This window comes from Psittacula echo (assembly GCF_963264785.1).
Source record: "Psittacula echo genome assembly, chromosome: 3".
Lineage (NCBI taxonomy): Eukaryota > Metazoa > Chordata > Aves > Psittaciformes > Psittacidae > Psittacula > Psittacula echo.
The window spans coordinates 21860601-21930742 of NC_137736.1; the positions used below are offsets into that span (position 1 = coordinate 21860601).

General features: G+C 40.9%; 1 protein-coding gene across 1 annotated transcript; it reads right to left on the minus strand.

Annotated features, from left to right (window-relative positions):
- Positions 1-39036: 39036 nt before the first annotated feature.
- On the minus strand, positions 39037-54222 carry CD200R1 (CD200 receptor 1). Its single transcript, XM_080613817.1, has 6 exons — positions 54002-54222; positions 45318-45626; positions 44292-44543; positions 43405-43501; positions 42317-42437; positions 39037-40773 (listed from the first exon to the last, which is right to left on the minus strand). Exons 1-6 carry the CDS (start codon positions 54087-54089, stop codon positions 40651-40653), a joined length of 990 nt encoding a protein of 329 aa, XP_080469943.1. The 5' UTR covers positions 54090-54222; the 3' UTR covers positions 39037-40650.
- Positions 54223-70142: the final 15920 nt, after the last annotated feature.

The window sequence follows — 70142 nt, forward strand, 5'->3', positions numbered from 1 at the left end:
TTTTGTGGTAGAGTTGTGCTTCACATGCTGTTCTGCATTATGAAATGAATCCAACTCCATCCAGCAGAGTTTAATTAACTTTATATTAGGAGGAAAAAATTAGCTCTACAGTATAGAAGGCTATTCAAAAAATGAAGTATCTTAGCTATTTTTAATCCCAAATGCACAAAAGAATCAGATTACAATACATTCCAATGGCTTGAAATGTTTCAATTGGAATAAAAACGTGAAGCTAGTTTTAAGTCATGCAAGAAGATATAGCTTTAGTTTTCATTGCCTTTATATGCACTTAAATAAATTGAAATAATTCTGTTTCGAAATCAGGAAGAAATTCCAGCACCAGGATGAGACCTTCACTGTGAATTTTGTCTTTGGGTGAAATACTTAGAGCTGAATTGTTGACCTCTTAAAAAATGATGGGTTTAGGCTTAGTATCAGCAGTACATCTGTCCAGGTCAGAAATTATAGAAATACAGCAGGGAGCTTGGACTTGGAAGCCTTCAACATCTTGTTCACTGTGCTTAAAAAATGGCCAAGTTATTTGTGTGCTGTAGTTAATCTCCTAAACTACCTTTGCTCATTTTAATTTCCTCAGACAAATTCTCTCTGGTATAATGTTTTCTTAATATGAAGTAAAAGGAGGCTGGTTGGGTTAGGTTTTTTTTGCATCAGAATCTCTTTCCTAACCCTATTTTGGAGTTTCACCTTGTAAACTTTTGAACCCAATGGAAATCTTAAAGATAATTATTTTCCTACAAGTTTTGTGTAGCTGAGAAGAGGAAAAAGGTCCAAAGTAATGCTTTTATGAAGAAAAGACAAAGCAAGCAGTCTCTGTTTATGTCATCAGCAACACTCTCTCATACAGGGGTGTGCACAGAGGACCTTTCATAGAGTAGAAATCAGCTTTACCAAAGTGGGGGGAAGCAGGGGAAAAGAATCTTACAGAGTCACTATACCATTTTGAAAAGATACTAACACTTTCCTCTGCCCCCAAGAAAAGGGAGACTGTAGCATTTACCTGCTCTTTGTCTTCAGAGTTAGATGTTTCTGTCTTGCAACTGACAGGCTAAATTTTTTTCAAACGTGGCTTTTTTCTAGATGTATGGAAAGAACAAGGAATAAATCGAATTACAAACATCTGAAGTGATCTTTAAAGCTATAAATTGGACCCAACTTCTTTCAGGTCCTAAGGAGACATGGCAAATAATTTGATGTCCAGGTTCTAGAGAATAAAAATATATAAACCGGTGCAAGCATGCTGTCTGCTCTCACATTCAATTATCCCTGAAGCTGAAGTATATTACATGATACAAACTCTGTCCTTTTGAAGTCTGCTACTCCTGTGCATTGTTTATTAAGAAATAATGATTCTGAGAACCATCTTAACTTTTTCTTAATGAAGCCTAGGGGAAGACTGTGGGAAAAAATTGCTCGAGAAGCTAAGCATTTGGCCTAATATTCAGAATTCATCAACATATAATTTTTAAGGATTGTTGTCCAGAATGAATCATAAATTTATAAATTGCAGAACTGAATCCAAAAGCATTTCTATTCTGTGCAACAACCATATTGCCAAGGGGCATATTTTAAATCCCTCTCCATTAGCCATGTCATGGCTTTTAAAACACAGAATTTGGTCCTTCCCACCAAAGAAGTAAACAAATATCTTGTGTCAGTGTTAGAACACCCATTGCCTAAATAAATCACTTAGATATTCTGTCTTGATCCTCCATGTTCCGGTGTAGATATAAGCATCTAATATTTTTACATCAAAATGGTACATCAGAATGTAGGGGGAGATTTTAGGCCATAAATATAGAAAAAGGTCCATAACTAAAAGGCTATAGGTGAGGTATTAAAAAATCCTCATCTCCTTTTCAATCTAAAACATTAATACTTTGCATTCTGATACTCATCCTCACTGGGGAGTACATTAATGTTTAGTACAGGACAGGAAAGCACGTTACAGGGGAGTGCAGCAACGTTTAGTGGCTGTGCACTTTGGAAGGCAAATTACACTGAGGGGCATGTGCCTGAAGCAAGACATTGCCTCTGCTGTGAAAAGCACACAGTCTGAAACAAGGATCCCCAGGGCCTCTGGCACAGCAGCTGACAAAAAGAGCTGTGCATGGTTCGCCTGCAGAACATAACCTCCTCGGTATCATTGCCTGCGTGTCAACAAAAGCTGGGAGCCAGCGGTATAAGTAGACAAACTGAACTGGGAAAAAGGGAAACTGAAAACTCCTGGCTCTCAGCCCAGGCTTCAAACCACACAGCCATCCTATGTATTTCGCTATGTATCTGAGCTGGGGTTCTGTTTAGGGTCGTCTTGAAGAACTGTGTATTCACCCAAGGACCAGTTCTATATATAGCATGCTTGCTTATGTTGCCCTGCTGTGTCAGAAGCCTTCTCTTCAGGAGATCTGCCTTGTTGACTCTTTTTGTCATTGTTCTTTCCCATCTCTTGCTGGAAAAGGGCTTAGTTTTTTCCAGCTGGCACTCTACTGAATTTGCAATTCATTATATATCAAATAGCTTTTAAAACAAATCTCATCGTTTGATCGTTCCAGTTACATACAGTCTCCAGCTTTGTGCTCCTGTTTCATTCTCATTGTAAACTACAGTTGACCCAAAGAGAAGGGGATTTCTTAAAAGTAAACCTGTGTGTGTAGGGGAACAGGAAGGAAATATCCCAAAAGTTGTTAACTGGGAGATACATCTGAGACTAAGCCAATTGGATTTAGTATGTTGCTTCATTTCCAGAACTTTGAGCTCTTACAAATCCCATGAGCTATTGTTCATGCAAGTGTAAATCTATAGGGTTTCTGGTGACCTCACAGTGATGCCCCACTGGTCACTGCAGCATCTCCTGCCATACAGAAGGCACAGGTCTGAGCAGAAAAAGAATATAAGGATAATTCTGGCTTGTGGCAGATTCCATCCTGTGGTTTACAGTGGTCCTCTAATTTTCAGACTCTCCTTTTCATCATCCAAAACTAAGTCTATGGGGATGGATGAAGGCAAGTCCAGGAAGGTGTGTGGAAACACTGGGACAGCTCTGGATTTCAGGATGAGGAGGACACAGTATGTGGCAAAATAGTATGGTATTCACAGAGATGTTGTCTGGCACTGACGTTACCAGGAGCTTTCAGTGTGCAGCTGCAGTGAGGATGGTTTTACATGCTGAGCTTCAAGAGAGGGAAGAATTTGTTGACTTGCTTCTCTGTGAGGGCTGCAGTACTACTTACATTTCTGGCACTACTGTATGACTGTTTCTCTACCTCCCTAAATCTGCCTTGTTGAGCAGAAAAATTGGAGTGAAGCTGCAGCACAACAGTGGGTAGTTACAGTATTTTGGCAGCGAAGGGAAAATCAAGCTCACCGGTGGTGAAGGACTAGAGCACCTTCTTTGCCTTCCCTGGTTAGCCTGTACCTGTACAGTGCATGAACATACACATGTGCATCTGGGGTCTAAGCTCCACTCAAGGGTATCTGGGTACTTGGGTTGGAAGAAACAGACACAGAGGGATCCCAGCAGTCTTATGGGACATTTCAAACAGAGGAATGAAAGAATTGGCAAGTTTCTCTGGTGAGAAGCATCAGTTTACGCAGGTGAGAAGTTGCAGGTGAACAGCCTGCTGCAAAAGTCTGCAGAGCAAAGCAGCATCACAGCAAGTTGTATGTCCAGGGACAGATGAGAAAGCTGATGAAAGGCTAAAGTTGTTGTGAGGTTCAAACCCTGTTAGTAACAAGCTGTTACCATGCAGGAAGGTCCCTGGTGAAGATGCCAAATCCTGATCTGTTATTCTGAACTAGAAAGGTCAATGTTTGCTCATCCTGGCTCAGCTTCAGCAAAACCATTATAATAACGGTTCCTATGTGGTCCAAGATGAAAAAATATCAGCCCAAAATGGCTTTCTGTTCAGGTTCAGTTCAGCACCTTCTCCAAAACGGACTTAATCTCTGGAAGAACTGCCCATTCTCAAAGTGTACCAGTGTGCCTGGATGGTAAGAGGAAGGGTTTTAATGACTCAGTTGGTTTTGACCTCAATTTTGCCTATGTTTGGTTGCACCTGCCATTGTGTAAATTACTGTGTTGCTGCTCCCTAGTCACTCAGCAGCCTCACGGAGATGAACAGGCAGCCACAGCTTGATTCATAGTAGGCAAAAATAGGTAAATCCTAGTAGGATTCCTCTTTACAAATTCACCACTGTGCTTGTGCCTTTGCAGCAGTAAAGAGGCCAGTGGCTGACTAGGTCGTGCAAATGGGCTTCTTGCCCTTAAAAAGGAACTTGGAGATTAGGGTTGCAAAACTTCAGCATGTGCTGTTCTGGCAGTAGCCACTGCTATAGCTAATCTTTGAACACGTGGGAGATATCAGGCTCCAGGATCATCAATCACACATTCACTTATTTTAATGAAAGGAAGAAATGAAGGCTCCAGTTTCACTGGAAAAGCATGAAGAAAAGCTTGACCTAATGCCAGGCTTAGAATGATTAAAGGGAGACTGTCCTTTTCCCCATCTCTGTACGTATGTGTGCTGCCAACTCCTGGGGCCCAGTCACTGGACCAAAACTGCTGTCTTCTGTGCTATTCTCTGTGAAACAAATGTAATGCTTAGACCAAGGTCACGCTGGAATTAGTGGTTTTCTACCCGAGGGATAACATCACTGTATTATGCCAGAACCAACTTGCTCTGGGTGAAGTTCCTTTCCCAGATTATTCCTTACCATCCTGTCTGGCTCCTTGTGCTGTGACTGCCCCAGCTTATCCTCAGCAGCATCCTCCAGGGCACCTGCAGTGCTGGGATCCAGCTGGGAGCTTTCCCAGAGTTGCTCTGGTAAAGGTTTTGGTGGGCTATTTTGTTCTCCCTTATTCCCACCCTAAGCCATATGCTTTCTCACTTTGTGTATGCACAGACACGTATGTACTTGTACAGCAATCTGCTTTATCAGCCTCTACCTTTTATACAGTAGAGATTTACACTTATAGCTGCCATGGCTACAGCCTGACTTAACTGGTGATGAATTAGACTACCAAATGGTCTCCTAAACTGTGTAGGCATTTGAAAAGCAGCTGCTTTCTACTGAGCAAATTGGTTTCATGCAGAAGGAGGCAAAATGACCAAATCATCAGTTTTATCTTATCTTGGGCCTAATCTTCCCAACTTAAAGCCCTAAAAATCATTGCAGACGTGCAACAAGTGAAAGAAACTGGACCACAATATTGAATACTGATACTGCACAATATTGTCTGATACTGATGCAATGTTCTACATAACAGTTACTTTCAGCTGTGTTTGGGTGGTAGAATGCTGTTTTATTTTATAACAAGGATTCCCATTTGAACTACAGCTGAATTGGTTCCAGTGCTGACAGCGAACTGTTCCAAGAGACTTTATTTTCCTTCATAAAGGGCATCCCGCAGTGACTCTTTCTTTTCCTTTTGCTGGTAAAGTTTGTAAAACATTTACTGAGAAGTGTGACAAGTTGCAAGTTTGGCTGGATGGGTTTATTTTCTATACAGTCATACCTGTACCCCAGGAGAAAGCTACAAGAAGAAAACAATAAAATTACTGATGTAACTGAGCACAGAATTTGACTTACCTGATTTCAGCAATTATCATGTCTTAAATTTTAGCTTATTTTAATTCTCGCAAAACAATGTGAAATCACAGGCAGTCCACTTGAGAATTGAATTTCTCTCATCTGTTGCTATATTTCACTTGGTCTCCTGTAAGCTAGCTTTTATTTAAAAAAATATCAGTTGCCACATTGGATTAGTTAAACTTTTTTGGTATTTTGCATCTATGTATTACCACTACTAATTGCTTCAGGAAATTGCTACAGTCTCAGTAGTCAATACTAAATAACTGACTATTGATTGAAGTTATGTCCTTCCACCTTTCCCTCCATTGGTGAGAAATCGGTTATGCTCAGCACAATATACTTCATAGCAATTCCTGTCAATCACACTCTCTGCCCCTGGGTGGGTTTTTTTCCCTTATGAAGTTGCCAATTCCTTCCTGTGTGATTGTGAATTCCTAGCCTCAGTGACTCCCTGGGTTCCTCTTCTTTCTGAGATGTGAACTGGACTTTATCTCTTCAGAATACCACTTGCCTTTTCAGTTTGATGTTAATCTGGGCCAAATTTTCCCTCACTTTAACATTCCTCAAAATCATTGCACATATGTGACAGCAATAGCATTAAGTCCATGGTACTCAAAGCTGATGCTACAGATTTACACAGCGTCTAAGGCAATCATCCAGTATTCAGTAAAGATGCAGGATATTTGGATCATTTCCCAATTTTTATTAAGCATCTTCATTCTGACCTCAATAGCCTCGGTCTCCCTCCATACAGAAACTTTCTGCTTCTGGTCACATTTGTTACTTAACTCTGGAATGTCCTCTGTGGCGTTTTTGAAGGTGAGTAGAGTATTACAAGCAATAATGTGTGCCTTTGATTCATATAATGCTTCTATAATGTTCAATGCGTTATTTCTTGTTCTGACATAAATCTTTGTTAAGTCTTAGGAAATGAGCAGGCAATGCAACACTTACTATCTTCTAGTTATCCATCACAGAAATTGTCATGCATAAGAGAAGCCCATGTTTTCATTTGCAGCTCATCCTTTCTGTTCTTTGCTCTCATCAGAATTTTAGTGTGCCTGTTATCCAGCTTCAGCAGCTTGCTTCTCTTTTATATGTACATTTAGAGCTTGTAGTTTCTGACAGTATACTATCTTTATTGTTTGAAGAGACTAAGAGTAGACTTTTCAGCAGTTTTCACTTTGCCTAAGGCCAAGGTGACGAAGGTTTCCTGCAGCAGACTCCCTTAACCATGCTGCATTTGATACACACGGGGTCTATGCAGCTGTCCATGAAAAAAATAGGTTACTGGAGCATTTTGTCAAATGTGAGAAGTGATGATAGGGATTAGTACTAACCTGGAGTATTAGTACTAATTAGCACTAACATCTGGAGCCTTTCACCTGAAATCAGTAGTTCAAATCTGTGATAAACAAAACTTGATTAGTCCTTAGTCTCTTCGGTTGTTTTGTTCTCCTTCCTGTTCTAGCAGGCAGTTGTATAATATTCAGCACTAACAGCTCCACTGCAGCATATTCTGCAGCAAGGCAGAATGTGCGACCTATGGGCAACTGAACCCTAAAGCCCGTTTTGAAAGTAGCATTGAGATAGGTTTACACCAGTCCTGTACAGCTTTCACAATGATGAAGAAGCGTATGGAAAGCTGTCAAACTAGCACTAAACAAAACTTGAAAGGAATGCACTTAGTCAGATATGAATTCTTGTCCTCATGTAAACACCAGAAAAACTCCCCCTAAATTCATCTGGATTTAGCCACAGGCACCTGGAAGATTCACTTGAGAAGGCTCCTGCCTTACAAAGCAGCTGTTAGATGGATTTTTCTGCTAAAGTTTTTACTTTTTGTATTTATCTAATATTTTTAAATTGCTTGGGAGGGGAAAGTCAGGAAGAAGTAGATGTGGTTGCACTTTATCTAAATTATAATCTGGACCTGGACTGCTGTTCCGTAGCTCTTATCAGTACCACCGATTTACCATGATTAACAAGGAAACACTACAGTGCAGTCTGTAACATTGCCCTGACCTCTGCCACAACCTCTCCCTGGGTATAAGCTCACATATGTCTGTCTGCATGGTGCCTGTTTTGACTATTTGCAGTCTGAACTGCTCTTAGGCCGGAAGGGAAAGCAAAGGTGCATTACATCATTCGTTAGTAATTCAACCAAGAGGCAGTCCTACCAGCACTCACTGAATTTCTTTTTTTGTCCCTCTTGGGAAAAAACCTTTCTATTAAACCAGATGATAATCACATATTATGGCTTTCCTGGAGGGCCCAGATAGCCTGTTGGCCTAAGTGAATCAGGGAATAAAATATCATTAAAGAGGTAAAAATTAACCACAGCTCTATAACAGAAGGATGCTGTTTGATCAAATTGTTACCCTATTTCCTGCAAGCAAATGCTTCATGAATAGCTGTCTCACAGTTATATACAGTATTTCTGTGGAAATAGCTGAGTTGTGTGTAGACATTTGTAGACAAAGTCTTTTAGAATTCTGCACAATCAGTGAGTTTCTGTAGAGGTAAATAAACGTTATGCAGGGAAAAGGTTATTATTGTCACTTGTCTTCCATTCTATGTGGCCTAAGATTTCACAATAATCTTCAAATCCTTAATCCTCTTAGCTAACCTAATTTATATTCAAAAGTTTGACATCCCTTATATTTGGGTTTTTGCGTATTATGTTCCATCTAAATTTGCCTCAACATTGATTTCTAGTATCATGAAGCTGCTGGGCTAGGATTATGCACACGCTGTTTTGGACAGAAGCACACTGTTAAGTCTTGAATATTCCTGAGATCTGCTTACATATTCTTCATGATGCAGTGCTTAGCTGCTGAAAAATTTGCAAGGAGTCCAGAAAGGATGTGTCCCACAGTTCTTTGGAGCACAGTGTAAGCAACTAGGTCGGGAAGACTGACTAAACTAAGCATTTGTTTTGCCACAGCGGTGCCATTAGGGAAGGTTTCCTGGAGAATTAGGGGCAGCACATGTTAATGGAGGAGGCAGATACTTGCTCAAACATCTGGCTGGCATCCAGTCATTTGTTTTGCACAATCTAAGGTCTGGTCCTTTCCCTTTTTTTAATCAGCAGATATTATAAGTTAATCCTGCTTTAGTGCTTGAGCTATAGTGTATCGTAGAACCAGCAGATCACTCCCTACGAGACTAACTACTTTTGACTCAGCATATGTCATTCCTGTTGTGCAGGAATGTCTTTAAGGACAAGACATTTTAACATTCAAAAATGGGGAACTGGGGGAGGTAAAGCCATTATCTGAATACCCCACAGCTTGTAAAGGAAGTGTGTGTTTGTAATTAGATCCTGACTTTCACATCTATTGCATTGCATTTACACTTCATGTTTGATCAAAGCAATATTAGATTTATATGTAGAAGAGAAGGTTCAAAATCTGAATCTAGATCCAAACTGTATAAATTCCACTCAATATCAATGGAGATTTGCTTTTGTCAAAGCTGATAGCTTAACTAGGCTGGGATTATCTTTTATATGCATTATATATACAAGATTATACATATATATAAAAAAGATTATACCTTATCATGATAATACCCTATCATGTCCCTCCAGTGGCTTACAATTAGTTCTAACAGAACAGTCAATCAATTTAGTGAAAATAAATTATTTGCTTTTCTGCTGCGTTTTCAGTCTTCCACTTGATCATGCAAATATACTTACATTGCATCTTTCCCAGATCAAGTGGTGTTGCAGTTTGGCTTCTAGCTGTACTACTGAAAGCTAACCTGCTCTAGTCAAGGCTGGCAATGTGCACACTATATACAACTTCACGTCCCCAAGGCATTACATATATAGCCCTAGATATGGTCAATACTGTAAAAAACTTTTTCTTTCCATTCAAAATGCCTGCAACAAGGGCTGTATTGTATCTTACAGGGATAATATTTTCATCCAATGAATTCAGTGGTATAAATTATACATAGTGCATGTAACATGAGGGTTTGTCAGAATGCTTGACAGTGCAAAACATGCTGAGATCATGCTGCAGAGGTGGACCTGGGTTAGCTGTAGTTTGTATCTACAGTTTAAGTCTATACCAGCTGTCTGCAGTGGACCATAGAATGGACTGTCTTCTTGAGAGTACCTGGTTTCCTCTTGCAGAGACACATTTGGCTCACTCCTGAAAGAACATGAAGGGTAATCAGACCTATATAAAGCACGGATGGACAGGTATTCCTAGATTGGCTGGTAAGGAAGTTACTTGACAGTGAAAGCCCATTCTTGGGAAACTTTGTGTGTGAGTTCCTGCTCAGCCATAGGCTTTGTGTATGACCTGAAAGAAATTAATTAACCCTCCTCATGCCTTGTTTCCATAGATTCATAATGATATTTGGGTTGGAAGGGACTTTAAAGATCTATTTCCCACCTATAAAATTTCTAACGCTTGTCAATGTTATGTGAGAACCACTAAGAAGGACTCTTCTTCCTTTGTCTGTGTAGAGAATTTACCAGGTAAGACGGCTTAGTTGCAGCTTGTAGGCTCTGCTAGAATAGAACTGATAACTCTAGTGAGAAAAGAAGACATTTCACACTTTTGTACATTATCACCATCTAAAAAGACTTACTGATATGGAGAGTATCTATTTTGTTGCTGTGGGGCTTTTTGTTTTGTTTGCAATGTTCTGGACTTTTAAGCTGTTACAGAGGACAATCTTTTAGTTTTCTTCTTTCCCAAATGAGCACATACTGTATCAAAAAAGGAAACATCTTTTCCATGCCCAAGCCTTCATATAAGCACCCAGTGCATTCCATGCATGCCAGGTGAAGGAGTCAGACCCACGGAAGCAGAGGCTTGCTTTGGTTGGTTGCCCACATAAAATGATTCAATCTTTTCTGAGAGTGTTCGAAATCTCCTACAGAGCATCAGTTTTGCAGCTGATCCAGAATTACTGAGAGATGACAGTAATACCTGAACTGCCTGATACAGAACCGAGTCACTGATGTGTAAACCAAATTAGTGTAGAGGAAAGAGGACCGCAGGGTAGGGTAAGATTTGCAGATTCTCTGGATCTAATCTTCTGATGTTGTTATTCCCTAGTTTTTCTAACACTGTTCATGAACTCATCAAATCCATCTCAAAACAGCTGCTTAGGGTTTTTTGTTATCATGAAAAATGACTCACTGCAACCTACTTTTTGACTTCTGTATATCACAGCAACAATTAAGAGAGCTTGGAATCAATCTCCTCCTTCATGTTTGAGGTCCTGTAACTCACGTAGGAACTGTTTAAAGATGTATGTACATTGAAGTAAGAGCATTAATCAGTGAGTCCAGCGGTGTTCTTTGAGATATGAATGTACTTGGCACCTTGTTGAATGTGTGTACTTACTTAGACATTCAGGTTCCCTTGAAACTAGTTCTGTAGGGATTTTTTTCAGAGCATGATTAGCACTCCTACGGACCCAAAGGAGTAGTAAAGAAGTTCTTCTGAGGTGACAGAAAGGGAGTGGAATCCTTTGCAGTGTATGAGAGGTTTTTTAAATGTTGAAGGACAGGCTGAATTGCCCATTCTATTTGATTATGTAATGAAAGACCCTATTGTAACAACGTGATACACACAGGGGAAAGAGGTTAGAGCTGCTCTGGGAACCTTCAGCCTGAACTTCCTGACCTTTCTGCAATTAAAATTTCAGACAGCCTTGCATGTGTGCATTCTTTTGACACTGCATTCGCTGAGAGGGCAGTTGTTTTGATTTTGGGCAAGAGACTTGAAAATACTGTTGGATAAATAAATGTAAATCAGCTGCAGATGCCATTGTGTAAAGATCATTTCTGCTGCAAAAGTGCTGCAAATACTGAACATCTGTGTAATGCAGCAAGCGGTTTATGTTAATAAGGTAATTTGAAAGGTGTTAGGGTGAGGTAAGGGAAAACAAAGCAAAGGATCACTGAAGTGCTTATGAAGAGTCTGTTTTTCTTTTCACTGGCAGCGCAGCCAAGTGCTGCACAAAACGCACAGTTGTTGCCCTCCACAAATTCCAAGCAGGCCTAACGCTTCTGAGTGTTAATAACAGACCTGTTTGTCAGGCTGTCTACCAGCTGCCTTTCCAGTTACAGCTCTCAGTCTCCTGTAGCTTAGTAATTACAAGCAGCCTATCTGAATATGCTGGCTAACTGTGTGAACTTTCTATGACTTGGTATTTACAGTATATCAGCTCCCTCATGCCCCGTCTGAGTTTGTATAATCATGCAATGTAATTTTCGCCATATAATATACAAGCATGCCTTAAGGGTACTATGTTGGAGAGATTTGGGAGCCAGCTGTAAGTAACCTCAGTCCTTTGTATGAAGGCTTCTCATCTTCTCAGTGAAGTCATTTAGCCCAACTGGGTTTCCATGCTAAATTGTTTCTGAGCTAATTTGGGTATCTGGACAGTGCAAAGCTAACTCTCTAGAGTCAGGGCCTGAACCTTGGCTGTGGACTTCTCTGCCATCCTCCATACACATGCTTGTAAAAACCACAAGCCTCATCTTTATTACCTCTAAGGCAACTTCAAGCTCTTGATGGCATAAGAGTGCAGGAATACGAGAGCAGGAGACAGTACAGTTTTCTGCCTGAGCAGTGCTAAAGACTTTGGTGTAAATGGTGATTAAGCTTTTTGATTCTGGATAATACAACACAATCAGTGACACTAAGTTCTTCAAATTCATTGAGGTTTTCTTTTCTTTCCCTGGAAATGAGAACAACCACCCTCTGAAGTCACGGGCTTCTGAAAGGGGAAGGTTTTCAGATGGAAAATGGACTAAGCTCTGCTCAGACGGATGACTCTCTGGTATGGAAAGAATGAATAAACTATGGGGGGAGGGAGAAGAAGACTACTTGTACATGGTCATTGGCACAAATGCAACTGCTGCTTGGCTGAGGAAGATGTGCCCTTGAAGGCAGTGCTCTTTAGTGCTGAAGAAGCTGGCAGATGAGCTCGCCAAGCCACTCACCATCATTTACCAGAAGTCCTGGTCTAGTGGGCAGGTGTGAGAAGACTGCAGGTTGGCTGACATGACGCCTCTCTACAAAAAGGACAGGAAGGAAGACTGGAAACTACAGGCCTTTCAGCCTGACCTCAGGGCTGGCTAGAGCATTTGTTGGTGAAGACTGAGGCAAAGAAGGCATTGAGAACCTCAGCCTTCTCCAAAAGGTGGTTTTCTAAAGAAAGATTGCTTTAAATCAGACTTCCCAGGTAATCATGGTAAATCAGGTAAACCCATGTGATTAGGTAATTGAAGCATCAGCAAGGATGTATCACATCAGGGTGTCAAGCAAGTTGTTTTTTTATCTCTGTTCCAGTTCAGGTTTATCTGGAACTGAAACTGTTCCCGCTCAGTTTCAGTTCAGGCCACTAATGGTTTGTTAACCACATTGGTAACTTGGAACTGACTCGTAATAGTCAGTTGCTGGAAAAGATCCTGCAGAACCGAGCTTCAGGCACAGAAAATACCACCTCCCTTTGCTAATTAACTAAAGTAAATTTTGAGAGGGTTTAGTTCCAGTTGCCATTCCAGAAGGTTCCAAAACAACACTTCAGTTCTGTTTCAGAAAAGAAATGACTTTTCTAAGTGCCTTTTGGTTGGGTTAATTTCTCTGGTTGCATTGCCAGCAAACATGCTCTTCTGTCAGGTGTCTTAGTTACCTGCTCTAAGATGTGGTGAGTGGTGCAAATAGAAAAGCCCTACTGACTCATTTACTCAATGTCCCTGATGAGATGGGTCTATTTGATTCCCTGCATTTGTGATTTTCTTAGCCCAGTAAATTGTATTTGAAACAGTCAATAAAGCTTCTGTTACTTAGAGGCTACTGTTCCAGTTAACAGATTTTCCTGTCAGGAAGGTCTCTTAATTTTCTTACTATTTCTTCTAGCACCACTGTAGATAATTTTTCCTCCAAGGAGGCCAGACCCATTAAAATTTGTGGTGGCTTTTTTTCCCTCTGCATGACTCCATACAGAGGGCCAGATTTGCTCGCCCCTTCCCCATTGATAACTTACTCACATGAGTAGTCCCGCAGAAAGGAACACACTTGTATGACTAATCTGCTCAGCAGCATACAAAGTTCACTGTCTGGACTAGAATTAAATGACTTCTCTACAGAGTGCTATGGAGGTTGCAGAGGAGGTGGATTAATACTCAGGAGTCCCTAGTGGCAAATGCCATACTTTGAGAACTAGACTATTCTTCCTGTCTAGCTAAACTGAGTCTGGACATCAAATTATTATTTTTTTTCTCAGATATTTTTTCCACTAAAAACAAAATAAAATGCAAAGTTTTTAGTGTTTTACTAATCAGTGCATACACTGATACTTCTGTAAGGGTCCTCTCAGTTGCGCAACTCAGTTGGATTAAATGCCTGAAAAAGGTGATGGTCTTGTTTCTCCCAGGCATTTGCTTACCAGATTTGTTGAGCTAGCAGATATATTGCTGTATGTTGGCACATACATTACCTCAGCTTAAACTAATTTATGGGATGTGGCATCACTGACACAGTTCCCTTTTCCAAACAACACTCTTAATCAGTCCCACTCAGAAACATCTATGATGTTGAGAAGCTGTAACTACTGGTAGCTTTTCTCTTGATTAGGACTTTGGTACTGGTCCATCATTCAGCTCTCTGTGAACAAACGTGTAAAGCAGCTCACTGAAGCAGAGTTGGCACTGACAGACAGGTCAGTGATTTTTTTCAGTCAGGAAGAACAAAAATGTGGTGAGACAACGGGGGGACAGGGAGAGTCATACAAGAGAACCCAGCCTATTTACTTCTTAAACAAAGGTGTTTGGAGTGAGCCTGCAGTAGCCCATCACAGTATTTATCTGTTATTTCTTGGGATGCTAAGGTGGATATTGCTTACTGAGGTAGTGGAAACTTCAAAGAAGGAACAGCCTGATAGAAGGGAGTAAAAAGTGGATTTGTGCCACTACGATTCCACTATCATCAACATCCACTTCAATACCTCAAAGTTTATGTGCCTCTCAATAGAAGGATACCCAAGGGGCTGCTCCAGATAGTAGCAAGGTTACAGATCTCTTCATGGACTACTTTGGAGTTTGGGAGGACTAGCATCTGTTCTGTATCTCTCTCCTAGTCGTAATCTGCTTCATCCTGCTAACAACTGAATAAGAGACCTGCTGGTTATGCAGCATACTTGTTCCTGCATAGGCTATGGTCACTTTCTCAGCAAAGTCCTGGATTTAGCCTGACATGCCCTTCAGAACCATTTTAGCTGAGGAAAAGGAAGGAGAATCAGGAACAGACGGTTAAAAATTTACAGGGAGATGCTAGATGCAGCCAAATCTAATCCTCAGTCCATCTATTTCTGCAGCTTGTCTCATAACTCAGGAAAAGAATTAAGGAAATTAGCTAAAGGAAGTCACTTTAAAGAGCGGTCAACATTTGGAAGTGTTTTCCTTAAAATTTGCCAAAGATATGCTTTCTATGTAACTCAGATTTTCTCACTGCCTCTTCCTTTATTTTCCAACTAAGTGAGCTGTTGTTTTAAAAAAATATTTGCATATCCTTTAAAGAAAAAGGAGGAAAAAAGGGAGGAAGCTAAAAAAGTGGTTGACAAACCCAAATGAAACCTTGCAAATTTTTGCTTTTTCACTGAAGAACTTGAACCCATAAAAAACTAAATCTCTATAAAGTTTTCATCCTAAAATGTGTTGATGCACAGTAAGATGGATACCAGGGTGGTGAGATGTATGCACTGGAGGGGAGGTGCTGAGCCAGAGCGCAGCCTCGCATCCCATCCTGAGAAATTGGCTCATGTTGAAGGGCCCGCTGAGAGAGGTGAAGCAAACTTCTTGCTAAGCCAGCATAACTCACCCCATGGTTAGCAATTTTACTTTACTTTGCACTACAAAGGACACTCCGAAACACTTCAGCAAGTTTGCCAATGACACCAAGCTGTGTGATGCAGTTGACACGCTGGAGGGAAGGAATGCCATCCAGAGGGACCTTGACAGGCTTGAGAGGTGGGACAGTGCCAGCCTCATGAAGTTCAACAAGGCCAAGTGCAAGGTCCTGTGCCTGGGTCAGGGCAATCCCAAACACAAATACAGGCTGGGTAGAGAATGGATTGAGAGCACCCCTGAGGAGAAGGACTTGGGGGTGTTGGTTGATGTAAAGCTCAACATGAGCTAGCAGTGTGCACTCGCAGCCCAGAAACTAACCGTATCCTGGGTTGCATCAAAAGGAGCATGACCAGCAGGCTGAGGAAGGTGATTCTCACCATCTATTCCACTCTCGTGGGACCTCACCTGCAGTACTGTGTTCAGCTCTGGGGCCTCCAAGACAAGAGGGATGTGGACCTGCTCACGTGAGTCCTGAGGAGCCCCAAAGATGATCAGAGGACTGGAGCACCTCTTCTATGAGGACAGGCTGAGAGAGCTGGGCTTACTCAGCCTGGAGAAGAAAAGGCTCTGGGGAGACATTAGAGCAGTTTCCAGTGTCTGAAGGAGGCCCACAAGAAATCTGGAAAAGGACTTTTTACAAGGGCATGTAGTGATAGGACAAAGGAAATAGATTTAAGCTGAAAGAGGGTAGATTTAGATTAGATATAAGGAAGAATTCCTTTACTGTGAGACATTGGAACAAGTTGCCCAGAGAAGATGCCGCTTCCCCAACCCTGGCAGTGTTCAGGGCTGGGTTGGATGGGGCTTTGAGCAACCTGGTCTAGAGGAAAGTGTCCCTGCCCATGGCAAGTGAATTGGAAGTAGAGGAGCTTCAAGGTCTCTTCCAATCCAAACCATTTGATTTTTTTAATGATTCACCCTGATTTTATTTGACACAAAAAGCTGTTAAAAAGAAATAAAAACACGACTTTGTCCTTGGCTATTTTTGTCAGTCTGGGTAGGTGGTGTTGCTAGCAGTGTACCAGACACTGGAGCTGGCACTGCACTACACTGAGTTGGGCAGTGAAAAAACCAGCTGTTTACAAATGCTCTCAAGCTTCTTTTGCAGAACTGCCACTTCACATTGCACCAAACCCTGCCTTGACCCTCCTGCCTGACAGAAGAGGCCATTCTGCTCTACCCCAGGGCAATGACACCCCTGCACAAGGTTCCAGCCCACAGCTTAGGAGGTATGGGTTACCCCCTGGAGGGCTGCAGAAGGTGCTGGAGTGTTGCAAGTTTGCTGCTGGGAGTCTGCCACTTTCCCCCACCAGCCGTGGGGAAAATAGGGGAAGGCTGGAAAAGTCCTGCGGGAGAGGTGCTTCATGGGGAGGTGAGGAGCTGGTTGTTGGCAGTTGGCCATTGGTGGTTGGACACCAAACATAAATTTGATAGTACCTACTGTGGGCTCCTTCCTCCTTTCTGCCTCCACCCCATCACTCCCCCTTTCTTTTACTTGATAATTCCTCTGCTGACTCCTCCTATGCACCCAAGCAAACCAGCAGCATGAGACCCAAGAGCTGCTACGCAGCCAGGTACACATCATGTGGGATTTAGGTAAGGCTCAGGATATTTGGGTGAGAAGGGAAGTCCTGGTTCATTGTGCTGCTTCTTTCAAGCCCCATGTGCCTTGGTAGTATTTTTAGGTGTCTGACAAATACCCTACTCTCATGTCACCTCCACCGAAGACTAATGGGATGTGTAAGTATCTGAAGGATCTGTTGCCCATGTATATATCCTGCCTGCCTGAAATAACGATGTTTTTTCACCCGTCTAGAATGAGGTAGAAGGAACAGAGTGAACAATATGATTTTTAAGGACACAGACAAACATAGGTGAGTCCATTTTTCTCAGGGGATAGTGTCTTGTCACCTGAGAATTGAAAAAGAGTAAGAAAAAAGTACAAGAAAAATGAATCCTAGAGAGATTGGAGGTATCTCTGGTTTTCTGCCTATACTCTTTAGAATTACATGCCCTCAACAATTTGCAACCACCTTTCCCATCCCTCTGATTTAATGGGTTTAAAGCAAATGCATTTGATTGTGTACCAAGGGCAGGAGAAAACAAAAGCCAAACCCCAAAGTTTGTAAGTCAAATGTTCCCACAGGTTTTCCTTCATGTGCCTATCTTCTGTGTGTTAAACTACCTGGAACTCTCTTCTCACCGGTAACTGTAAGGAGGACTGAGACTCAGGACTTGCACCTCTGAGTGTTTCTTTCAGTACACCACGCTCTCTGACTGCTGGCGTCCCATGAGAAGCAAATTGCCATGACTAATAAGTTCCATATCACACTTCACATGAAGAGGTTTGGTGACTTTTTCCAGAGCCCTAAATTGAATCACGGATAAGCCAACAAAGAGATTACAGACATATCAAGAGTTTACTTTGCGTGATTGCCACATATTTGCTGCCAGATACAGTATCCTGTTTTCCCTCCACACTTCACTTGGAGATCACATCAAATAAATCTCAACTTCTCAGTTATGTAGAAATAAAGCAAGCTGCCCTTCAGTTTTTAAATTCTTCTTGTTTAGCAAGAAATGAAAAAAAAAAAAAAGGCATTATGCTGAGGGAATTCACTGTGATTTGAGAAAAGATCACAGTGGAATGTTTATTCAAGTTTTTTTCAGGAGATGACCTGTGAGCCCAAATCATGACAAACAGGACTGGGGGCAGAGGGAGAGAAAACCAACTCGCTGCGGGCTTTTTCACTTAAAAATACTTTAGTTATTTATGGGAGCTTTCCCTCTGAGACCTGACCTATTTCCACCTGCTGCATGGCATTTGATGAACCAAATTACTACAATGAATCCATTGTTGCAGTTGGAAGTGAATTTCCTCACTGATAGAGGTTAGATTTTTAGGAGGCTTTACACAACCTCAGACCTTATAGTCAGCACATATTTGGCTGGATGCTCAGGTTTCTGGAGTAGCTCTCAGTGCTGTATCTCCTCTTAGGCCTCTTGATGTGACTGAGCACAAGTGACCTTTCCTCTTCGAGCTACAGAGACCAGTGGCAGTCTCTGTAGCAAAGTCACTTTTTGTTACCCAGCAATGGTGAGCCCATAAAAAAATGCTTCATCTTTTGAAGACGTCACAATGAAGTCCATTGTGTTGGAATGCAGGTATAAAACCAGATTCAGGTTAATTATGCTGCAAGCATTTGTATATTTTGGAAGTTTATCTGTCTTCAGTTGCAGTCAATAAATAAGAGTGCTAAAATCATCCTACTGCTGAAGGCTCTTGTGATAAGTGCTGGTGAATGCAATTAGCTCTGGCAAATAAGCATGCCTTTGTTGTTACTAGTTAGAAACATGTAATTCATGTCTTCCTATCCGAGATTTTAAAGGAAAAGTTGAAATGCAGTGGTAATCTGAATTGGTCGGCTCTGACTCAACTGTAATAGAAATAAAAGCCTTAGTGGATATCAGTGAGTATCAAACCCCTAGGTGAGGGGCTTGACTGGGTGGGATGGAGATCACTGTGGCACACTATGGAAGGTTTCATTTGCTGCTTTTTTGGAAATGTGCTGCTTTTTCACTGATTGTATAACCATAAAATTTAATTATTGTCTTCAGTGATTTATATTGATGTTACTGAAGCTAATTCTGTTCTCCATGTCCTGATATCACTGGGAGAAGAAATGACATTACGTGATCTTAAAGCCCATTCAGCTTTGTTTCTTCTTGGCAACATGGTACATGGGTTATTAGCAGGGATCTGTTGCTGTCAGGTAGTGATCTCAATGCACTACCTAAAGAACAGTTGTCATACAAAAGATATCACCACAGCAATAGACTCATTACTGTTTGCCAGCACATGTTTGAACTCAGACAATTGCTGTCTTCTAATATCTTATCCTCTGACCAAAATTTCTCCGCATCAGGCAGGAGCTGATGAAGAGGACATAACGAGAAAGACCATATTTTTCCTGATGGGAACTTAATTTTTAGAGCTCTCAAGCAAGCAATAAGTTTATAAGAAAAGAATACTGACATTACCTTACAAATGCTTTTCTCCATCTCTGGCCAGAAAGCTGCTTTTCTGAAGTTTAAACTGTAGCACTTGAAGCATGTAGACTTTGTGAGCCTGTACTGTGTGGAGTAGAGAACAGGCTTGCTAGTGAAAGTTAAAGGAATTTGCAGTTTATAAGTATGTAGTGCTTGCAATAACATTATAAATATTCCATTGCACATCACACTTGCAATTCCCAGCATGGTTAATATAGATATATTGTCCACTGAGGAAGGTGGGCTTGTCTGGAAACTGGTTCATTCCTTTACTGAAAGCCCATTCCCTCCAAAAGTCTGTAGTGAGCTGGTTGTAAAATGTGGGCCCCTGGTTTCCCTCCTAAGCACAAGGAGATTATTTTTGTTATTTCTTCCCTAGCAAAAACTCTCGTGTCTCTCATCTGACTTCCTGATGTGTTTGTTTACCCTGGGCTTGAATAAGTCCTCCACCTTCATAAGTCACAGGCAGAACCACCACATCACAGTGTTACATCTCAATTTCCTTAAATCTGTTGCTGGATAGATGATGGAATCATTTTTTTTGCTGCCAATTTGCTCAGTAAAGCAAGCAGGATTGTAGCAGCAGTAGAACACCACTGAAAATGATGAATATTTTTCCCTTGCAAGGCAATGTCTATATATACACATTTGAATCCCAAGCAAGCTTCCTTAATCCTTTTCTGCTTGTGTGTATCTTAACATTTGTAGAAGTGGTTAGCTATGAAATAAATCTAATAATAAACTGCAATGTTTATCTGAGAAATGAGCACAGGTTTACATCTAAAGTTTGTTTTATGTAACTGTGATAAGAAAATTAAAATCTACTCTTTGCACTGAATCCGAGCAAAGAGTGAGTATGAAAAAGAAGCTGATTTTGCTCATTAAAGGTTTTGATGTGCCAATGTGGTGGTATGTCAGAGGTGGATGGCAAGATCTGTGAGAATACAGGTGCAGACACCTTTCTGCAAATTGACAGAAGCATGTCCCTGGAACGGCTCCATCATCTCTGACAGCTGACTTGACACTCCAGGCTGAGAGCCCGGCAGTGGAGATTTTTACTGTTTTAGGTTGTACACTGTGTCAGATAGTGGCCCAGAAATTTTAACTGCCATGGTCCAGCCCAGCAACCACCATGGCACCATGTCCGGCGGGGCTCAGCTCGAGTTCTGTTTGCATTTGCAAAGCTCCATGGAAACGAAGAACAGAGGCGGTGATGATGAGATGAGTTTTGCCTAAGAGCTGAGGACATGGCTTTAGGTTAAGGTTACACAAGCTTAATAATTCCAGAATCTTGGAACAGTCTTGAATGCAGACTTTGGAACCTGCTGGACCTGCTTTTTCAGGTGTGTCATTGAAGGAACCCATTGGCTTTTCAGCTGCAATCTTGCAGAATTTCTATGTTTCATAGGGACCTGCACAGTCACAGCTCTCACTGCGTACCCAGACTCTACCAGGGACAAAGAGCTTTAGTGCACCAGATTTTTTGAAACCTGCAGGAGCAAGATCTTCAGTGGAACCCTGCAACAGGGTTCCACTAAAATTTGACTCTCATAAAACTTCACCATCTCTGAAGAGAGCATCGTCCTGCCTAATGACACAAGCCATACTAGATATGTTTGATGTAATCTTGCAAATTTACAAAGTATGCAAATAGAGGGACATATTTCCGCAAACACAGTAGGAATCAAGGTGTTTCTTTTTTATCCAGTTCATAACATTTCAGTGACAGTATGGTGGAAGGTGCTTTTATAGACTTTTTCCCAGTTACAGGTGCTTCTGTTTCTTTTTTTGATTTGCTGTCACTTGCATAACCCCTGCTCCCCACTCTAATACATAGAAAAGCATTCATACCTTTGCGATACGACTGATTACCTCATGAAGTGGGTTTGCTGATATATTTGAGGTTTCTGAATTGCTTTTAGTTTGCCCATGCTTTGGGTGGTTATGGTGGGTGTGGTTTGAGGTCACTATCAGCAGCTAGTTTTACAGTTATCAGACTTTGATAGTTTGTTCTTGAATGTCTTTGTTCACTGACTTTGTCCAAAGGATTCAGTTGAGCTTTAAGCCAGGTTTCAAGAGCTCCATTAATTTCACTCTTTTCCAAATCCAGATACACAAATTAATGAGGTAAATGCTGATTGCTCTGAAAACCCAGCTGGACATTTTCCATCCCTTCCCATACATTACCGCCAAGAAACATTCTGTGAGAATGTTATAAGTGAGACAGCAGTTATTTTAGCAGTGGCTGTTGCAGACTATACCCCGCCTCATAACAGCAGGGTGGCTAGATGTGTAAACTTGCATTTGAGGAAACAGAGTAGTCAACAGTCCAGTCACATGTGGAGTGAAAACAGTTCTTGCAAAAAGAGCAGGCAAGAGCTGATGTGGCACCTCAGACTCTTCACAGGGACAAACCCATGTCAGTTTGTTTTGTTGCTTTTCTACAGATAAGCAGGTTTATTTCCTCTCCCAAAGTTTGTCTATTCAGAGTAGTGTTTCCCAACACAGACTCTGTCCTCATCCTGTGTTCTTTGTCCTTTCTTCTCCAGCATTCCAACATTAATATTTTGGTTCTGTGATTTCCTGACTGTACTCTAGTATTATGCATGGATGCCTCCAGTTAAGCAAATGGCAGGGACTTTGGACTATTATTATCGTTAATATTGCTATTATTATTTCCCTCAGAAATACAGAGCCCCTAGACAGAACCAGAACCCTACAGCAACAGGTATTTTATACACAAACGCGCTGTCTCTAGAGCACTAGATTATTGATTTACTAGAAAACTAGAGATCTTTAGTATTTCTTTAACCAGAACTCTTTACTGTTTATTTGCTTTGTAGGGGCACAGGGTCACTGTGTTTTGCTTTTGTACATTATTGTCCTCATCTGCTTAAGTCTCCATAGGTATCTTTTGTCAGTATTGTCTTTGAACTTATTTAGGGAGAAGACCAAATGAGAGAGAACAAAAATATCCTCTGTATAATACCAAGCACAACATTTGACTGATACTTTGCACTGGGGCTTGTGTGCATGTGGCTGCTGGTCCCTGCAGCCAGCAAACTTCTTATATTTCATTGTCTAACACAGAAACAAACACCAGCTACATGAAATATTGTAATCAAATCCAATGTGGTTTTGCGTTTTGTGAATCAAGTTGAGCTTAGAGCAACTCCAGTTCCTGTGAACCAAAACACTGGTGAAATTGTGGATCCAGGTGTGAATTCTGTAGCTTAAGCTGACCGGTAGCATTTTAATTACTGGATATTGCTAGGACCTGATTAGTACCTGATGGTTCAAGTGCTGACAGTGACTCATTTCCTGCTTATTGCCAAATGAAATATGCTTCAACAAAAGACAGCAAGGGAGGAGAAAAGATAGGAAATCGCCAGTGCACTGCCATTTAATAAATGACATTGGACTAAAATTTTCTGTCCTGGGAGCTGTTTACAAGAATGCATGGTCTGTGAAAACTAAGCTGGAGAATCTCCATGTTGAATCTCTCCAGACCAGAGCAGACTATGAAAGCTAGCAACAAATAAACCACAAAACCAGTTTTAGCCTGCCCCCCAAAAGAATCCACTCTGGTGCTTGTGATTTAGCACAGAAAGTGCAAAATACATTAGAGTGTCCTTAAAAAATAAAAAAGGCATATTCTGATTAAAGTGAATCACACATTCTGTCACTCCTCTGTTTTTCCAGTGGAGCAGGTTAGATTTATATGTAGTTTTAGAATAGGGGAAAGGACATATTCTCTGTCAAACCAGTTTGGCTCAGAGTACATTCTGATGTATCTGTACTTCCTACCAACACTGGATGAAGCTGATATAGCTACACTTCCTGTCATCAGATGAAACAGTGTTTTTTCTTCACACACAAAGAGCGGCTAAAGGTGTTAATGTATCTTTTGCTAGTTCCCAATCGCTCTTTATACTCTTCTGGATTCACTGTTCTTCCTGGAAGAGCATCTTGAAAGTGCTTATGCAGATCGTAGGCAGCTCTTTATATCTTAAGGCTGTATTAACAAAATATCTTCAGTATATGATAGCTCATTTGTCCCTTGAAGTCAGACAAAAAGGCTCCATTTATGTCAGGAATCTTTGGCTCAGACTCTTAGCACTGATTTACTAATGTCACACTACCAAGCATCACCTGAGTTCCATGAAAAACAGCTGAGGACTGTTATGTTCATGCTCCTTAACTTACTTAAAAGAAGACACACATGTCATTAAGTCAAGCCTAGCCCGAATTTACTGCTGTGAAAGAATACCTGACAACAATAATGTTGTGTTAAAGCATTTGCATGAAAGGGAAAAAATTTTTAGTTATCACAGAGTTCTCAGATGCAGACCTGCTATTTTAATAGGACCTTATGTATACCATTTTGACTAAAGCTTACCTAAAGGCTCTATCAATTAGCACTATCCCCTTTGGACTGACACTGATTACTATTTTTGTGATCTTCTTTGTTAGAAGAAATATATCTGAGCTATAGCTGTACTTCTAAATATGTTTTTAAGGACTTCCTCCACACACTACCAGATAGCTGCCTTAGGATACAGCCACACGTTATTCTTTAGAGAACCTTTAATGGGGGCAGCTCAGAGCAGATAGTAATTTTAAAGAACATTTAGTCTAAGACATAAGTGAGTGACAATGTGCATATCACTGTCATGGGCATTGAACTGGCTCTTGGGAGAAAATAACTGGGGTATGTCAGAATTTGGCTTCAGGGGCTCCCTCTAGCAATTTTGATGATGTTGCCTCTCATGAAAATGATTGTTTCCCTGGCTCTACAAGAGCAAATTCAGTGACAGGTTTCAGGAGTAACAGAACAGTCAGCTCTTTTCCATCCTAACTTCAAAACAGGACTTTGAATGCTAATCTGCTTAATGAAAATACTGTGGTTTTGTCCATGCACAGATGTAAGGAAATGAAAAGCAGTTGAGAAATATTCAAAAGCCATTAATTTTCACTTTTATAATGTAACTCCTACAATGCTACCTTCTAAAACATGAGGAAATATTTACTAAGAGCGACCTAATTCCAATTCAGAAATGCGCTTCATGCTTGTGATCATGCTTGTGTATAAGCACATAAAAATACTCCTAAATTAGGTTGCAAACACAACGTTTTTTGTCTAAATCAGGCTCACAGTTTTGTGATAAGATTTCCTATTATGACTTTGTTACTTTTATCAAATAAAGAATGTTTACTGTAAATTGGGGGGTTGATGATAACTTAGCAATGATTGCCAAAGTTCCTTTTGTAAGGAGGGAGCTTGGTTTATATCCTTCTTTATTTTTTATGTAGTGAATATTTTTTTTAAAAAAATCACCCTTTTGACCTCTATCTTCCTGTCAATGTGGATTAATGAAACTCTGCTATATCATGGGGATTGTCATGTAGATTGCCATGGAATTTCTGTTACAGGTATAAAATGAACAATTTCCCTCGGCCTCTAAGTGATACACAGCAAAGGGCTTAACTCGTATTACTTATATTCCTTCCTCAAGAAGAACTTTTATTGGTAGTTGGTTTTGACAGAGAGTCTTAGGGACAGATGAAACATGGGGCTGTCACTCCTGATGAAATTGAGTTCTGCAGCAGTATTGGGCGTTTGGGGTTTATTCCCTTTGTTAGGCAGTTTCTGTAGAGAGTCTACATCCTGAATCTGACAAAATGCTAAAGGGAAAAGCATAAAGGCTTGTGAAGTGTTGGAAGGAAGTTTCAGCTGCCTTGAGCTGAACAAAGTTCCTAACAGATGAAAAACATTTTTGTTCACTTGAGATAACTGCAAGGCAGCCAAATGATTACATTCAAACTTTCCAAAGCTTGCACAGATTTGCTTCAGAGTCAAAGCCAAACATCAGTAACTGCTGCCCAGAAGGGATATTGTTGTTTGGAAAGAGAGAGACAGCTACAACTGATCGTAGTGCTGAGCCTGGAAATTCCATACCAACCTTATCTTCAGCATCATGCTTTCGCAGCACTCTCACTAGCTCCATCGCTGCTGAAGCAGCAATCCAAGAGCAGCAGACCTACCTTTATGATGCAGTGAACCGCCCCAATAAAAAATGTATTGAATCCGTATATCAAGAAACATGTAGTCTAGTAAGGAGGTAGCCTGGGGAAGAGAAAGAAGTTGTCCTTACAAAAAACAGTTCCATACAAAAAAATATACATATACTGCATAAAAGCCTGCAATTAATAATTTTTTTATGTGAAACACTGTGTGACCAAACAAGATGTCTTGCCAGAATTAAACACAGGTTAGCCTTCATCAAATGGCACTAAATACTTGGCTACCAACAGAGAATTGGGACCTTCAGGTCTCGGCATTTTATTTTTGTGTATTATGTTGTTAATGAGATTTCTTCTGTTCCTTTAAAAAACAGTTGCTTTTGGAATCAGAACTAAACTTTCCAAGGAGCTGTCATAAATTTGAAAGAAACAGGTAGCACCTGCAGAAGCAAGTTAACATAGGAAGTGCCTTCAGAACAGTTTAGCATTGGACTAATCCAAGATACGGTTTCAGTATAGTTGTGGAGAATGCAAAATGTCAGACATGCAATATTCAGGTTTTAAGCTTACTTAAAGGCACCAACATGTCTCTGTCCAACTTTCCGCAGGAAGGCTTTCCTGAAGACCAAGTACAATATTCCCTTCGTGACATTTTTAATAAGAGAAGGAATTACCATTAGAAAACAGACCAAAAAGCCACTCCCACCCTGAAAACAGTGCTTTTTCTGTAGTGCTGTTACTACGTATATGGGTTTCACTTACCACCAACCAAAGTGTTCCCTTTCTAAGAGGAGGACTGACTGTTGTAAAGGACTAAGAAGATTCTGGCCCCCCTTGCTGCCAGCTCTTCAGTTAAATATAGTTGCAGGCAGTCTGTTGTGTGTAGGGGGATAAAAAGCAGATGGCTTTCAAATCCCATGCGAAGTTTCTGTAACTGTCATTTAAAAGAAAACACCTTTGACTTGTGCACCAGGCAAGTCTGAACTAAAACCACAGGGAAAGAGTAAATATGATCCTCCTCATGCCTTTTTAGAGCCTCTTTTCTGTCCATAACTGCTCTTTAAATGTAAATAAACACTGTTCTCTTAATATGTGTATTTCTGCCCTAAGAACACTCTTAGGGATTGCACAAATATTACCTCAGTGTATATTCAGACATTATTAAAACAAATTACTGCAGTACAGCTAAGGCCCATTCATTCATTCATAATGGTGTGCAATGTCCTGTGCAATGTCCCTGAGGTGTGCCAGAAACAACCACTCTGTTGTAAGCTTACACAATGAGTTATTTAAAATTGATTTATTTTGTTAATATTGTATAATGGATCCCAGGAGGAGATGAAAACAAACAGATCAGAGCTGATTATGCCTCCAGGTTATTCCCTCAGTCAAGGCAGTAACTCTTGGGTCTAGAACTCGCAGCTACAGAAAGATGCTGCTTTGTGCATTGTGTGCTTTTTTTCTCCCTGCATCCCTTTGAACCTCACAGTATTCACGTGCCTCAGGTCTTAAACCACCACAGGCCTGCATTGTACAGCTTGGCCCACAGTCTCCAGATTTGCTGAGCTGTACCTGGCGGAAGTCCAAAGGGGTCTTGTACACACAGCTATAGTTAGTTTTAAACCACCCATTTAAACAGCTCCCCCGTTCTTGGGTTCCTCTAGTCATGGGCCACCCATTGGAACAGGCTAAAACAGTCCAAAGAAAAAATCTCCAATAGCTGAGGATTCCCAGTGGGCAGAGATAACCAGTTTGTTCCGTCGTGGTTTAAGCCCAGGCCGTAAACCAGAACCATGCAGTCTACTTCTCCCCCCGCCTTTTCTTCCCCCCACTCCTGGAGGGACGGGGAGGAGAATCAAAATAATGCAACTCCCACAGGTTGAGATAAGAACAGTTTAATAACTAAGGTATAACACAAATCACTACTGCTACCAACAATAGTAATAATGATAAAGGAAATAACAAGGGAAGAGAATACAACACCTCACCACCTGCTGACCGATAAGTCACCCCCACCCAGCAATGATCTAGCCCTTCCGGGTAACTCTCAGTTACATCCTGGCCATGATGTGCCGTGGTATGGAATACCTCTTTGGCTAGTCTGGGTCAGGTGTCCTGTCTCTGCTTCCTCCCGGCTTCCCCTCCTCCCTGGCAGAGCATAAGACTCACAAAGTCCTTGGTCAGACCAAACATCAGTGTTATCAGCTCTGTTCCCAGGCCAAAAGTCATAAACACAGTGCTGCACTAGCTGGTAAGAAGGAGAAAAAATGACTGCCACTGCTGAACCCAGGACATTCCCCCTTTAATATTCTGTGTATGGAATACACAAAACATGTGACCTGGAACACAAAGGTCTATACTGGTTTTGGCTCAGCTTGGAGTTTCATGTCAGATAGAATATTCGAAGCCATGTTCCAGTTTGTCTCCCAAGTGGAGTTTTAAGATCTGTATATATTTCTCTTCCTCTCAAAACCATTGTTTGTGTGTTCATGACTCTCTAATATTAGTTTCCATTTTCCTGTCATATGCAGGTTTCTGTAGACTTTAATCTGCATCTCAGTGGTATGACTATACAATAGATTTCTCTTGCTGTAGGAGCAGTCATTTCTAACCTTGCCGCTGTGAAGCAGGGAACAAACACTCCATGAATTTTTTTTTCAGGAACACAACAGGATGTTGGAAACAGGATGGGAGCAATGTGTTGTGTCCTATGCCCATGTACACTCTTAAGTCCTGTGAATGCTCTCAAACAAGATTTATTAAGCCAGTTGAATATGGCTCACTAGAGACAGTGGCTAAGAATATCACTTAGTGAGTAAGACTGTTACATTAGCTGCCATCACTACTGCCACAGTCACTTCTAGCTACAGCTACAGATGAAGAACCTACTGTAGTGGGAGCTGCTTTGCACACAAAGCAGTATGTATCATACGTACCGTTCCCCATCCCAGGAGAGCTGTAGATGGACTGTCAGTTCTTTGCTCTAAACCTAAAATTCACACCTTAGAGCTACTTGACTCCTGATCATAATGCAGCCCCAAAAGAGTAAATCCTTGGGATTTCGTTGCATGGCTGTGCTTTTCTCTACAAGCCATTTTTCAAATAATCCCAGAGGAGCAGGAGCTGCCTGGCCTGAAGGATGATAGGTTTCTGAGAGCCGAATAGCTCCCTATCTAAAAGAAAATCACAAGATTTTGCTTATGTTCCTGGACCCCTGAGTCTTCAGTTGATAGCAAGATCTTATTTAAATCCCTTGGCAACAGTCTAGGAATCTGTCCAATAAAAGTTACATTACTTCCAAATAAGATGAAGCCAGGACAAGGATACATTTCTGATTTCTTAATGCCTAGTTTAACTGTTGCTATTTTAAATGATATGTTTGGAGTTCAGATTTAGGCTTGATTCAAATCTCTGAGGGCTGAGCTGTCAAGGCCTAGCTGTCCATACATCTCTTGGGTAGCTGTATTAAGCCTATGCACGTTAGACCGGGTACGGCTGACGCAAATGTAACCCTAGAATATACTTACACCTGTGGCTGGCATTGGATATTTCTCTGGGAAGCTGGTAAAAAGAGGCTTTGTTCAACAGTTTTCTTGTCACTGGGGTTCATTTTATCACAGAAATTGCAAACATTCTACAGTGCTGTCTCTTCAGAAAAGGAGCAAGCTCTAGAAATTACTTCACTCTGCTGTGAGTGTACTGCCTACCATGTGTCTGTTTAATCTATTGCATCCCATGTAAGATTAATACACCCCATTATCACTCCGGGTGTTACCAATAGTGATAGTAGTCTGGGGACCTGAACCTGTGCCATCAGTTTCCAGCTTCCAGTGAACCAAGGATGAATGTCACAGTGTGTCCCTCATTAGACTACAGAATGCCCCAAGCTTCCGCTTTTTGCAAGTTTTCTTCTATCTTCTGTGATGACTCCACTTCTCTCATACAGCCAGACACTAATATTGCCACTTGATTCAGGAGAATCCTCCAGTGAAAGAACCAAGCTCTCAGTGTGTGAATTGCTAACTTGTAATTCTGGCTTGTAAAGGGGGGCAAAATATTTTGGATTAAATCAGAACTATTTTCTTCTGCATCCTGGTATATCTGTGCTTCAAACTTAGAGTTAACTCCATTTGAGCTGATATAAATGTGTTTCAAATAATTTATTTTAAGTCTGCTTCTGCTTTGGAAATGGCAAGCAGTAAACTGGATAGGAGTCTGACTACATGAGAGCTGAAGACACCGAATAAACACCTCTGAATGAGGTATATGCAGAGAAGGCCCAGACGGCATCTGCACACTTAAAAGCTGTTGGGAATCTCTGCATAGTCTGAGGCCTGCCTGGCCCTAGTTAGAGCCTTACAGTTTGTTTTAGTTATGATCTTTCTTGCGTGGGTATAGGGGCCCTGATGCACTAATGCTATCACAAGCTCCTAGTGCAGATGTGTCATGCTGTGCTGACAATGGCTTCATTCTTAGGGCCCTGCCTATTACAAGATGGCTTTTTTTTAATTTCTTATTGATGGGTATAAAACTCACTGTGTTGTTTAATTTGCAAGGTCCTTTTGAACAAAAGGAACAAAATTACAAAAGGAACAAGGTAAAAAGGATTGAAAGTATACATTCTTCCACACCATGCCTATTTTGACCATTCAGACTGTAAACTCTACAAGCAAGAGGCTTTTCTCCATGATTTTCACTAGGATCTCCAAGGTTCTCAGTAGTGCAGTTAAATAATAGCAATCTTACTTGCAAACATTTAGAAATACATAGAATATTTAGAAATACATACATAGCACAAATCTATTTTGTAAACATCAATTTAGGATTCTGCTTTTTTATGCAGAGCTTTCTACCAAGGCAATCCTTTGGTAAAGTTTGAAAGCACATGGAATTTCCAATAACAGACAAACCCCAGAAAGATAACAGAGCAGGGAGAGGGACAGAAAAAATGGGCAAATATTGAAGTTTATAAGTGGAGTATGGATCAGATTTCAAAAGCAAATGGAATAAACTTAAGCAAAGCAGCATGTATTCCAAATTGGAATCAGCTATAATATTATGAGAAATCTGTGTACCTCCTATTGTAAATATTTATACTTTTGAATTTCCTTAGTAAACTGCCAGATATGATTCCCTAAAGAACTTTATTTACTTGTTTTAGGTTTTAGCCAATTTGCCCTTCAATTCTCCTGTGAGATCAAATTCTCGCATTAACTGAGACATGGGGTTCTTGTATTGCAGTTTAAGGGGAAAATACACCTTGTATACACATTACAGCATCATCTATTAACACATAGCAGACTTAGTGACTAAAATTTGACTTTTAATAGAGGATTAAAATCTGGATATGATGCCAGAAAAAGTGCCATAAACCTCTCTGGAATTGAAATCCACTACTTGGCCTCACAAAAGTAACTTCTGCACTGTCTTCTTTATTCTAAATTGCTGCCTGTACCTCAACACTTCAAAGGGAGAACTTCATGCACCCAGAGATCAGGGGATTATTAGTGCAGAAATTGCTCAAATTTATATATAACTTCCTGTTCTGTCCCAATGTACCTGTGATCATTAAATTCCTGACAATATGCAGTCTATTGATGTCTTGCTCAAGCTGACAGAACAGACACTGAATTCTGCTCTATCAAACTACCTGATTTATTGTGTATCTGTAATTAGTTCTTGTCCCATCTTTCATGCCTTAAATTCCATCTTCTGCCTACTTGCCCTGCTCCACAGTAGGAATACAGTAAGACTTACATACCTTTGATTTAACTGCCTTGAAGCCTACCCAAGAAAAGTCCTTATAAAAACTTAGGTTGTTATTTTTGCTTTGAACTTTTAAATGGAAAACACAGTATTAACTTAAATGGCAGAAGATTTAGCATTTGTTTCTACAGGATGTTGCAACAGAAATGGAAACTATAAGTGAAGAGCATATCAGCTCACAGAGTTAGTAATTTAAAGTGCATTCGTGTATCTCACACCCTTTTTGAAAATCTTAACTTTGATCCAGGAAGGTGTAAATGGGCATTATTGTATTATTGTAATATAAGTATTGATTATGCTGCCACAATTGCATGTCTGTCATGTTTGGCGTGTCTGTTTAAATTGTAATTCCTTTAGGTTAAGGACTGACTACACCTCCCTATTTGTATAGCAATTACTAAATACTTGTCCATCGTGATTAGTCCTTAGACATTACAGTAATAAACAAGGGTAATAAGAAAGCAGTTAGGAACCTTCAGTCACCTCAGCATAGCATAAAGGCATGGGCATAAAGCAGCATAAAGGCAGGGCCTCATTATTCCTTGTGCCATTCTTTCAGTCTTTTGAAGGCAAGTTCATGGACAGTACAAGTCATTTTCTCCTTCTCCCTCCCAGCAATCCTCACTCCCTTTTGTCTTTATGTAGTTAAAAAGCAGGTAAGACAACAACCTCAAAAGCTCTTGGGAAAAGTTCGTCTCCTGAGCCCCTCCAGGTCCTGACAGCAGCACAAGAATAGAAAATAAAATTAAAAAAAAAGAGTTTCTAGTTTGGCAAAACAGTTTAGATCAAAACAGGGGCAACTGAAAAGGTTGCATTTGGTCTACTGTCCTGCAGAGGTAAGGATTGGACAGTGGCTCTTTATGATTTCACTGCCCTCTGTGTAGGCTGCCCAAGTAAGCATGTTTTGGATGAAAGTCTAAAACAGGGAAAGAAAATTGCTGTCAAAAAAAGTTTCGGTGTCCACCTCCAGACCAATAGCTTTCTTTTAATCTTTAGCCAGGGCATGAGAAATACAGTCCTCCTACATTACAAGCAAACAAGTGAGCATATGTTGGACTCTATGACTTGAGATTTGCCCCCTTTACGGGATGAATAAGGTTCATGGAATCCAGTTATAAGCTGAAAAGTCACCATGGAAATTTTTACAAACTTTCTCTCCTCCTTTACCCTCAAAATTAACTTGTTCTTTTCTAGATATTTTTTTCTTTTTTCATGATAAGTGAGGAGTAAAGCAAGGAGGACACATCTGTACCCAGAGCAACATCTAAGAACTCTTCCAAGTTATCCTTCTGCATTTTGGTCTCTTCCACTGTCATGTGGTCATCTAAGTGATGTTGTGCGTCCTGTTGTATGGCTACAGATATAAATTATAAAAAGGAAAAAAATGTTTACTTTCAGCTGGTGCAACAGAGCTTGAAATGGTTACAGAGAGCAGATGGCAACCAAAGTCTCAACACTGTGCATTGGTTTCGCAGGTTTTTTCCTTTTTTTTTTTTTTTTTATTAAGTCCATCCTTCCTTTCCTCCCCCCCCCCCCCGCCCAAGTACACGTGGCAGTGTTTGTAGATTTTCAGCCTTGGGAGTGTTAGCAGCTGTGTCTTGTGTAACCTTTCTGCTTTAAGGCATGAGCTCATCAGCTTGTACAGCTAAACCGCTGCTGAGCACTGGTCAGTGTGAAGTGGGGAGACCATGGGAAAACAAACATTCAAACAAAACCCACAGTGTCCTGTGGAAAGTATTTCCTACTAAAAAGACAAAAGACAGTGATTCATTTACTGCCAAGTGACATCTTAAATCAAATACCAAATGACATTATTTTTTTTCCCTTAAAAACTCAGTATTATTCTCTGTAAGGATGTTATACACCCTTCTATGATGTAGTGCGAATATGAGGGGTGAAGGATAACTTGCCCATCTAAACTAATTTTGGCAGTTTCAGTTTGATGTTACAATTTTCACTTTCTATTCTGTAACTCTTCAATAAATTTGCAGTTTTCACAGCTCTCTGTGTTCGGGCTCTCAAAGGTGGCTGCGCTTTGATGATAAAGCTAATGCTTAGCTTTTACACAGCATCTATCATAAGTAGAAGACCATGCCCTTTCCAGAGTAGGTCAGTATCATTTTTTTATCATGATTTTTCCTTACTCTTGCAGTTGATCTGTCCTGATTTTTGAATTGGCAAAATGTAGTTCTTGGTGATTGCATGCAAATCACTGCATCCTTATGTCTCTTCATATTTTTGTCTATTTAAAATATCGATGATATTTCAGAGGGGATCAATTAGGTTAAATTTCTAAGTGATGGTGAAGTGCCATTAAGATCTTTGGGTAGGAAGTGCTTTCTGACAGGCACAACAATATTATTGTTCTGCTACAGTATTCTGGACTGCTCTTGAAATACTGATACCAAGCCCAGAGAGCCATGACTCACTGATTGCATCAACCTCAATGGATCAACGAGGTAAAGAGAGCTATTTTTAAAAAGTTCACTTTTCATCAGCTCCCATGCTGCTCTGTTGCGGTACTGGCAGCTCCTACATTTGCAGCTTCCTTTTGGTTTTTATATTCCCTACATCAGATTCCACCTTGATAGCAGGCTTGTAATGTACTGAGTTGCTTTCCTGCAATGTGGGTCCTGGAGCTGGAAAGACGCAACTGCACTGCACTGCAGCCAGTGGTAAACACTCCCCAAAAGCATGTTCCTAGTGTCATTAATTTATAAACCACCATCATATAACCTCTCCTAAGGTTCCTACTGTAGATCTATGCTTGTCCTACTAGCACCAGGACTAGCTAGCCCAGATACCCCCGTTCTTTGCTGGGATCTCACACCCACCCACTTCCCTTTCCTGAAACAGCACCCCGAGGAGCATGATGGATCACACAAGTCCATGCCCAGACATCTGTTTGGTTTGTGCTTGGATAGATAGCTTTTTGCATCACACAGGTTTGTGTGAACATCTTCAGACCCTTACAATGTGTCTGTAATGTGACTTGATACAGAAGTCTCATTTTGTCAGTGTTCAACATTTTCATCAGCATTTCAGTATTGAGAGGTCCAAGTGCTTACAGGGAGAAAAAAAGAAGAAATGGGTGTGCTGAACTGAGGATGGGAAGTGGTTACTCACCAGAAATGTGAAAGGGATTAAAGCATGTGACCATGATGAGATGAAAGCATTTAAAAGGTATTTGGTCATTGATTTTCCCTGTGAGACAGCCATAAAGGTACAGGGGAAAGGGCAAAGAGTTGGTGAAATAAAAGCTCCTGACAGGTGATTATGCCTCTGTTTTGCTGTGATCAGAAATTCTTGGTCATGTTTCATTGGTTTTCTTAAGAAAGAAAGGCCCTGGGTAGCAGAGTGATAACACATTTAAAAGGCAGGGCCAATGTCAACTCTCCTTAGTTTACAAGCCCCTCCCCATATTAGTTCTTCATGGAAGCTTGAAGTGTGGCCACTCATGCTTTCTACACTGTGCTTTCCTCCAGGTTTTGATCACTCTTACCCCTTAGGCTTGTATTCAATGATCTCTCACCCATTTCCTGTTCCTCTCCCCAAAATGAAAGATGGAGATTAAGCTTGATGTAAACTCTCTTGTGACACCAAATGATCCCTTAGAAGGATCCCACCTTGACAAAAGGTGTGTAATTTTCTGTGTTCTAGGTGATGGGTGTAAAAGGGAGAAGAGTACGAAATTTGGACAAAGCTGACTTTAGAGTTTATTTTGTCTAGAATATAAGGACCAGTTTTCTAAACAGAGCACCAACCAAAGCAGATGGTATTCTGCTCTGCTGCTATCCGTACTGAGGACAGGGGTCTGTGGAAGTGAGGGGATGGCCTTTATTGAAAGCACAGGACATCTCCTAAGGTTCTACTGCAGATCTGTAGATTTGGTCCTACCAGCACCAGGATTAGGTAGCCCAGACATCCCTGTCCATTGCTGCCTCTCTGCTGGGATCTCACACACACCTACTTCCCATCTTGAAACAGCAGCCCAGGAGGTAAGGGGACAGTGGGGGCTGCAGAAGGGAATTAGCTGCTCTGTGAGATCCCAGGTAGTAGATAGATTTTGATTCCTATAAAAAGAGGAGAATAATGATCCCTCTCACTGAGAAGGTGGAGTGCTGAAAAAGGAGAGGCACTTAGTCCTCTGAATTCTCAGTCCCTCCCTCGTCTTCTTCCCAATTTGCCTTTTACTACCCCAGCCCTAGATATCCTACTGGTTTTTCCCTATTCTCTTCTCCATATCCTCTGAACCAGCTTAATGTTGCATGTTTGAGTGTTGTGTGTACCATGGAGATATCCCCAACAGTTTCTGAATGAGCTTCTTGGTGAGTAGTGTGTTGGTTTTGTTGATTTTCTTTAGAATTGCATTACTGCTTGATGGTGTCATGCATGGAAAACCGCATTTTTTTGTGAGAACATCTTGTCACAAATGAAGTTCCACAGGTAAGAAAATGAGTCACTAGAATCCCAAATCTAATAAGAGAGCGTGTGGAGAACTGATGCTTCTCCTCTGGCAGTGTTTTTCATAGGGTGAGATGAAACTGTCATCTAGTGGTCATAGTAGATGTTCCTGAATTACCATTTTCATTTGGATATAGCTGGAATGTTTCTTATGGATGTATTACCTAAAAATGCTGAGCTAAATATACACATACTTATATATACACATATATATATCTGAGTGGCTGTGAGGTGAAGGAAAAAACACCGGAATCATTGATGAAGAATTAACAAATATATGACTTTGTGCACCAGAGCTGTGAACTCCCTTTTTTATCTCTCTCCCACAATTTACCACAGTGAGATATCTCCTTCTGCTTTACTGAATAGCTGTGGGAGGCTGAAGATCAAGATAACTGAAGCTAAAATAGGACATCAAAAGAATTTCTCGTTAGACAATCTGATCAGTGCAATTAGCAGTAATTCCAGTGTGCCTACACCCTAAAAAATGTCATTTTTACTGAACAGGTGTCATTGCAGAAGTTAAGAAAGGACATTGAAGAAAAGCAATGCTGTACCTTTCTGGAGGTTTATCCAGTTTCTTAACCAAGGAGTGTCCCATCTGAGGTAAATGATAAAAGGCACAAGGTGAATTATTTTAAAACTTCACTTGTTGTCAATGATAGTTGGCATCTCTAGCCAAAGAGAAATGTTTTCTCAATAATGAATGCAAGGGAGAACAGGTTAGGCTATGGAAGCCTTTCTTACGTATTCACTAGTGAAATATATTCAGTAGTGAAAATTCTTTGCATAGTATTTTCTGTGAACAGGTTTTGGTCTGACTGCATAGTTTCTTTCTATGCAAATGTATTTTTTGAGCTTTCTTTCTAGTTATGACTAAATGCATTGCACACTTTTCTTTCCCCGCCAGTTAATATGAATCAGTTTTTACTCTGCTCATAAAGATTTTAGATTTTTTGATATTTCTTTTAATAAATGTTGGTTTGTTTTTTTTTAAGAAAACCCATTTCTTTGGCATTCCCTTGCCAATGCACTTATTCTCTAGATTTGCATGAGGAAATTAGTTTTTTATGAGGAAGTCCTTGCTACATCTAGAGGTAGGCGACTATGTCAATGCTCATGTGAAAGTCACAGAATCACAGAATCACAGAATATTAGGAATTGGAAGGGACCTCAAAAGATCCGGAGCAGGAACACCTAGATAAGGTTACACAGGAATGTGTCCAGGCGGGTTTTGAATGTCTCCAGAGAAGGAGACTCCACAACCCCCCTGGGCAGCCTGTTCCAATGTTCTGTCAACCTCACTGAGAAGAAGTTTCTTCTCAAGTTTAAGTGGAACCTCTTGTGTTCCAGTTTGTACCCATTACCCCTTGTCCTATCATTGTTTGCCATTGAGAAGAGCCTGGCTCCATCCTCGTGACACTCCCCCTTTATATATTTATATACACTAATAAGGTCACCCCTCAGTCTCCTCTTCTCCAAACTATAGAGACCCAGCTCCCTCAGCCTTTCCTCATAAGGGAGATGCTCCACTCCCTTAATCATCTTAGTTGCCCTGCGCTGGACTCTCTCCAGCAGGTCCCTGTCCTTCTTGAACTGAGGGGCCCAGAACTGGACACAATATTCCAGATGCGGTCTCACCAGGGCAGAGTAGAGGGGGAGGAGGACCTCTCTCGACCTACTGACCACCCCCCTTCTAATACACCCCAGGATGCCATTGGCCTTCCTGGCCACAAGGGCACAGTGCTGGCTCATGGTCATCCTCCTGTCAACCAGGACCCCCAGTCATCCAGCTCTAATTTCTGTTGCCAATAGGATGCAAGTAGAAGCTACTGCAGTCATTTTAATTCATAATTGGAAGTAAGTTGGGCAGAACTACAGAGCAGTTACCAGAAGAGTTCAGTGGACAGCTATGGTGGACAGCAGGATAAGTAGTAAACCACAAATACGAATAGGTGATACTGGCAGGAGAATGTAGTTGTAAGTCCAAAAACTTACTGGGATGAAGAGACAGGGTAATATCTGAAACACCATTTTTAATGTTTTAATGGTTTCTGTTGTTAGGAAAGCATTTGAAGCAGGTAGGTGACGATATAATGACCTTTCTGCTACAATTTGCAATCTGATGAAATCTTACATGTTGCTGTAATGGGTGATGAAGGGCTTGACTTTGTTCCCATGAAATAATTTCTAGTGAAGGAGGCCCAAGAACTGATGTTTGTACAGAAGCTAAGTTCAGTCTCAGGATTTGTAATGCACGCATTTTTTAGCACTGCCAGTGCCATCGTAGTCTGAAGGAGGCCTTCAGTGAACAGCTGCTCTGCGGATGCACAATAGCACAGAATCTGCTGTCTTGATGTGAGCTTGGTGCTCAGGACTCTATATAGTCATAAGATAACCATGTTTACAACTGCCCGATTAGAGCTGGAATGGCAGTTGTAAATTGTCAAGAGACTGGAATGTGTGTGTGAAGATAAAATATATTAGCAAAGGTGGGAGATACAAATTTAGCAAAATTAAATGTTTCAGCAAGAGGTAGCATTGGTAGATGTGGTTTAAGACAAAACCTTTCTTTATGGGAGGAGCTAAAAAGCTGCTGACTTTCTTCCTGTGACTTTGCAACATGCTGGGGAGTTTATGAGGCGGACTTGCCTGACCGCTAAGACAGTCAACACAGCACTTTTGCGTGGAGGGTGACTGCAGTACAGTAGCAGCACATTGCAAAGAGAAGTAGCAAGTACCCTGATGGAGAAAGAGAAGTGCAGGAAGGGACTTTCTCCTCTAGACCTTCTGTACTGCTAGAGACAAAGAGTTTATATGTAGATGTGTGTATACATGAAACTCAACTCATATTATTTATCACAGTCACAAACCAAAATCTTGTTTTCTGCCCATAGCAGGCCTGAATGTAGAACAAAGTAGGGGACAGGAAATAATCAACCAGTTAGCAACTTAGCAACATCCAGCTATGAAACACCTGATCTAGTCCAGGGTAATAGGTCTGTAAAGGATTATAAAACCCTACCACCTACACAGCAGGTTAGGAGATAGTATGCTTCTGTAAATATAACATATTACATATAAACTGACAAGAATCTACTTTCAAGAGCTGCTGTCTCATAGGACGAACCCCACTTTGATCACTGAACAACATAAAGGACTTTCCAGTCCACAGAAATAAGTCTAAGAACAGATGGCACTCTGGTTTTGAGGGGGAGAAAGGACATTGGACACTGTTACACCTATTTTAAGTGGTGAATTTCAGAGGATTATGACTAAGTTGACTGACTCTCTTCCTTGGTAAGTCACTGGAAGCTGAGGTTCCTTTAAACTTGTTTGTAGTTGATTGATATTCACCTTTGATCCCTTCTATTCTAACATGACATACAGAAACGGAGAAAAGCAATACTTGCATGCTGAGAGCACCTGGACAAAAGTGGTTGCTAGAGTGAGAATAAATAACCAGTATGTGCCAGTTTACATGAGTAATACATTTAGGAACTGCAATTAATTTAGAAGTCTGTTTTCCAAGCACTCAGTTATAGTCCTTGGGAGGCTGTCTCAAAAGAAATCTCTAGCAATGTGTGGCAAAGATACTCCTATGGTCTAGAGGAAAAATCTATTTCTTCTAATCCTACTATCAGATCAAATACCTGGTCTGTCTTTTAAAATACTCAAATAAGAGGTAGTAAACAGAGATTTACAAATGGATTTCTTTTACAATAAAGCCTGTTCATACTTTAGCTAGTAAGGCATCAATCCAAAAAGTTTAGGAACTGGTAGTATATAGAGGACAATTTATTTGACTTATTCCCGAATGATATTTTGGGAATTTTGAGAAGAGGTCACCTCAGCGTGAGACACATTAAGATACATAAACTAATTTACATACAAAAAAGTGAACTTGCGAGTATATTTAAAAGATTATCAACAAAACACCTAGAAATATGAATGAAAAGAAACTCCAATTGTGGTAGTTAAAATAAATATGACTAGAATTAGTAAGCATTTTATCCTTTTTCTACATTATTGCACAGTTATAGCAGATATCTTTGAACTCAGTTTATGAAATATTTGATGTTTGTTTCTGTTAAAAGTAGCTTACTGGATTTGAGTAACATAATTCTTTTACTGTATCTTAATGCCAATACTCTTAAGGAAGACAGCAATACCATATCATGAGAGAATCTTATGGAAAAATAATCATAACAATAATTTGAAATACCGAATGAACGCATTTAGTGGAAATACTGAATATGAACCTAACAAGTAAATTAACGATGCTAGTGAATTCTCTTTCTTAGTGGATGACTTTCTAAATTCATCACGCATTTCCATTTTCAAAACTGGGGAATTAGAAGTTTTCCCTACCAATATCTTCCATCATTTGAGCTATTCTGTGACAATCAGTTCTCAGGCCACTATGTTAGCAATTCATGAACCAGAAAGAAGTGGCTGTTGATTGGAGAGTGTTTCATTGTAGTTCAGACATAGCATTACTCCAGTCTCTCAAATGTGTGCAACATAGTGTCAAGTGCATCAAAGTAATGCCTAGAAGTGACTGATAAACCTAGGATCTCCAGGGCAAGAACAGCAAAGGGAGGATCACAACGGCTTTTCCAGGAAAAATTATAGCATGGATTCAGTCACATTTTCCCGAGGAGTAACAGGAAACCTGTTTCCTCTCCTGAGCAGGGAAAAAGAACTATACAGACTCCTCAGCAAGCACAGATGTCTGAACAGACCTAAGGAGCTATGTTGCCCCGAAATCCGAAGAAATACTCCGAGAAGTTTCTTTCTATAACCAGTCTTTTATAAAGTGTCTCTCTCCCTTTCCAGTGTTGGTGAATCATTCATGTTGCTGGCGACAGTCCTTGTGGCAGATTCTTCCCCATTGTCAGGTCAGACACTGAGTTGTAAATTACATTTTCCTTCTGCACATAAATAGTATAAGGTTCCACTTCCATTGTGTCATCCTAGCAAAACAAAAACAAAAACTGTAAATAGTTTGGCAATACTCTGCAAGCCTTTTGTCTGGAGTGAAGAATTTAAGTGGGAAATTGTGCTCCCAGATTTATTCCTCTTGGCCTCAAGAAAAAAAAACCCTCTATTGTTTTTTCTACCAAAGAACATGTGTTGCTGTTTCTGTCAAAGATTTGGAGGGTACAGCTGAGGTATTGGTTCACTTGCCTCTTTTTCCTCCCCTTCTACCTCACTTTGGTCTGAAGAAAAAAATGTATAAGGGTGTAATTCTCTAGAAAAAACAAACAGTATTCTAGAGTCTGGACAATGACTCTATCAACCTACAGTTTCAGTCTACAAACATGCTAATGAAAGTTGTGTGACATGACAGCAAGAACACTGGGACTTAACCCATTATTTTACATTCATGCAACTGCATCTGTCAGCAACAGCTGGGAGGCAAGGCAGCAGAACAACAGGAATAAGAATAACAACTAGAATTGACTAAGTCTTTTCAGAAACCAGAACTGAAGCACCTTTTTAAGTTGATGACAGAATGTGAGCCTAGTGTGTACAGCAGATGCACAGATATTCACAGTATAGACTTGACACATCTTGCCTGCATAGAAATGCTGTTATTTATACTCGGTAGTAGAGAACAGACACTTCTCTTTCTCTTCATCAGGGACTGTAGTGATAGGACAAGGGGTAATGAGTTCAAGCTTAAACAGGGGGGATTTAGGTTAGATATAAGGAAGAAGTTATTTACTGTGAGGGTGGAGAGGCACTCAGGTTGCCCAGAGATGCTGTGGCTGCTCCATCCCTGGTAGTGTTCAAGGCCGGGTTGGCCGTGGCTTTGAGCAACCTGTCCACTGTTTGGTCCAGTGAAAAGTGTCCCTGCTCATGACAGGAGGGTTGGAACTGGATGGACCTTTAAGGTCCCTTCCAACTGAAACCATCCTAGGATTCTAGGATTCTAGGATTCTATGAACAGAGACACAAAGCTGATGATTGAATTGCTCAGCTGCACAGGAAGACTGTAAGAGCATAGAGAGTTCAAGAATACCTCCAAGCTGGCAGCTCAGCAATCTTTCCATTGTTTTATAAAATGTTTTGTCTTGAGTATGGTTTGTTCTTTGGTTGTAGAAAGACCACTCAAGGTAGAGAGTGGCCCTCCTCAAAACTTTCACGTTATCATTCTGGAAACCAAGAGGGATATTCATTATTTTTTTTTTTTTTTTTTATTTACCTGTGTCTGTTAGTGTTGTTGTTTCATCCTCTTTTTTACTAATAGCTTTCTTAATATTCCACAGCCTGAGTACAGCAGTTGTGGTCAGTGTATCTCATATGACCAGGGAGATCCCAGTGGTGGGATTCATCCCTTGTTAAGATAAAGTATGGCAGTTGCTGAGGAACATGCTTCTAATATTTGCTTAAAGTCAAAATTATGGTGATGATAAGCTTTGTTTTATCATGAGATACAGCTAAGAGCAAACATCTAAGATACAGTAGCATCTGCTGAATGCAGATTAACAATAATGGTTTCCTTTTACTGACCATGTTTTCAGGGCTACCAGAAGATCCACGATTCATTGATGGTCTAATTTGCATCGTTCTCCTTAACTGTGGGGTTTGTCTGTTTTGGGCAGTTTCAGAAGGTTCAGCTTTGTGGCATGGTCTGTGGAAAAGGAAGCAAGTATTAGATCAAATTCCCCCTGAATCCTAGGTTGAGCTGGATCACAAACTGGTTTCTTTGATCACAACCTTATGAAACAGTTCTTTTCCCTGTCATCAAGAGTAAAACAGAAAAGTCTTCTTATGTCTCTCCTTGACTTTTGATCCTGATATTATGGCACCCTGACTTTATTTAGAGTCTTTTTCTCATGTTTGTGTTTGTGGGAGCTTAAGCACAAAGAAGAAGTGGGAGATTTAAAATCAAAGTCTTCCGGAAGGTTGTACAATTTGCAGTTAGAATGGATTGAACTGATTCTTCACCTTGGGGGAGAAGGTTTGGGAGTAAAAACAGGTTTGGAATAGGGGAAGGAGGGAGCATAGCTGAGGTTTTCAGTACAGGTGCTAATTCAGCCTTTCTCTGCAAAAATGATTTCTGTAGTTTTTCCTTGGAACTGCTCCTTCCTCCATAGCAAATCCTAACGGGGCTGGAGTCCAGCTTCAGTCAGGGAGCTTTTTCACAAATACAGATAAGAGTCTGCTGCCCCCTCTGCTGATATGTCAGGATAGCGCTGGTCAGTCCTCTGGCACTTGGTAGAAATTAACAGGCAGCAGAACCAAACCTCTGATCTAAGCAAGAGAGACACTGACAGACTATCACAATACTTGAAGAACAACTGTACTGTCCCAGTTTCTTATTAGAATGAAGAAGTCCCCCTTATTCTAGCAGGCAATGAAATGAGGATCCTCTGCCAACTTCTGCCTATTTATATTTTACTCAGGTGTATTTATATGTTATTCAGTGAAGATGTGTGCAGTGGACAGTGCTTGCAATATAGAAATATTTGATATAGTTAATTCAGTTATTTATAGCAGCTCAGACCAACAGAATTATATGATTTCAAGACACAGACAATACTTAAAGATTTCTTCTAGCACTAGACAATTTTTCCTTACCTCCCTATAATACATACCTGTTGCCACGGAGCTTAAAATAGTAACAGACAGCCATGAAGGTTAAAACACCCAGGAAACAAAGAATAATGGAGGCATGCAGGATAAAGCTGTTCTCTAAACACAAAAAAGTTAGTTATATCTTCTCACTGCTCAGTTTCTTTATTCTTTCAGTATAAGATTAAAACTGCATTAGCATATACACACATTTTTAGCATGTCTGTAAGATATATATAATCTCCTTCGGCAGAAGGGAAAGTCAGTAATGAAACTTGTCTCCGAAACACAAATGGAGTTTCTGTCAAAACCCAAAGCGAATCCCCCAGTGCACACTTAGAATGTTTTTTCACTAAGCCACACATGAGCTCCTCTCAACGACCCAGCATATCTCAATGCTGCAACTTGTTTACTTCTCAAAAGCAGAAAAACAAGTAAAAATCAGACAGAAATGTCATCCAGGGTCAGACAGTCCCAACTTGGAATGAAGTGATTTATTTGTTTCATCTGGCCACACAAGAGTTGGTTCTCTTTCATTCTCTTACCATGACCTGAGCAAGAGACTTTACATTTGCATCTAAAAAGTGTTGCTGATGTTCACCTTCCAAGTGATTATTTTAACACTAAGGTCATGGCTGCTTTTTTTGTGATTCCAACATTTCCACTACAAAACAAATACTACCACACTCATGTATATCCCTCTTAGGGAGGAAACTTAGAATATAGCATCTAGAACATGAAGAAGTTGGTGATGTTTCTGGGCAAAGGCAGCTAGGGATGGTACTCTTGTCTATATAGGACTTCACTGAAGGTGTCTATAGTTTTATAGATTTTCCTTCTTAGAAGGAACAAGAGTGTGCACAGGAGGCTAAACAAGGTTTGAATGCTGAATGCACAAAAGGAAGCTTACCTGAGGGACGACACGCTATGGAGTTGCTCTGGTTGCCGGCTGGGTGGGACATGAAGCAGGTTGCATTAGTCACATTGCTGCCATATGCTGTGAACTTGCTGACAACAGTCACTGTCCCATTGTCATGGCCTTCTTCCCTGGGGGTAAAGCTGCTCTCCAGGACCCAGGAGATCCGAGCAGCCGGCTTCCCTGCCACTGCCTTGCACACGGGGTTCCCATGGTCATCGCAGTACAGGGTCAGCCGGGGGGACACTGCAAAGTGTCAGGAAGGGGAGATGCATAGAGTTAGTTTGCTGCAGCTGGGATAGGATGTTCTTATTCTCTATCCAAAATTAACAAGGGGAAAAGAGAAGAAGGACACTGGAGGTGCCATGTCATTACAGCAACATGGGCAAAAGACACAAGAGACAACGTTTGTGCCTCTTTTTCCCTTTTGGACAGCTCTCACCCATTGGTGGGTTACCACAGCCGTGCACCATTAGAGGAGGTATCCCTGGACACTGTGGTAGGGAATTATGCCAACTACAGGGCCGAATTAGACTTTCATCCTAAGCAGCCATTGTGCACATGGTTTAAAAAGTATCTGAATGTATCTGAATGCAGAAGAATAAATGGGTCTGTCTGTACTGTCTGGATAAGAACATCCCATGTTCGATAGAGCAGCTCAGCACTTGGAATTGTTACTCATATCCTCTAGTTTGCTTAAGTTAGTGCATTAATGATTGATTGTACAGGGTAACTGGAAGTATATGCAGAATGCTCTTTTAGTGTATTGAAAATTGCTTCATACCTGTCATTTCTAACTAGGCAGTGGAAAAATGGGAAGCAGAAGGGAGAAGAGTTTTGGGAAATAAGGAGAAGAGTGGCACAGCATTACGATCAGTGAAATGCATGACAGTTTATCTCAGCAAGAAGACACCTCTTCTTATAGCACACTTCCCCTGGTGCATGCAGAAAAGAGGTTGGTACATCCAGGCCCATACCTGGTCCTCCGGAAATCTGTAAAATGAGGAAGGAGCCCCTTACCCAGCACAGTCAGGCGGTATGTCTCGTGGAAATTCCCTTCTGTTGATACTACTTCACAGATGTAATCTCCCTCGTGGGCTATTCCCACTTGTTGTATCTCAAGGGCAGGGTCCTGATCTGGTCTGAACTTCCAGTTCATGCTGTTGCTGCAGTTGGTTCTGTCTGTCTTGTTCTGATCGCTCCTGTATCCCAAGGTGCAGGGTCCTCCAACCTTGGGGCTGATTTTCCATGTTACCATAGTTCTATTTGATTTGGTAGGGCAGGTGAGCATAGAGCTGCTACCTACTGTCACTGATACTCTTTTGTTCCCTGAAGGAGATAAAGAAGGAGAAGGACGTGTGAGAAGGTGCCCAGCGATGTCACTCGTAGCCCTGGAGTTCTGGTCTATGCTTCACAGGGAAGTGTCTGCACTGTCACATGTTGGTGTGAGGACTTGGCTGTGCTCATCTGCAAATTGTCTGTCATCTGATACTACAGATGTGGATTATGGAGCCAGTGGCCTATCACAGCCAATCTCACTCTCAATACTATCAACAGATTTCCCACTGAGGCTCATGTTAGGGGATAAGACAGATAGTGCAGGAAGATCCTGCTTTCTACCCATTGTCTTAAGCAGTTCAGCATCTGAATAGTGTGCTTCTGTTGGCAAATCCTCCACTGGTTGCTCACAGGGCTGTCAGCACTTACAGGCTGAAATTACAAAAATGTAACTATTGCGTTTGGCCACATGATAATGACTTTTCTGTGGAACTATTGCACCAGTGAAGTAAGCAACTTTTACTTCTGCATTCTTGCAAAATCCAGCACTGTGGGCAGAGGCCTGCACCTCCCAGATATGACCACAGTGTAAATAACCATGATGGAGCTTGTGGGGGAGGAAAGGATTTTGTCTTATGTGTCAGGGGTGTCTTTTTATTTTCTGAATCTTTGTGAAGATATACATTCACACTATGACTATATACAATGTGTACATACGCATTCACACCATGACTGTACTGGTTTTACTGCAGCGGTCCCCATAGGACATGAATGTAAGTCCCACCCATCTTTGTGCCAGATATGCAGCTGTGAACATGTAAAATACCCCATATCCCTGTGCCTCTTGCTAGTGAGGCTAAGATTGCAGAGAAACTTTACTCAATTGATATATCAATTGTGTGGACTCTGTAGCAGTGAGCATGTCTTGTTCTTGAATTCAGTTTTGCATTTGCTTCGAAACATTTTCTATTTTATTATTTTTTCTTTCTATGACACTGACTCTTCTTTTAGTTTTTAAAAATGACTCTTGCTTGAAGTCGGACACAATACCTCCTGCCTTTATCTTTTCATGATCCAATGAACTATATACTTGAAGCCAAATGTCTGTATAGAAAAGCTTGAACCTAGTCCTTTTCTCCTTTTTGAAAGTTATCACACTGGCAATTGAAAGAGCTGGCCCACTATTATGGCTCATCTGTGTGCTGTTCAAGACAAGTCACACCCATGGGATTGCCTTTAATTTATTTATTTGTTTTGTTTTTTTCTTATGGGTCCACCAATTTCTTAGCCAAGAAACTAATCTGCCCGGGTTTTCTTTTTCCATGAACTTGCAGAACTGATTCTCTTTTGCACATATTGGACATGAGTCATGCTTGATCTTTTCCTATTGACCAAATCTGGGACCCCTTTGGGTGCAGACATTTCCAGACCTAGACCTTGTTCATGCAGGCCAATACATAGCTGCAATATTGCTCCACACTACACCATACAGTGTAATATATGTATAATATATGTAATAATACACCATACAGTAACGTATTAGTTACTCCAGCTGTGTAACGTGTGTATTAGAGTGTAATTCTGAGAAGGTTGTTTGTTTTGTTGTTTTATTTTTTTTTTCTGGTAGAAAAGGAAAATTAGGTGGGGATAATATTTCACTGAAGCATCCACTTCCCAATTTTATTAAATAAAGGACATAATACTTAGCTTCCTGCTTCTCAACACTGTCAGGATTCATTGATTCATGTTTCCAAGCACAGCTGAAGAAGAAAAGCCTATCTATTCACACCATTTTCTGATACCTGAATTACCCACCAGCGCCACAAATGCTGTTTCCTTAATTCAGTTGCCAACAGCATTCTGTGATGCAGTATCACACTGGAAGTGTTTTTAAATGACAAGGTTTTTCTACTTAATGGCATTTCAAGGTAACGTGAAGTATGCATTTTAAACTCAGATGATTCTACCAGGAGAGAAACTGAAAGAAGCCTTTTGTTTCATGATGGTTTCTGGATGTGAGTTCTATGATTGTCTCTGAAAATTGGAGAATAAAGTGTTTCCTCTCCCAGTTTAACACTGCTGAGAGCCTCAGAGCACTGAGCTATGTCACCGATACGGCTGACCTCATCTGAAAATGACTAAGCAGACTTAAGCATTCAAACAGCTTGTGTGCTGGGGCTGGGGTTTTTGGATAATATGTGCAAATGTTGCTCATGAATGACAATGTTGTGCATATTTAACTGTGCACATTTGCATTTACATATTAAAGCAGTACCATTTTACTTGTGTTTCAACTCTGCATCTCCTAAACAGCAATGTACAAGTTCCCCAACATAACAGCCTGTGTGCTTCAAGACTGTAAAGAAAGAGGGAGCAAAGGCGGCGCTTCCTGCCATGCCTTTCTGTCATATTCTCCCCTGAATGAATGAGGTGCCATTCACTTCAAACAATAAGCCACATCAGTCAGCTTAAAATCTGCTGAATCATGTTTAAATGCAATATTAAGTTTACAATAAAGTTGTAGAGAGATTCTGAATTCCTCTGTATCATGTTCTTTTTCTCGGACCATCTCTGCACCACTGTTTTTTGGAATGGTGCTTTACTGTAAAATGGCTAAGAGTTCCTAAAGTATCCTCTGTAATAGCTGATTAGTTTATGACCAGTGCATTAGGGCATATGTGCCATACACATCGGCATTTGTATATTCAAACAGCGGCTCGGAAACAAGCCAGTACATTGCACTGATACTTCTCTCAAGGTGAAATCCCATGTTACAGCTGAGCTGAACTCACAGCTCGCTGTAGCTGAAAAAGGGGATAACCAGTGCAGCCAAGGCCTCACTCTCTGTGGGCTTGAAGAGAACAAGAAATTTGAAGAGATGTGAGCTGCCAAGATCATATCAGTGCAGTGATAACCACAGGGCGATAATCAAATGTCAGTACCATTAATTATTTCATTGTACATGAGAGAGATGGAATGAAGGGTCGTATATCTATACATTTATTGAAAAGAACTCCTCATTTCCAGTCTCATTCTTCACAATTGGATGGATTGTGAAAAACTGCAACCATTTTTTCTGTTAGCCAGAAGGAGCAAACAAAGCTCAGGAGCCAGATGTATGCGCTGTTTGTCACACTGATGTAGAAAATAGGGGAGTTAGATTGCAGGAGTTCTATACAGCTCCAGGCTGAGTCATTCTATTTTGGTTATGGATGCAAATCTATCATGAGCAGGTTCCACCTTGGAGACTCATCTGACAGGTGGGTAGGGTAGGAGACCTTTAGACTGAGGTCTTCCAATTTGACTCCAGCCCCCTTGAAGTTCATCTAATTATAATACCAGTAATATGCCATCCCTCATTGTTTCCTCTTGACTGCTGAAGATTTTAAGCCGTGTCTGAGGAGGTTCTCAAGCAGTATTGAGTGCACATTCCAATGCACTTTCAGATTCCACTTCTATGTTTGAAAACAGATATATCCTCTTTCAGAAAAAACAAACTCAGTTGAGGAGTTCATGTTTTTGTTTCAGAAATATGCTGGTTAGTGTTGTCATGTTAAAATCACTGTAATTGAAAGGCTGTGAGAAAGACTTTTCTCTGCCCTTTGTGTTCAACAGCTCTTGTAGATAACTATTTGCATGAGTTCCTTTGCAGTGTCACTTATTCAGTGTTTTTTTCTGCTTCTCAGAGTCTTTCTCACAGTAAAAGGAGAAAGAAAGATTTTAAAAACCGGAAAATTTGATTGCAAAGCCACTAAAATTTTCAGGGGAATCACTGCAAAATCAGAGACAGCTATGCAGCTTAAAGGGCTTTTGATTCCTTTCAAGTAGGAAAGATTTCCAGTCTCTCTTTGTAGCAGGTTTTAACCCACAGTACAACTTTGCTGCCCCCAAAATGACTCAAGTTCCATGACAACCTCTGCAGAAATTTAGCTGGTTTTCACACAGTTTTACTTTCTCAGGCATAATCCTATTGTGTCTTTATTTCTTACAGTAAAAGTCTACCACAGTTTTCTGGTGCATCTCCCCCCTCCCTCTGCAGATTGTGGCATATTAAACTTAGCGATATAATGAACTGAAACAATGATCACACCACAAGCAAATGACTAACTGTATCTTGGAATGAATACATTACATGAGTCATAGCAAGTCATTATCAAAAAGGCAGTACCGGATGCTTGGAAGAGGTCAGATACAACAAGCTGAGCTCTGCAATCTTTTTTGCCCTTCCACAGAGTGACTGTTACTCTTAGCAAGGCTTGTCTGGAATGAAATGAAAGATAAACAGATAGAAGTGCTTTGTACTAGAGTGGCGATTGCTAAAGTACTCACAGTTTACTCATGGTCGCTTTGTGGCTCTGAAAATGTAGCCACAACAGCACAGTACAGAGAAAATAAACCCTGCATGTTGGGTGAGTAGTAAATAGAGTACTCTAATTTCCATGGTAGAAATACATGAACTAGCTGGCCTGAGCTCATATGACTGGTTCTTGAAACTATGATCACAGCTTTTTCAGCATGGTCGTATCTTAAAGAGGTTTAGTTTCCTACTCACACTCATCCGTAATCATTATTCCTAGAAAATATCTCCTATTCCCATTTCAATGCACTGATGTAATGGTCTTTTCTGAGGTTTTATTTCTACCCTCACATAGATGGGCTATGTCTCAATGTAAACATGACTTCATAAAAAAAAGGGATGGGTATAATTCTTTAATGAAGGAGTTAGCTGGTGTTTAAATGATGTGTTAGAGTCATCCATCTTGCAGAACAAACACCGTTGGCCAAATCCTCAACAGATAATAAACCATCACTGAGTTTAACAAGCTGTCACATATTATATCAGTCTTGCTGTAAACTTCAAACTTGGTATAGCAGCTTCTGTGTGCAAAGTAAGTAGATCTTTGTCCTGGAATGGGTGAGGGGAAAAGAGATTTACACTGGATGTCAAAGTGCCTTGGGTAGTGTTTCTTTCAGTAGCATTACGACACCATGTGTAATGAAGTCCAAAGGCCCCCTATTTCTCAGTATAGAAACAAATGCAGAATGGTTTATATCATTTTATATTTGTCCTGCACGCTGAACTTGCCCTTTTACTCTCTTCCTAATGAGAAGAATAAAAAAATAAGTTCTACTGTTTGTGCTTAAGTGGTGTTTTCCTGCTATTCTAAAAAAAATAGATCATTGACTGCAAAGGGTAGGTTGTATGCCCTCTTTTTCATACTTAGCAGAGAGCAGATGAGGGACAGTGTGAAAATATGCTTATGATCTCACTTTTATTTGGTTAAAATCTCAGTTATACTTTGCTTAGTGCTTAGCTTTAGCACAGTACTTCCTAGCATTTTCTTACTCAATACGAAGATAAGGCAGCATAAGAAGATTCTCTACACTTTTTTCTTATGAATGATTGTATACAAAAGATATCAACTTTGAGTTGTAAGTACTTCTACAAATGCATTACAAATTAAATAAGATCTGCTTTGTGGTCATAGAGTATGTGGTCAGCTTCCAAGACTGAACTTCTTAGTTTCCATGGTTATGAAACTAGACACATTCAGACATTGCGTTTGGACCACAGCAAAGTAAAATATTAATGTTGCAAGGACATGCTTTGAAGATTATACTAGGGCAATTTACATCTCTCCTGAGAAAATCTTTTGCTTAATTTAATAGTACAGAATTCTATTTTAAACATTTGGAGAAGAAAACCAGGCTTTATGGATTCAGGTGTTTTTAGGGTAAAAGAAGTCAGAATGATTCCAGCACATAGACCCAAAGGCACAGCAAAGAAATAGTGAAATTAAGACAAATGTAAGTTTACCAGAATAGATTTTTAGGCTATGATTTTTTGTATCCATATCAAGATTCCAGTAAACTAGAATAGGTGGCAAGAGAGACAGGAGCACTGAAACACAGTAGAAGTAAGAAAATAAAAGGCAATAAAACACTAGTACACTAGTGAAAGAGAATTTACAACTTGTGTTAAGGAAAGAAATGAAATGAAAGCAGTAACACTCAAGAAAGTTATGGATGTAGGTAAACTTTGAACACTAGCCAGGTAGCTCTGCAACTACACTTCTATTCACCTCATGCACTTTAATTCCAGCACTGATGCAATGCCACTGACTTCAGCTTTTTACTATTGATGAAAACCACAGGGAATCACGTCATTACTGACAATGGATTTCTTGCATCTTCCTCTGAAGCACTTGGACGTACCTGTTGTCACAGGATACAAATGCAGATGCAGGACTTACACAGTCTGACATTGCAAATGTTAATCCAATAAGAAGAGATTTTTTGCATGAACCTCTCATGGAAGGTCTTGCCCTCCCTTATCCCCTTTTCTTTGGAGTATGCACACAACCACCTTTGTTAAACTACTGAAGTCTTCAGAGTGTTAAGAAAAATGTTTTGAGTCTATTCCACTGCTGCTTTTATGAGGATTGCCACAGGAGAATTGTTGGTACAGATCATGCACCAGCAGCTTCAGTAGCATATTATGCAGCTTTGGGGACAGATGTAGATATGACAATCATAAAGTGACCTCAGCCTTGCTTCTGAGCTGCCCCTTCTGAAGTTGTGGAAACTAACCAAACCACACACACCAATATGCTAAGGAAATGTTAAGGAAAAGGCTAATGCAGATAAAATCTGGTTACACACAACAATTTTTGCATGATCTTATTTCATTCAGAATAGCTTGCTCTAGTCTTTACTGTAGTTCCTTCTGAACTTCATACAATCAGATTCTCAGACAGAATACACACATTGACACCTTTAGCCTGTGGTCTCTGAAGAAAAAAACTTAATACTACATGTTGCTCAGAACAGCCACCCTAATATTGAAGGAAGCATGTTTAAGAGCAGTGTTAGCTAAAACCTTCCATCAAATGTGGGCTGCTTTTTATCGGGGGGGGGGGGGGGAGGGAGGTTCAAGCGTGAAACTAGATTTTAACTGAACATCTTTCCTAGTTATTTGAAGGGGAATATCATTAATTCACCAAGACACCAAAGAGTTAAAATCCAATTACATTTTATGTGGGGAAAAAAAACCAAACGAAACAACCCAACCCGCCCCCCCCCCCCAGATGTTTGGCATTGGATTCTTTTTAATATTTCCAGAAAAGTCAATTTAAAAAATAATTTTTGTCAGTAAGATTCCCCTTTGTCTCACCCATTTTCTTCAATATGAAAATGTCCATCCTCCTTTACTTTTCGAGCAGTTGTATTAAAAATATATAGACTGTCTCTGATGCTACCAGAATCAGGGATGACCCTGAATGGGTTCCTCAGTATTCTTCTGATATAGTTATTTACCTACAGAATTGGTAGGTAAAGGTTTTTTACCTCCAGTGTACTTGTTGTGAGTTTATTGATACCATGTTTAATAATGTTTGTAAAGTGTTTCATATTTTTCTCCAATGGATAGCACTGAGGTAACTATTTTGGATCCCTCATTTGATCAGCCAAATACATTATATATGGGTGTTCCCTCACTTCCAACAATGACTGCATCAGGTTTTCTTTAAAATATGACCAAGGAGCCATTTTCGCTTTCTGGAAAAGTGGAATGGAATAACCCATGTCCACGTAGTTTGGTTCCACCTGTCCATAATAAGAATGTTATTATTCAGAGATGTCCCTACTTTAATTTGGATCTCACAGACCAATCTGCCTTCTCCCTCTATACAGAAACAGTTTAGCTTTCTGGAACTGCTGCTCAAGTCCCTAGTTCCATTAACAAGTCCCCACATTGCTGTGTGGTGTCTGAAAGAACACAAACTCTAGAAATGCATATGGACAGTATGTGGGAGACATTAACTGCTGTAACTAAAACTAACTCAACTACACTAAAAGATGGGGATAGAAAGGCTTAGGAGTGCCACTGTCTTTGGCACAATAGTCCTTCCCGTTCTTAATACTGACCATGCCCATTAGCCTTAGAACAAAATTCCAGAAACTGCTCGCTACTGTCACTCCATCAGTGATCTTCCACCACTCCTCAGAAAGATGCAAGAGATCCCTGCCATGTTTCAGAGTATCCTGCAGCCTGTCTTCAGCAGAAACCACACAGCCAAAAGCTTCAAGTTCACAAACACTTTCCTGGGCATATTTTTAATATGTCAAATGCATCAGTTTCTCAGATCATGGGGATTTAGAGGCTATCTGTGACAAAAGGTACGTGCCCAGCTGAGGTTCACAAAATAACTGCCTACATGGAAGTCACAGATATAATGCCTGGCCCTCTTGTGACCACTAAGAAAACAAGAATAGGAGAAAGTATTGGGGAAGCATTGTTTTAGTTGTGCTCCATAATTTTTAGCAATTAAATTCACAGCATTAAGAGTAGCCTTTATGGAAGAAAGTATCTGTACATATTTCGCTTTGTTCCATCCTGATGGCTAATTGATCCCAGTTAGACTCACCTGCTGTTCTTGTGATCTTGGTGATGGTGAGCAGCACAAAAACACACACAGTCTTCCCAGCAATATTCATGTCGGCTCCTGCATTCATGGCCCACCTCCAGCCTAGCTGTGGTCATGGGGTGTGTTTCTTGCCTGCCAGTGCATCCTCAGCAGCCAGTGTCAGTGTTTTCTTTCCCCCTTTCCCACTCCTCTCCTCTAGCTGTGTGTGCTTCTGATCGACTGGCTCCTCAAAGCTGGAGAGGTTCCTCCTTCTGACTTCTCAGAGCAACTAGGCTTCCTGTGCAGAGAGCCTAGGCGAACGCTGAGGAAACAGATTGAATGTCTGCCTTCCGTTCATTGGCTCTCCTCAGGAGGCTGATGAGTGAAGATAAACCCTGTAGCAGAGTTCAGAGGGGGTAAAAGCAAAGGAGATTATTCAAGGTTGAGTTTAATATCAAAAAGGAAATCTTAGTCTTGGGAAGCTAGAGAGAAACTTATTTGTCATAGTCGTCACTACTACGACTACTGCTACTACTTTGTCACTTCTTTGTCACTGCCTCCAAGAAAATTCCTCCTCATGTCTGCCTTGAAAAAATAAGCAGTCTCAACTCTTCTCTGTAAGCAACATTTTCAGCGACAGTCTCAACTCTTCTCTGTAAGCAACATTTTCAGCGATTTCTCTCTTCAGTAGCTAATTAGCTACTAGCAGCACAGTTCTCATCTTGAACAACAAGGCTTTCCAGACCCTCAGGGAAGAAACTGACTTTTGAGGAGAAAGAAAGGCCTCTTTTACATACTTTTAAATTGAAATAATGAAGAAATTGAAGATGGTCAACATCTTTCACTGAAAAACTGGAGGGGTTTTTCTGAATACTGTTTTGTGGGGTTTTTTAAACAATACTGTACCTGTTTCCCCACTTTCTCACTGATCTCATAATTTCAGGTTCAAGGTTCCTTTTCTTTTCTTAAACCACAGCATTTCCCCAGCTCAGTTCTGTGGGCCAGCAACAGAGAAAAGGCCTCAGCTGTTGAAAGCTACGAATCAGAATAACCAGCACTGAGGACAGAGACAGAAGAGATAAAGACAGAAAATAGATCAAAGTTAGCAGGAAATTGAGCTACTCAGGAGCTAGGACGGCACACCACGTTTGAACATCGGCAAGCTGTACTGATGACTGTAGTCTGATGTTCTGGTAATTTTATTTGATCAGGTTGGTGTTCCAAAATGGTCTGCACTGATGCTCCTATGTAAGTAAGTAAAAACCAAAGATTGATAATGATCATATAAAGAAAATTAGGTAAGACAGAAATTTCGCTTGATCGTTCTGGCCTCAGGATCATCTCATTGACTACAGTTTCGTGTGGGAGGGTGTTCTGTATATTTTTTCCCACTTGATTTTTTAAATTCAATGTAACATTTTGACACTCCACACTGTTCTGAGGTTTTGAGATGCTATCACAGTAACATTTTGGTTTATTTTCTGAGTATTTACCACTGATCTATAAATTGGTAAGGCTTGTAAATAGATACAATAGCTATATCTTAGACAAGGGCATGGAGAGGAAGAAGGGTTTTTTATGCAAATAGAGATTAAGCTACAAGGCTGGAGAGAGAAGTAGACAACATGAAAGCAGTATGAGGCCTCAAATGTAAAAGCAATAGCACTCAAATCTGATGCAAAGGTGAGGAAGCTAAGGTGGTGTAAATGTGCAGACATGTGGCATATTGGCTAGATGATTGCTGCATGAACATAAAGAAATAAAAGATGTAGTGGGATAGAGGATATTTCGTAAGAGAGCAAACTGTCTTCTAAATCAAAAAAATCCTACTTTAAGTTGTCATAATGAAAGGTCTCTGCCATTCCTATAGGAATTCATTGGGAACCAGAAGACAGATAGCTGAATTCTTTTGGCAAGCAAATACTATTTCAGGTGTCATTAAGATGCTTTGGAAGAAAAATTCTGGTTGAAGCCTAGGTTTCTAGGAAGAAGTGAAGGGCTCATATGAGAAGGTGTGGTGGGTTGACCTTGGCTGGTTGCCAGGTGCCCACCAAATCTCTCTATCATTCACTCCTCCTCAACTGGACAGGGAGACAAAAATGCAACAAAGGCTCGTGGGTTGACATAAGGACAGGGGGATCACTGAACCATTATCGTCATGGGAAAAACAAGATGGCCTTTTTGGCAGTGGCATGGTTTACAGGGTATGTTTCTAGCCAAGTGGTGGTTGCTTCCACCACAGTATGTGGCACTTGCCCTGGAGTGTTCATGCAGTGGTCCAATATAGTCAATTTGCCAGACTTCTCCGTACTGAAAACCCAGTCACCACCCTATATTCCAAGGAGATTTTCCTCATGTGTCTTGCTTGATTGCAACACGTTTCACATTCATGAGTGACCCATGTGATGGCCTACATGGTCAGGTCCACCCCTTGATCATGAGTCCATCTGTATGCTGCATCTCTCCCTAGAAGTCCCCATGCTGCATAGATCCATTGAGCTACGAATAGCTCACCTTTACGCTCCCATTCTACGGCCATCTGATCTACTTCAATTTTCACAGCCTTGTCTACCTGTTCATTATTTTGATGTTCTTCAGTGGTATGGTTTTTGGGCATATGAGCATGACATACCTTTGGAGCAGTGTTTTCTACCCGCGCAGTGATGCCTTGCCACAATGGAGCAGCCCAGATGGGTTTATGTCTGTGCTTCCACTGCTGTAGCCACCCCCACAAGCCAATAGCCACCATCCACGCGTCACTGCCAGGCACTTTTCTTGTTCAGCAATCTTTCAGGCTAGTTGGATGGCTTCACTTCTGCAAACTGACTTGACTCATCTTCTCTTTCAGTGGCTTCAGCAACTTGCCATCTGGGACTCCACACATCAGCTTTCCACTGCTGATGCTTGCCTACAATGCAACAAAGTCGTTATGCTCAGTAAATACAGCACAATGCCTTTCATCTTCTGATAACTCATTATACAGTTGTGCCCCTTGGGCACAAGCCACTTCCTCAGGCAGTGCTCCAAAGCCTCTGCCTGCTGGACAATCCATTGTCTTTTCCAGGATTTGTAGGTGGTTGGGTTTCCCTAGTCAAGCCCACTGCATGATCAACCCCACACACTTAGCACTGGTTGCATGATGTGTAGAGAGGATGTTTTCTTTGAACACCCAGTGTAGCATGGGCAATAGCAGTGCCAAGAGGAGAAGTACTTCTATACCAGCAACTTATGAAGTTGCTTGGACCCACTCATATGTTGCTAAGTATCTCTTTTTCAGCCAGTGTGTTGTGGGCTTCTGATCCTTGATACTCCAGCTCCAAAACACTAGTGGTCAGCATTGGGTTTCTCCTGATGTTTTCTACCAGAGGCTCCAGCTGAGACCACGCTCTCTGGCTGGAGTGTAGAGTATATTTAGCACAGCTAAGTCATCATTTGCTACCTCATGAGTCATCTCCTGTTTGATCTGCTCAAAGACTTACTGCCCAAGGCCTCACTCAAAATAGTTCTTCTTTCTGGTTACTCAGTGGAGAGGGATCACAAGCTGATTAACCTGGAATATGCATTCTTCCAAATCCCACAAGGCCTAGGAAAGATTGTGTTTCTTTCTTGTTAGCTGGTGGAGACATAATTGCTATCTTGTTGATCCTGTCCATAGTTACATGACAACATCTAGAAATCCCAGAACTGAGTCTAAGTACTGCAACAGTTCCTTCTTCTACCTTGTGAAAAATCTGCCATAGGCAACAAAACTTGGGAAGTGAGATAGGAGAAGTCTGTGGCAGGACACGACTGAAAGCATAAATTTACCACAAGTGTTGTGTAGTTTATTTCTTATTCATTGGAGCCTTCGTCTCAGTTACACATTGGGATCCAGAATCCCATGGCAGAGGAACTGACTCTAACATAAAGGCCAGACTGGGACAGAGGATGACCTAGGTAGAGAAATAATGTGTGAACAGGAGGGAAAATTGTCAGGGTTTGCTGGCTACAACAGTCAGAAATGTAATGTGAATTTGATGGAAGGGAGGAGAAAGAGGGGGATGAACTGATTGTGATAGCTCAAGCTGAAGCCTGGGATGTAGCTGAGAATGAAGATGTTGCCAACAAGGTGCAATTAAAGTTACACTTTCAGTAAATGTGCATTTCCACACAGCAGCAGAGAAAACTCAAGCATTGTTTATTTAAGGTGCTACGCAGAGCCATCACAGCCTTCCCGGGGAGTGAACTTTCCCTGTCTTCTGTGTTCTGAGAGCACAGATCTGGGCTCTGCCTGTGGTTTTCAGTGTGGGTTACTGCAGAACTATTTTATGTTAACCATCATAATGTCATCAGCTATTGTTTGACAAAGGCAGAGTCTGTGATCCTCTCTGTTTGAAGTGGTTTTACTCAGCCTTAAAGTCCTTGCTGACAGCAGATTCCATGCTAATAACTCATTCAACAACAAGTATATGAACTGAAAAGCAAGATTTCAATTATCAAGGTGCAGACAGAAATCAAATTCATTTCCAATGATATCAGAGTGCTGGAACCTCAGCTGGTATAAGCTTTTAGACTGTCCCAGTTCTTTTGACTTCTCATGGAGCTACCATGACTTTCTCCACATGAGAATTCTCCTTGCTGTCTCTTTCTGTCAGCTGAGGATCCTAAATCTTGGGACCATACAGATAGCTCAACAGGCTTCACGTAAATGAGTGAATCCAATTATGACTGGAAAAAGGGAAATATAACCCCATTTTCAAGAAGGGGAAAATGGATGACCCAGTGAACTGCAGACCAGTCAGTCTCACCTCTGTGCCTGGCAAAATCTTGGAGCAGATTCTCCTGGAAGGCATGCTAAGGCACATGAAAAACAAGGAGGTGGTTGGTGACAGCCAGCATGGCTTCACTAAGGGGAAATCCTGCCTGACCAATTTGGTAGCCTTCTATGATGGGGCCACGGAACTGATGGACAGGGGCAGAGCAGTTGATGTCATCTACCTGGACTTGTGCAAAGCGTTCGACACTGTCCCACACGACATCCTTGTCTCTAAATTGGAGATACATCAATTTGATGGGTGGACAACTCAGTGGATAAAGAACTGGCTGGATGGTCACACAAAGAGTTGTGGTCAATGGCTCAATGTCCGGCTGGAGACCGGTAACGAGTGGCATTCCTCAGGGATCAGTGTTGGGACCGCTCTTGTTCAACATCTTTGTCGGTGACATGGACAGTGGGATTGAGTGCGCCCTCAGCAAGTTAGCCGATGACACCAAGCTGTGTGGTTCGGTTGATACGCCGGAGGGAAGGGATGCCATCCAGAGGGACCTTGACACGCTTGTGAGGTGGGCTGATGCCAACCTGATGAAGTTTAACCATGCCAAGTGCAAGGTCCTACACCTGGGTCGGAGCAATCCCAGGCACAGCTACAGGTTGGGCAGAGAAGAGATTCAGAGCAGCCCTGCAGAGAAGGACTTGGGGGTGTTGGTCAATGAGAAAATGAACATGAGCCGGCTTCAGTGTGCGCTCGCAGCCCAGAAAGCCAACCGTATCCTGGGCTGCATCAAAAGGAGTGTGACCAGCAGGTCAAAGGAGGTGATCCTGCCCCTCTACTCTGCTCTCGTGAGACCTCACTTGGAGTATTGTGTGCAGTTCTGGTGTCCTCAACATAAAAAGGATGTGGAGCAGTTGGAACAAGTCCAGAGGAGGGCCACGAGGATGATCAGGGGCTGCAGCACCTCCCGTATGAAGAGAGGCTGAGAAAGTTGGGGCTGTTCGGCCTGGAGAAGAGAAGGCTGCGTGGAGACCTCATAGCAGCCTTCCAGTATCCGAAGGGGGGCTATAGGGATGTTGAGGAGCGACTTTTAGAATCATAGAATAGTTAATTTCTTCCTTATATCCAATGAAGATGGACTATTCATCAGGGACTGTAGTGACAGGACAAGGGGTAATGGGTTCAAACTTAAACAGGGGAAGTTTAGATTGGATATAAAGAAGAAATTCTTTACTGTTAGGGTGGTGAGGCACTGGAATCGGTTGCCCAGGGAGGTTGTGAATGCTCCATCCTTGGCAGTGTTCAAGGCCAGGTTGGATGAGGCCTTGGGTGGCATGGTTTAGTGTGAGGTGTCCCTGCCCATGGCAGGGGGGTTGGAACTAGATGATCTCAAGGTCCTTTCCAACCCTAACTATTCTATAATTTTATGATTCTATGATCTCTGAAGCTGAGACTGCTTCTGGAAAAACATCATAATTTTCTGTGTATTGACAGACCTATTTTACTCACTAAGTGCTCACCCCAGCAATGAAGTACAATGGTTTCATCTGGCAATTTGACAAGGAAGTGAAATTAAGGCTGGATTACATTATGCAATGGCCTTGCCCAATGTATAGGGCACTAAAACTACTTTAATTCTGTCAGAGATAGCAGCGGCTGTCACACTTGTCAGTGGGCTTCCTGCATTTTGATGACATTAGAGCCCAGAACTGGCTACATTTATAATAAAGGGAAAATAACTTTGTAAGTTATATTTGAATACTCTGTAACAAAATACAGTAATTTTGTGTATGGAGTTATATTAAATAGAAAACAAAAGTGTTGGAGAGCATCACTTGTGCGGGCAGATGTGAAACTACTCCTATATGTACCCCGCTGGTGCACTTTACTCTCACTCTTCCTCTGATTATTCCAGTTCTTCACTCTTAACAGAATTCATTCAGCCTGCCTGGAATACGATTGACAGGTCTGTTCGAAATTTGTCTGAATGGTTGCAATTGCAGACTGTATAATTTGATCTCTTGCTTTCAGTGTGCCATGAAGGGCAGTGTTCAGTGATCATTTCCCACCCCATTGGTGCCCTTGTCCCCCCATAGAATGGCATAAGGCAGTTGGCTGGTTATGGAGATAAAGTTTATAAGCTTTGTGGTGGTGAAGTGACACAGTATGCTTATAAAGCTGCTTCCTGGTTGTTCTGTGGTCGGATGTTGTTTATTCCTGGAAACACCCACACACCTGAAAGTCCTGATGAGAAGATAGTTTATTTCATACAACTCCTACTGTAGGTAAAGCTGAGGTGAAGCCCACATTCCCAGAGTCCCTTTCCCTCCAGGGAAGCTCCTGTCTCAATAGCTTCCACAGGCCATGTCCATGCTGCGCAGTTGCTGACAGTGCAGAGCTCCCTGAGCTGGCTTTGAGCTAGCTTCAAAACTAGAAGTAGTACAGTCAAGTCAGCACAGCGTTGCACCGAGCCAAGGCACTAACTGCATGCAACTAACTGGTACCCAGTGGGATGAATGATTCCACCCAGTGCAATGTAATCATGTATCAGCTTATTTGAAGCTAGTTCTGAGGCCACTGACGTATGCAGAAGGCACACAGTACCTGCTGGTATGAAATGTTATGGCTCTCTTGAAATCAGCATTAAGATGACTGAAATACATGATGCTCACCTGCCCCAAACTCCTGAACAGGCCGCAATGCCTAGGAGCTTCACCTTGTGATTACATTGTGGTTACATTCCAGCCTACCTCCCAGCAAGGCTTCCCTTGAGTACTGCTCCAGGTTGGGCAAAGAAGACTGGGCTTGCTTGGAGAAGGGCTCTGAGAGTGGATGACTGAAAACCGGGGAGGAAGTGACTCAGAGTACCGGATGAACTGAGGCAGATGTTCGGTGAGAGGAAAGGAGCAGGAACCTCATATGGCTCCCCTCTATGCTGGAGGTCCAAAACATTGGAGTCAGACACTCTTTTCAGAAGGTTGCACAGAAGGAAGTAATTGTTAAGGCTCTGCTTGAACAATAGGAAGACGATGCTTCACTTCTCTTAAAAAGCTGAAATCCTTGGCTTGAAGAATGAACAGGGTATCTTCACTTGACAGCAAAGCCTGAAGCTTTTTTCCTATGGAGATGCTTCCTAGCACTCTCTCAGTTGAGGGTGGACAAGATAAGGATATGAAGGAGGAAGTTCTGCATTTCGATACCATTTGCAGCACTTCTAATGATGTGGCCTGCAAATCTGCTGGCTCAGTTCTGCACTACCCTGCATGTCATGCTCTGTCTACATATCCCCAGTGTGGCTGCATAGAATACTAAGGCTGTATTTTATATGTTCTCTATTATTTCAAGTAGCTGTAGTAAGGAAGCACAAGAAATCTGTGGGAAATACTTCCCTGACGTGTATCAGTGGAGGTTAGTAGAAAGAAGCTGGTGTATAGAGACATTTGTGGGCTGTAAAGGCATTTATTTCAGTTTCTACAACAGATGCTACACGTGTAAGCAGAAGCAGATTATTCCGACTGACTTGGGGTTCAGACAGCTATTTCTGTCTCATTTTGCTTAGTAAACAGTAGTAAGTCTGAGAGAAGATGATTCTCCTAGAATGGATATTTCTAGTGAAGAAATTAAAATCCAGCATCAGATCATTCACCGAAAGGTGCAAGATACTTTCTAATCTTTGAGAGATAGGTATTGGTTTAAGTGACAGTACACAAAGCTTAATATCTGTATCAGTACTGCATCTGCATTGTTCTGAAGTTTCCACAGTTCATAATTATTTAATGTTTTATGGAGTCTTGCTTTCTTATTTCAGCGATATCTGGTGATAAAGATGTATGCAGCCCATTTATGCAGTGAAATAAAGTTACTTTCATTTCTTGCCTTGAAGTTGGTACGAGGCGAGATGAGGCATCTTTCAGCTCTTGCATTGTGGGGATCAAAGGAAATGGAAACTGATTTCTACTAGAAGGAGTAGTAGTAGTAGTAGTAGTAGTAGTAGTAGTAGTAATCATCATCATCCTCATCATCATCTATCCAAGCTTGAATCCTATCTTTTTGCCTTTCTTCTAAGAACTCTGGTTTTTCTCTTCCTATTCAGACCACATTTAACATGACCTAAATTAAAAACAGAAGGAAGTAAAAAGAAGCATATGATTCAAGCCTGAAATATCTGATGGTGGTGGGATTTGCTAATATATGACCAGGTTTTTTAGGCCTGTGTCAAATGATAGACCGCAGTTTAGGAGGGATTTTGGTGCAAAACTAATTCGCATTACACTTGGAGAAAGATACAGAACTCAAAGTGTTGCCAGGACTGAATGTTTCCTGTAACTTTAAAAACCTGCATTTTCCCAAAGTCTGGTCAAGGCATACAATAATTAGTCACGTGTGCATGTGTATTGCTCTTGTTGCTGTCTATAGATGACATCAGCCAATCGCAGTTCATTTATGTGCAGAAAGTTCACAATACCAATTAAAAATACATGCTAGGTTGGTTCATTGTCATTTTCTGCATCAAAAAGACAGCTATACTTTCACAGAGAATTAGCAAAACTTCAAGTAATTTTAAAAAAAAGGCTGTTTAAAATTATTATTTTCAACATTTTACTTTTGGACACTAGAGAGGAAACCTCTCTCAGCTCCTCTGGTTTATTAGCATAGCCTGCCTTCTCAGTGAAGTTCAGTTTACCACAGAGATATCCACAGGAATCTCATAGCTCAAGATCATTCTTAAACTGCACAAATTACACTAAGATCCACCATGACATTCATACATTATTAATACAGTCATAAAGGCCTGAAATTAATTTTGGGTGTTTTTTTTCCCTCTCATAAAAGAAAAAGCCATCAGGAATCCATGCTAAATCTGCATTGTATTAAAACCTCTGGACAGAGATAAGTGGAACTTCAGGGGACAGGAGATGGAGGCAAACATTTCTCCTCCAGTCTTACTAACCTTTTCCTGCAGTCCGAGTGATCTGATCTCACAAGTGAGGGTATGGGGGTTGCATGATTTTTTCCTAGGCACTTACCTCCACAGCCAAAGCAAGTGTAGAAGTTGCTGTGATTGCTTTCTTCTCTCTGACTCCCTCTTCTTGGCTGCTCCCCTCTACCACTGTGGCCCACTGACACGACAGCTCCATTCTCCTGCATTGCTTGGGAAGTGGCACCAGGTGGGATGGTGCTGGAGCAGAGAAGACATGAGAGAAACAGAGAGAGAGAATGGCATCCCATTTCATGAAATCGGATGTTGAGATGAAAGGAGAGACAAGAGAGGCTGAGTGGAGGTACAGTGTGCAGAGCAGGGCACCAAGACAGTATTGTATGTATTATGTGATACTACATCAATGTTAGTGACTAATAGCTGCAACCAAGACATGGTTGTTACTTTACACTTGTTTCCCAACAGCATAGAGTGCTGGACAAATTCATTAGTTCCAGTGAAATTTTGCCTCAAGACTTGAAGCACCTTCTTGGAAATAAACTGACAGGTTACCTTTATGTGCACACATTAATTTCCTCAACCATATCGAGAAATGCCTTTTCCAAAGATCTAATCCTTTGGTTAGATAGCTATCAATAGTACATAAACAAAAAAGTAAATGGAAATAGGGTAGGTTAAAAATGTGATCTGATCACCACGTGCAAATATGTGCACAGGGGAAAAGTGCAGGAGGCAAAGGACTTTTTCATTCAGTGAAAAGTGTGCAACACCCACCAAACTACAGCCAGTCAAATTCAAACCATAAATCAGGCACGTATTTTTAACAGTGAGTGTGACTAAGTATTGAAACAAACTACTGTAGGAAGTAATGATTCCCATACCTCATTTCCTTCAGGTAAAGACTAGATGTCTTCTTAGAAAAGTACTCTACTGGAGGCTGAGTTATCTCACCACAGAGAGTGAGTACTAGTAGTACCTCTAGTGAGATGAAAAACAGGATACACGTGAAATTCAAAACACCCTTTATTCATACCTATTCACTTCTCCTAGGTTTGATCTTAAACACTTCAGTGAACTGTGTAGCAGTGATGAAGCTAATCTGTAGGTGATTAAGAGAAGTTATGGGTTGTCACCTTTAGGATTTTACCCTGCTCTACTCTTCATTTTTCCAGTGGAAGAAAGATGGATATACCAGAGAAAGGAGATTAAATTGAAAAATAATACCAGATTCAAAATTTCTTCAAGGCCATGAAAAATCTGAGTGAGGATACAATCTCTGGATCTTGTACCATGCTTTGCCTTATCTCATTTCTGTGTGTCTCCTTCCAAAGGGTACCGATAAAAGCTTCAGCAGTCTCTAGAACCTGACATGGAGGAGGGACTCTGTTATCTCCGTTCCAGCAGCATGTATCTATCATTCTGAAGAAAATCTTTTTCCATGAAAGAGGGCTTTCCTAGCAAAGGATCTATGTTGTGACTCAAATCACACTGAAATTCTTATCTCCATATTGGGCTGCCAGCCATAAATTTGTGAGGTTTGGAAGTATTCCATATTATTAAGATTACCTCTGTGCTGCATTTACCTCTAATCAACTCCTGTGCTACTAATTTCAGGAAAAAATACATGATTCATATTAAATAAAGGAAAATCCTAATCTAGTTGAAAAATATTTAGCATTTGAGGAGTTCCCCACAATGAGATTTTTCCTTAGATTTATGTACTGGGTGTAAGTAGCAAGGCTTGGTAGTGGAGTAGTAGACTCACTGTAGACACAACTGAGCCCATCAGCAAGGCTGATGGTGCCTCTGTGAAAATACATTTAAGAAAACGCAGAAACCACCAAATTAGAAACAAAAAGAGTAAGAAACAGCAAAGGAAACACCAAGGTCAGAAGAAAGGGAGGGGATGTTGCAAACAGCAGAGTAGATACTTCACTTTCAGCCCATGGAGGACCTGTATGGAGCAGGGGAAATGTGTGAAGAGGAAGAGCATCAGAGAGGAACTGCTTTGTACTGACTAACCCTGCAACCCCTGTATACCTCTGGAGAAGGTAGAGGACCTGGGAGTTAAGTTTACCATAGAAAAGCGAAAAGGAAATTGTCTTGATGTTTGTCTTCTTTTTTTCCACAACCCAAATCACTAAATTAAAATCACAAAAAATTAAAAAATTAAAATTAAACTTAAGTTGCCTCAATTCAAGTTTTTTTTTTTTTGCCCATGAGGGTAATCACTAAGCAATCTCTTTGTTTTCATCTTGACCCATGAATTTTCTCATTCCTATTCTTCATATTTTCTCCTTCTCTATTGCCAAGGGTGCCCATAGTAAGTGAGCAGCTGCGTGGTTGTTGTTAGCCAAGTCTAGTCATTCACAGCTGTGTTCACTCAGTTACAGTTTGTTTAACTAAGATGTGCAAATCCAAAAGAATTTCTACTATAATTCCAGAAAGGTCAGTTTATTCATCAAGCCTTGATTTTGCCTGATAACCTCAATGTTTTTAATGTGTAGGATAGAATTGCCTGATTTCATGGTGCTGTTCTTGCCGCTTTCTGAGGAAGGCAGGAGACTTGATCTGGGAGGTTCAGGATAGGCTGGAGGTAAAGATCTCTCTTCCAGCTTTGCTACTGGCTCATTCTGTCACCTTCACTTTTTATACGTGAACTGTAGAAACTGCTTCTGTCATTGCACTCAACCTTCAAAGCTACATATGTTCTATACATACAGTGCTCATATTATGATTGGGATGCATGTATTTGAAACAGAACAAATGGGCTTCTCCCATGCAAGGAGACTTGCTAAACAGTTCAGTTTTTCTAATACTAATATATGACTAGGAATCAGCCCTGCTTGCTACACAAGAACAAACAAGGCCTGTCTGACACAGGAAAATACCAGCCTACAGTTATTAGTGATGTATGACTCTGGGGATGGTGGGAGGTGAGGGGGGCGTAGGACATCTGCATGAGCTGGAAAATACAGCTGCAACTTGCTGGTCACAAATCATACGAATACAAAAGAAATGCACTTGCTGGGATGGTTTCATTGTGTAACAACAGACATAGAGTCATGCTCTCCTCTAGATGGTATTATGGAACTAAGCCTCGGCAGAGAACCACATGACTCCAGCTGTGGCAAAAGAATTCTAAATATCACTTAATTTGGGAACTTGGCAATACTGAGAACACTTCAGGTGAAGAAAATAACATGGCAAAATTCCGTTATTTACAATAAATATGGCTTTTGTTTTAATCAGGTCAGAATTTCTGAACTAGATCGGTGATTACAAGTAATGACATTTGCAATTTGCATCTCTTCTCCTGTAAAAGGCAACTGCTTACCCTGATAAGCTATAAATACCAACAGCAGCTTACTAATGAGTTTTTCCTATTGTCAGCAAGTGTGCAGCAGGAGTATGGCAGCTTTTCTTCTCCCCAAATCACTTTGTCAATAGATTGTTGTGATCCAAATAACTGCCTAAACTGAGTACAACTTCAGATTAAATCTTCTGTGATTAAATATTCTCTTGCTTTCAAGGTAGATTGGGATACATATATTGTTTATGTTATTATCTAAACCAGCTGAAGTTTCCCAACTTTTTTTTTGCTAATACTTGATTCCTTCATACCCTCCATAAGATAGAATGACTGTGTATCTAATGTCATATACAGTTAATGCCTTGAAATCATAGAAGCTTTTTGGTACCTATTAGTGTTGATTTCTGTGAGAATCGTAGACCTCTAAGTCCAGAATGATCAGAACAAAGAGAAAAGGCAATGGAGAACACTTTGCAACATGCAGTTCAGCCCAGGCTCGGCACCCCACAGATACCCCAAATCTTTTCTCACGTACTGTCTTCATGAATAAATATAATGATCTGAGAACTCAAATCATGTAACCACCTTAAAAATAACTGTCCTTCAGACAGCTGAAGTAACTAAGATTTCTTGCATTGCTATCCACACTTTCTTTCCAATAGTGTTGGCCATCCATACCATTTGTGAGAAGAATTATGCACAGTTACCAGCTGCCTTTTTTCCCTTGTTGGGTTTCTCTGCTGATAAATGTGTCATGAGGACCTCTTTCATCAGAAATACTGACAGACCAGAAATTACATTAGAAGGAAAATCTCACCTATGTTGCATGGTTCTTCTACTTACATTCCACCCTACTTTTCAGCTATTCTAGTAGTAGGTGGTGTTATGTTTCTTGTAGAAATGGGTGTTATGTTTCTTGTAGAGGAGAACTATTCTATGATTCTATGAAAACTGTCTCTTTTTTTCCATTCTATCCCATGGGTTTCCCTAGAATTCACAGTGAATGGAAATGGTTTTTAATCTTTTTCCCAGCTGTTTCAAAATGCTTTTTTCTCATTGTTTTTTCTCCATGTGCACAAGACGAGGCAGTTGGGATAATGTGCGTTTGTCTTGTGGGTGAATTCAGCAGGTTAGATTCTAAAAACCCATTCTAGTTGCCCATTCATCTCCACCTTGTGGTCAAACCAGATGACAGTGCCATCTTTCAGACATACATTTTAGGATAGAATAAAATACTTTATTCAACTCAAAGCCAAAGATTTTATTTGTTCAAAGGAGTGGTATTTGTAGGGGGGGTTGAAGTATTTTTCAAGGTCTACTTTCTGTGAAACCTTAGGAGAAGGCATGTACTACTGTATGATTTTCACCTAATGTAATTGTTTGAAAATGTATGGCAAAATGGTCATCATTATATGTAGGTTTATTTTAAAATATTTACATTGAAAAGTTTTATTAGAATTTTTTTATCCATTTTGATATTCACCTGCATGTAGACTCCTGTGAAGATTCATCTTTGTCTAAGAAAGTTAAATTCATTCTTCTGTACATCTAAGAACCAGAAATAGGAAAAAAAACCCCACAAATTAATGATATTTTTTCATTAAATCTAAAGATTTAAGAATTTAAGCATCATAAGAATTGCTGCCTGAACCCCTTGGCATAAAACCTGAAATAAGCAGAACTAAATTTGATATGAGGAATATTGTCTCTGATGTACTTGATAGCTGTGGCTTAACTAACAGTTTTCAAATACAAGATTGAGTTTGTAGTTGCCTCTCAATGCAGTGTATACGAAAGGGCCAGTTCTACAGAATACAGGCACAGATTCTTCTGTGACATGGTACATATAGGAAGGAGTTCCACAATTAAACATTTTTCATGGTAGAACAGGCTACATGCCTGCAAAAGCTGAGACTCACTGGGTTAGAGAGTTGTTTGTGCTTGCCCTGTCTCATAACGTGCTGCATTTCAATGACACACATGACACTGACATGAAATAAATAAAATCTATTTGATGCAATGTAGATAAACCTCCTGATGTACAGATGTTAAGCAAATTACTTAATAGGAAAAAGTTCATATGCATGATTGGAAATACCACATACAGTAAAAGTAAACAAGGGCCAACCAGCCTACTGACGGAAAGAGAGATAGCAATAAGTAAAGATTAGTCAGGCAGTATCTATTTTTGCACAGTTACACTAGCTGCATTATGAAGATTTGCAATCTTATCCTGAAGATTTTGCATGGGACAGTCCCCCATCACTGAGATCATCCCAGCTGGGAGATTCTTTTGCGCTGTTGGTCAGTCTACAACTTCTAGGTTTAGAATTCCTTTTGCACAAACAGGGCTCTCTCTAGGCTGATTATTATCCAAGGAATGAACAAACTGAAGCAAGAAACAATTTTGATATTGAATAAAAGTCTGGATGCTGACAAAGCCTATATGAAGCCCCTTATGTTCAGTTTGAGCACACCCCTCTGGAGCAAGGCTCTTCTCAGTGGTAGCTATGAGTGACAGAGCCTAGTCTACAGTCCTACAAGAAGCAACCCACTTTGTGGCTAATACACTGATGCAGAACTCTAGTGTAGCTAGTTTCTCTCCTGTTTCTGCAGCTGTATCTACATTACAGTCCTCAAAAGCAACTGCAGTATGTGCAACTCCACAGTGCAGCAACTAAGGATCTAGTAACCAGCAACTGAAATCCATTTCTGGGTAGACTTATAAAACTTACTCCTGTGCAGCTACTTTGCCCTTTACAGAGATTAGGCTTCTACTGCCAGGGTGTACTAACGAGCTTTAATAGCTTCAACTAGCCTCACCTGGACCTTCACCAAAGCTCCCTGCCCATAGGCCCAGGAGCACCACGTAAGCTCAGGTCTGGGTCCTTGTTTCCTTCTTGAGCTGCCCTGTAAGAGAGCTGATCTCTGTGCTGGTTATGCCTATGCCTTGCTCTGGATTCATTTCATAGCTTGACCCCAGGCATCCTTTATGGCTGTGAAGATGCCTCATGATTGCTGGCCTGTGTTTGACCCTGGTTACCTTCCCCTGACCTTGACTTGTGGATTAACTTCCCAGCCTTACCACCATGAACTTGCCTGATGATCTGGACTGGGCTACTGTCTCCCTGGACTGCCCTGCAGGACAGGGGACAGTAA

Coding starts and splice junctions, on each gene's coding strand:
- CD200R1 (XM_080613817.1), bottom strand. CDS start 54,089: ATGAATGCAGGAGCCGACATGAATATTGCTGGGAAGACTGTGTGTGTT. Junction 45,627..54,001: donor CAAGATCACAAGAACAGCAG/GTGAGTCTAACT, acceptor TATCTCCTTCAG/GGAACAAAAGAGTATCAGTG. Junction 42,438..43,404: donor TTTAAGCTCCGTGGCAACAG/GTATGTATTATA, acceptor CCTTTTCCACAG/ACCATGCCACAAAGCTGAAC.